We start from the raw sequence: 72089 nt of genomic DNA, 5'->3' as shown, positions 1-72089 counted from the left end.
GGAATTTCCCTTTTCCCGACCAGCTGCACACTGATCAACACTACGCACTACCTCCCCAAATCCCTTTCCTCATCAATTTCCGCCAGCTCAGACCACATTGGCATATATGTGAAATTAGGATTCTTCACCCCAACCAGATGTGCATTCTTTTTCTTACATTGAACCACACTTGCTATTTTAATGCCCATTTCCCCAGTTTGGAGAGATATTTATTTATTTCATTTGTATACCGCCCCATAGCTGAAGCTCTCTGGGTGGTTCACATAAGATCCTTTTGGAGCTCTTTGCTATGCCTTGTTTTGTTTTAATCACACTAGATGGTTTGGTATGTGAGCAAATGTAGCCAGCACACTACTCACCCCTAAGTCCAGATCATTTACGCTCATGTTAAAAGAGCACTTGTTCCAATATTGGGGCACCTCACTTTTTACATCCTTCCATTGTGAGAAGTGTTAGTTTATTCCTACTCTTTGCTTTCTGTTCTTTAAATGGTTTAACTCCAATGGGAAAGGACACTGGAGTACAATGAGAAAAGACACTGGAGTACAAAGTGATTTTTCTTGCTGAAAAGTCATTTCAGTGCTGTCCTTGTCATAAGACTTAATTTGTAAATGCCTGCCATGAGAGAGCCAGTATGGAGCAGTGGATGGGATGTTGGACTTGGGCTGGAGAGATCTGCCTTTAAGTATTGCAAAAATTACCAGTTTTATATGACTGTATAAAAGTTCTATAAACACTGGTATAAAGGTCTGAGAGCGCTACACAAACACAGCTTTTCACTTGGGTTTTCTCTTCTTGTATCTCTTCCTAGTTTCCTGCAGGTGTGAGACAGAATTCCACCATGTCTCCTCGAGGGAACACGGACTTGGGCTACGTCCCTCCTGATGGTAGATGGGGATGGGTAGTCGTGTTTGGAGCATCCATCTCTGTTGGATTCGCTTACTCTTTCCCTAAAGCTTTCACAATCTACTACAAAGAACTCCAGAGTGTTTATAACATCTCCTATGGCCAGATTGCCTGGGTGTCTTCTATTATGTGCGCCACAACCTACGGAGGAGGTGAGTGAGATGAAACTGTCCCCCCACCCCACCCAATATAGTGGAAGAATGAATTCTCCACAACTCAAACACTGATTGAACAAAAAACCTATTTCTTCTAGTAGATTCTTCAGAGTGCATAAGAAAATCTGTACATATCATTCATGAAATTAATTTGAGCTAATTGGACTGCTTTTTATTAAAATGAAACATTCTATTTCAACCAAATTTCATGTTTTATATAATTTCACTAAGTTTTCAGTTGTGCACTTAAAAATCTATGCTGATACTATCATTTCTTTTGGGGACTGGAGACAATCTGTATTGGTACTGTGGAAACTGGTTTTTTTGCTTAGTTGCACTTTATTTTCTAAAAATTCAGTTTTGATAGACCATTTTATGCTTATTTGACCAACCCTGGTGTTCATATTTTCTGTCGTGTTTTCATGAATACAAGATAACTTTGACTTGGCAATTGTTTATGGAAGTCAAATAAGTCATAGATCAGAAATTCTTCTTGTACATATCTTGTAGGGCTGTGTTTATTCTTATAAACTAGGGGTGTGCACGGCCCCCCCGCTCCGCTTCTCTTCCAGATCCGCGATTTGCGGATCGGGCCGCTTTGCTCTGCCTCCGCTTCACCCATGTCCGCTCCGCTCCGCTGCGGAGCTCCGGATCCGGATTGGAGCTCCGTTCCCCCCCCCTGTAATGATTGTGTGCTGATTGGGTTAATTGACTTGAGTGAGTGTTTTAGTGATTTGCATAAATGCATTCACCTGACATGGGAGAGGCAGTTTTTGTATGTATCGTGACTCACTTGAAATAAAGGTTATTCTTCATATGCTGGCTGTAGGAAGTTCTTCAGATATATGAAACCATAAATACTACATGGTGTCAGAATAGGCTTGCATTGAAAGCTAAAAAAGTATACAACTTTTTTTCTGTTAAAGTTAGAAACCTCAAGTTTGGCACCATGACACCTCATACACACCTCATACACACGCACACCAAGTTTCAAGCCAATCCAATCATCCCGATTTTTGGGGAATTTTTGAAAATCGGGCACCCCATTCACACCCCTTTCGATAGCTCCATCAATTTGCACGTTAGAAACCTCAAACTCAGCACCATGATAGCTTATCCAGGGATACACATGCATGCCAAGACTCAAGGCAATCCCATCATCCCCTGATTTTTGGCAGGGCTTAAACCTTTTAACTCACCCCAAATCAAGTCCCATTTTACAACTACATCAATTTGCATGTCAGAAACCTCACCTTCGGTCCCATGACAGCTTACCCATGTGTCCACATGGACACCAAGTTTCAAGCCAATCCCATCATCCCCGGATTTTTGGGGAATTTATGAAAGTCGGACACCCCAGTATCTGCAGACAGCTCAATGGGCCCATTTCAAAGGAAATCCCAACATGCCATGAATTGGGGAGTAGAGATAAACCAAAATATGAATCTTCTTCCACACTTGAAAAATTGATTTGGAACTTGAGCGCAGGAAGGACTTCTCCCCTGAGTCAAAGCAAGATACACAAAAACCATCCCTGCGAGGTGGGCAGGGGAGGAGGGAGGGAAGGCAGGCAGGCAGGCAGCAGACATTTCTGGGGGCACAAGGAAGTGAGCCAAGGATAGTTTCAAAGCCAGTAATGCATATAAAATGGAATAGATAAATAAATAAATAAACAAAGAAGGGGTGGAATTAAAAGCAGCAGTGTTGCTGAATAAACAAGAAGAATTTTTTTTAAAAGGCTATATCTGTCTTTTACCAGTAAGAGGGGAGTGGACTTACCCAAGGGGAGGGAGAATCATCTGCCAATTTGACTAGTCCTGTCTAGGTACCAGTCTTTAATAAGAAGCAAACGATCACTTCAACTCATGATAGGCATTCTCTCCAGTGATTTACCTTTGGAGGGCTCTGATGGCCCTCCAAGGACAGGAGAGTGCACAGGGCACGTCCACATGCCCTAGGGGAGCTCATCCCCTTGCACCACATCTATTCAGTTGTTCCCCAAAGTTAGGGTGGGGAGCAGTGCTGTGTTTTCTATCTCTTATTATTGGCTTAGTATATGATTTCAGGTTGTGTTTGTGCATTTGGTGGGGCTACTGTTTTAAAAAACACTGGGAAAAGTCCATTCAGACTAAGAAAGAGAAGTTCCCAGAATCCCAAGCTACCCATTTTGCCTATCCCCTCCTCCAACTTTGGGATCATATGATCAATACCAGGAGTTGACTCTGCCCCTCAGCCCTTCGAAAAAGGTACGTTTTCCCGCTGTTTTACCCGATTTTTCCAAAAATTCTAGCAAGCGAACCGCAGCACGCAGAGAGCTGAGAGTAGGCTCAAAATGACCCCCAGCCACGACTCTCTCTAAGCACAAGAAGTTTCAGAAAGGTAGCTTAAAAAACAACACAGTTATCCCCTATTCTTTTCCGCAATGCAATCCTATGGGTGAAATTTTTCAAAATGGCGATCGGATCGGTCTGCGAAAAGAAGCGCTCCGCGTATGGGCGCTTCTCTTCGCCGTGCTTCTACGGGTCCCCGGTCCGCTTCTACTCCGCCTCTGGGCAAGGCAGAGCAGGCCAATTTGCTTCTGATTCTTCGCTTCTAATCGGAGCGGAGCACATCCCTATTATAAACTGAATTCTTCTTATAACCTCCACATGCACCTCTTACACAATTTTTAAGTATTTAACACTTGAAGGATTAGAGAAGAGTTTGCCGAAGGCATGCTGGGGGATGTAGTACTGGCATGTAGAGTGGCTGATTTAAAATAAAGCGTGGGTTAGCAAACCAGGTCACTATTTCTCAGTCCTAATTCAGCCACCACTTTCCTCCCTCTTCTTGACTTTCTCCAACTGCCTTGGTTTTTATTATTTTTTTAAAAAAATACTTAGAACCCCAAATTCTGTGTTATAGGTTGTTCTGGTACATTGTACAACCAGACCTATCAGTATGCCAAATTTCAAGTTTCTAACTCATCTGGGAGTGGGTAAACATTTCCAGACATATATCATACACACACATACTTTCTGCTTTATAGGTGGAGACACACACACACACACACACACACAGAGAGCTTTTGCGATGGAGTGGTCTAGAAATGTAAATAATAATAATAATAATAATAATAATAATAATACAAACACACATACCAAAAGTTATTATAGGCTTACGTTTAAAGTTTAATACTGCTGATATTAAGGTCTACTCCATAACCTCTCCTCAGCTGCACTAGTCCACTGCAAGTGGACGACCACACTTTAGCATTATGCTAGGAATTGTAGGACATTTTCTGTCTAAACATGCAGAGGATCACCCCCTTAATGCATAGACAGGGATGATCTGAAAGTAGATCTCCAGGTGTTTTGGAGTTCAACTCCCAACATTCCTGACCATTGGCAATGTTGACAAGGGTTGGCAATGTTGACAAGGGTTCTGGGAAATGAAGTCCAAAACATCTGGAGATCTATCTTCTGCTCTAGTGTAGAGCATAGTTATTCCTATAGAAATCCTACTGACGGTTTTCCAACAGGTAACAGAGTGCAGGGAGTGTGTCCTAAATGTTATAATGCCAGCACTGTGCATGTAAGATATTGGTGCTTGTAATGAATTTATACAATATATGAGGAAACATTTGCCCCCTGCTTTAAATTTCATGATTAATTGATATGGATTATGGTTGCAGGAGAGGAGAAAATGCAACACAGTGGTGATCTGTTGATTTGGGCCTGAAAAGAATGGAAACAACAATCTCAGATAAGGAATTCCCAATGGAGAGAGCCTCAGGATAAAAACAGACATGGTGATTATTTTAAGGCAGTCAAGGAGGGATGATTGCTGTGGGAGAGGAATGTTTAATCCCACCCCACATTTCTGTTTTACCAATCTCAGTTTGCCCCCCAGAAGCTGCTATTAGCCCGTCAAGGTTAAAAACATTGGCATCATACAAGTACTAACGGCCCCACCCACACAGCCTGGTGTGTGTGTGTGTGATTTAGATCAAAACTCTAGTCTCCTCCATCTACTTCTACATATAAAAAGGACAGCTGTTTTTTGGCTTTAAGAGGTGAACAACTAAGGTACTGGGACTGTGCAAAAGAGTCATGGTCATATATCAAGAATAAACATAACAAAATGACACTAAATTAAACGTTGGCCAGTGGGAGACAGCGTCCAGAAACAGGCAACTGGGTCAACAAGCTCTTGTCCCTAAGAATTGACATCAACCTTAGCATAAGAATTTTTCCAGAATACTTTTATCACAATGAAATAAGAAACTACTTCCAAAAATTGAACAGTGATGCATGAATATGATTTCCTTAGATATTGCTTTTGTTTATGGCATTATACAATTATTTGTAACCATAATGAATTCCTACTGTCATGCTTTTATTGTGTTTTAATTATTTCCTCCCATGTGCAGTTTTAACATAATTATAGTTTCCCAATTTTTTTTAACACATTGTTGTCTCCTTTTGGTTAGGAGATGCCCAACCGCATACTATATACAACTGACATTGCTCCTCCATACATTTGCTAAAAAGGCCTTTATGCAGGATTAGGTTCAAAATGTCATTAAGTTCAAAAGATCTCATAGCTGCAGCTGTTCCATCAGGCTGCAACAGAGGGTGAGAAGGGAAACAGGGTGATTCTATCAGCTCTGCTGAGAGACCAGCTGCCTTTGGCTCTCTCCAACTGTCACCAAACTGACAGCTATTCCATCAGTCTACCTGAACTGTTTCCATCACAGCTGCTCATTTCAAGAACTGGAGCCTGTTTGCTTTTCCCCCTTCACTTCCCCCCTTTTGTGTCATGTCTTTTAGACTGTGTGCATAAGGGCAGGGGCAGTACCTGTAAAAACAAACAAACAAACAGAGCTGTAAGCTGCTCTGGTAGCATTCTCAGCTGAAGAGCACGGTAAAAATGCTGAAAATAGATAATGAGGGCTGGATCCATGACCTACCCTCCACAGGAGGAAGTTCTTCCACAAGAAGTAGAGCTTTGCTTCTGGAAGGTCCCTCTGCCAATTTTTTGTTTAGATCCCCTGTCCCCTTCACACCACAGCTGACCCATTCAGCAGTATCTGCTGGTTCTCGGTGTAGTATTTTCAGAGGGTGGAGAAGTCCACTTTTGCAAACGCAGATGATCCAGCATAAATCTGGATCCACTTCTACATGAATAAAATGATGAAGAAGCATAACTTTAGGAGTTAGCAGCAGTGATCTAATGTAGAGAAATGTTTGATGGTAATCAGCAATAGTGTTCCAGAACACCCACACATTAAGCATTCCCATCCAAGTATGAACCAACCTGACTACACCCCTTCCAAAACACTGATTATAGTCTGGATGTATTTGGTTAAGCTTCCCAAGGGTATTGTATCACTTACTGAGAACTTTGCATTGTGCTTTCTTTATCTTAGTGATATTTCTTTATATGAGTGACTGATAAAGCTGCAAAAGAGGTCCAGACACACTGTCAATCATCTTCGTTCAAAGACTCACCTAATTTATTATTTCAAAAGCACTGAAAACTACTAAGTCTTGCACTTTATATTTTGTATAAAAATAAAGGTCAGACATGTACACTTGGTTATTTAGCATAGTGTTGTGGCTAAGAGTCACGAATCCAGAAGGCCCTGGTTCAAATCTTACCTCTGCCATAAGCGCAGTAGGTGGATTTAGGCAAGCTGCTGAAAGCCCTCCCCACCCATCTGCAATAATACCGGCTTACCTGACAGAGTTGCCGTGAGGATTAAAGCTTGATAGTGCATGTGAAGTGCTTTGAAATGAGAATGAGATTTGGAACTAATAAAAATAATTAGCACTTATGTAGTGCATTTCAATGATTCAAAGCACTTTACATGGACTATCAGAGTAATTCTAATAATGGCTGTCTCACTGTGAATAGGAAGCCTAGGCTGAGGGACAGGGACTTTATGTATGTATGTATGTATGTATGTATTAAATTTTATACCGCACCATAGCCAAAGCGCTCTGGGTCAAAGGTCTATGTAATGAGCTTGTGGCAGAGAATTCAGTATTAAAAATAGCTCTGAAAAAATGACAACGTTGCTTTCTGATCCATGTAGAATGTATATGTCTACCCTTGTACTGCGTTGCTCATATTGAAAATGACCCAGGAAGATAAATACTGCCAAAAATTCATTTCATAGAATCAACCCATTTCATAGAATCAGAAATGATGGGGTGTCAAGAATTCTAAGCCGTATCTGTCTCATAGGACTGCATAAAGCTTACTTATACTAGGGCCTAATCTATACCTACAGTCCTTCTGGGATGTGGGAGGGGGAGGATCTTGGGCTTTCTAGCTTCTGGGATCGTCCCCCAGGGTCCAAATGCCAGTACATCATCCTGGAAGTGAAGAGGGATGTTCCAGTGCAGTGTTGTTGTTTAAAAGAAGGAACCGTTGCGCAATTGCATGGGCATGACACGGTGCCAAAAGTAAGTTAAAAACAAAACAGAAAAATCAGCACCAGAAACCACCGAGTCATCCCAGGAATGGTGAAAGTGTCCCCCCTCCCACCGATTGGCACAGACTGCCCCTGCAGAGCTCCATGCCCATTTGGTGAGCCCCGCTACTCACGGGGAGGTGGACGACCCCAGGAGCGACCACCACACCGCCCACAGACCTCGGGGTTGTCCTGGGAAAACTGTGGAAAACCCAGTCCCAGATAATAATAATAATAATAATAATAATAATAATAATAATAATTTTATTTATTTATTTCTTACCCGCCTCTCCCTTTGGATTGAGGCGGGGAACAACATTAGAACAGGAATCAATACATCTTAAAAATTCTTGATTTTACATTGATCTGGATAGGCCTGCCGGAAAAGGCTAGTCTTTAAAGCTGCCTTAAAATCACACAGAGTTAATTTTATGAATCTCCTCCGGCAGGCCATTCCACAATCTGGGGGCGACAGAAGAAAAGGTCCTCTGGGAAACTGATGTTAGCCTAGTTTTAGCTGACGGAAGTAAGTTCACCCCCGAGGACCTGAGTGTGCGGGGCGGACTGTATGGGAGAAGGCGATCCCGCAGATAACCTGGACCCAAACCATTTAGGGCTTTAAAGGTAATGGCCAACACTTTGTACTTTGCCCGGAAACTAATTGGCAGCCAGCGAAGTGATTTTAATGTTGGGGTAATATGCTCACCCCTAGATGTACCGGTGACCAACCTGGCTGCCATATTTTGAACTAGTTGAAGTTTCCGAACTAGGTACAATGGTAGCCCTATGTAGAGCGCATTGCAGAAGTCAAGCCTTGAGGTTACCAGCGCGTGCACTACTGTCTTTAGGTCTTCTGACTCTAAGAAGGGGCGCAGCTGGCGTATCAGCCAAAGCTGATAGTAGGCACTCCTGGCTGTCGCATCTATCTGAGCTGTCATTTGGAGCGACGGATCCAGGAGCACCCGCAAACTGCGAACACAGTCTTTCAGGGGGAGTGTAGCCCCATCCAGAACTGGCTGACACACCTCCAAAACTAGGTCAGAGCCCTTGACAGCAAGCACCTCCGTTTTGTCTGGATTCAGCTTCAGTTTGTTTTTCCTCATCCAGCCCATTACCGCCTCCAGAAGAGACACACTATCCTTAGCTGATGCTGTTATTGAAGGCATAGAGAAATATATTTGGGTGTCATCAGCATACTGATAGCACCCCGCCCCATGCCTCCGGATGATCTCTCCCAGCAGTTTCATGTAGATGTTAAACAGCATTGGGGAAAGGATGGCACCTTATGGTACGCCATACAACAGCTCCTTTTTTGAGGAGCAACTATCCCTAAGCTTCACCATCTGAAATCTACCTGAGAGGTAGGACCGGAACCACCGGAGCACAATGCCCCCAATTCCCAAATCCCTCAGGCGTTCTAGAAGGATACCATGGTCAATGGTATCGAAAGCCGCTGAAAGGTCCAAAAGCACCAGCAGGGACACACTCCCCCTGTCAATACACATGCGGAGATTGTCCACTAAGGCGACCATAGCTGTCTCAACTCCGTATCCTACCCTAAAGCCGGTTTGAAATAGGTCTAGAAAATCTGTATCATCCAAGACTGCTTGGAGTTGGACGGCAACTGCCCTCTCAATCACCTTGCCCAAAAATGGAAGATTTGATACTGGTTTGTAATTATTAAGGTCCAGGGGGTCCAGGGAGGGCTTTTTGAGAAGCGGCCATACCACTGCTTCTTTTAAACATGGTGGAAAACTCCCCTCCCTGAGAGATGCATTAATAATATGTTGTAGTTGTAGTCTAACTGCATCTCCTCCCTGGGCGACCAGGGATCTAGAGGACAAGTTGTCTTCCTTACTCGTCCAAGCAGCTTGTCCACATCATCAGTACTCACCAACTGGAACTGATCCAGTGTAATCCTACCCACAGAGTTGCTGGACACTTCAGCTTCTGTTATAACGACGGCATCTAAATTGGCTCTTATCCGAGAGATTTTATCTGATTTTATTTTGTCCCAGAACAACTGAGTGCTCATCCCTGGTTGACCCTGGGATCACCTGTGGGTCAGTTGGATGCACAGGGACGATCTCAAGGTGACCCCAGGATAACTGGTTGTTGTAGACACGGCCCAAGGTAGACAATATGTCCCTCCCTCCCACCATTATCTATTCTAACTAGCAGTGGCTACCCAGGTAGGCAGGGATATTCTCCAGCTTTGCTAGTTAAAATATTTTAAGTGGAGATGTTAAGAGAGATTGCAAAGCACGTGCTCTACCATTGAGCTTTGGGCTCTTCAGGAAATACTGGAACTGCTAATGCAGATCTTTCTTAGCAAGGCAGTTCGAAAAGTAGAAATGCATCACCCAAAAAGAAGAGCCATCAAATGTGCACATGCTAATTTATAGAAAGAGATGTAATTTTGGAAATAATAACTATAATTTCAACAGAAGTACAATACAGCTCACCATAGTGGTGACCTGTGCGCTTGCTTTGTCTGCTGCCCAGGTGCTAATTGTTGATAGGAAACTTCAAGGCTGCTGCTATTCTCCCTTCTTGTTGTTCTTTATCTTGAAACTGAACTTGGACTGAACAGCCCTTCAAACAGAGCAGCGTTGGGCAACTTTTTTTTTTCTGTAGAGGGCTGCATTCCCTTATGGATATTGTCTGACCAGCAATGGGCAGGGCTGGAGCCAAAATTGAGTGGGTGACACCTTTTCTCCTTTTGCCTCTCTCTGGCTTCATGTTGACAAGCATGGGAGGAAAGAACATTGCTCTTATTCTCTGCAGTAGGATGAAATCGTCTCTGCTCCTTCAGTGTTATATGGCATAGCTGGCTGTCTTTAAAACCCGGAGGGGGGCAAATCGGGGAAGAAGTAATAGCTCCCACCCCCTTCCCCCATTATGCCCACTGTTCTGAGAAGAAGCAAAAATATCAAGTTATCCAGCGCAGGATCTGAAGGGAGAATCTGCCCATTTGTGGAGGGAGCTCTTATCCTTTACTTTGCTGATGCACAGCTGGGGATCTCCAGTTTATAAAAATAGAGATTGCTGCATTTCCCGACACTTTGCTCTAATGGGATGAAATAGGGGGTGCTCTCCCTATGACAGCACCCCATCCCAATTTCTCCCCATTAAAGCAAATGGTCAGGGGATGCAGCAGATCTCTATTTTTATGAACTGGAGATGCACAGCTGTGCATCAGCAAAATAATGGATTAAAGCTCCCTTCATATATGGGCAGTTTTGAATATAAATTGGGATGAATGCAGGATCAGAGAAGTTAATTAACACAACCCTGCCTGGCTTCTGGCAACAAATCGGGTTGCCATCCACCCCTCAGCTCAACCCTGGAGCAAGGTCATATGGCAGAAGGGCCATGGTGACCTCACGTTGAGAAAAAAAGTCAGGATAAGTTCCCGATTTTTTTACTGTGCAGCTTTGATGAAAAGCCCCACGGTGGCTACGAGTCTGCGGCTGCATTGTATAACTGACTTACAGCCACTGCACAGCCACTGCGGAGCTTAGAAGACATCTATAGCTCCATCCCACGTACCTGTTTCCCTCGAATTATCCCTACAGTGCTAAGCTGTCGGCGTTGTTGTTGCTACCGGGCGGCAAGATCCTTTGCATACCAGGAAGAGGGTTTAATGCAGTGGTTCCCAAACTTTTTTAGGTAACCGCCCCCTTGGTTCCACAAACTCATGCCCAGCGCCCCCTACCCTATAAAAATCATTATTCAGAATAGCAGTTTTCAACGACCCACTAAGGAAGATAATAACAATAAAATTCAAAACAGTAACAATTAATTGAATACTTTATTCAAAATCCAATTGGTGTGCCCTGCCACACTGGCTGCAAACAGGCGTTCGCTCTCTTTTCCCTCCTTCCCTCGGCAAGCCTGGGGCGGGTGCTTCCCATTTAGAGGGGATTCTAGGCGTTGAAGGACTTTTTCTGTCTAAACATGCATAAAATTGTGCCTTTAACTTATGTCACACTAGCATGAATACAGGAATCAAATAGGATTTCCTTCTTCAGTGGAACACACTTACTTAGGAGTAAGCACCATTTTGTTATAGGAAAGGATAATGTATTTTAATTAAAATTTTAAAATAATTATCTGCCACCTGGTACAGAGTTTTCCTATGGAAAACCTGGCTGGGACTGAAGTAGAGGGGCAATAATTTTATTGTACTTATTGTCTTTAAATATGGTTAAATATCCCACAGTTACCTTGCTATTCTATTTCTACAATTCATTTTCTCCTGTCTTTTCTTCACCCTCTCTTCGTTTTCAGGCTGATTCTTATGCACATTTACCTCAGAGTAAGTTCTATTGATCTCAGTGGGGCTTACTTCTGAGTAGACATACTTCGGATTGTGCTGCAGCTGTGTTTTTATGGTGACACAAGATACACACATACCATGTTTACCAAAAGAATGCTTGAAAAAAGGGGGTTGGACACCCTGAAATAAGCAAGGGCAGATAGGAATGGTTTCAGCAAGCATTCTGGAAAAAGGTGCTGCTGAATCTTCTTTAGCCAGGAAGGACGGGGGGGGGGGGGGGAATTGCAATTCTCTCTCCCTTCCCCTTTTCTTTTCTCTCCCAATCCTATTGTAGTCCAGATTTTTTGGGGGGTGGGAGCACACATACAGACACACAGCACCTCTCTCTTCCCAATCCCCCTCCCCCAAGGCCTCACAATAGCTGCCGGGCAGATTAGGACAGGAGGGCAGCAGCTCAGAGGGGAGATGGCCCCAATCTGCAACTCCTGACGGGGGAAGGGAGCCTGGTGATACCTTGCAGAAGCACAAGCAGTCCTGCTCCTCACCCAGCTGGCCGGCAGCTGTCCTCCACGTGCTCCTTCCTCTCCACCGCAGGCCTGCTGCTGCTCCCACCTTGTGCAGCAACTATCATCAGAGGTCTGCCAGGGCAGCTTGTAGGAGGGGAGCAGCTCTGGCTGAGGGAGTGAGCGAGCAAGTGGGTGGTGGTGGTGGCTCCACCAGGAAAGAAGCCCTGGGCTCTCCTAGGCAAGAGAAGAGTGGTCAGAGCAGCTGAATTCACCACTGTTTCCTGCTCTGCTGCCTCCTGTGGGCGATTCCCCCACCCCCTACTTCTGGTGGAGCTGCTGTGGGCTTGAGATAGGAGGAGAGAGCAGCTGCGTGAGTGAGAAAGTCCTTCCTGAGCAGGAGCGGTTTTAGGACCTTCTGGAGAGACCACCTTGAGCGCCCCCCTGCTGCCCCTTTGCCTCTTAACGCCCACTGCCATCCCTTTGCCTCTTAACGCCCCCCTATGCAATCCCACCGCCCCCAAGGGGCGGTACCGCCCACTTTGGGAACCACTGGTTTAAGGGGGGGAATGTAAAAAAATAATAAAAAATCAACAGATGACTCAATCCGATTCAAATTTGGTATGCTTAAAGCTCTCCTTAATATCTATTACTGTGCCAATTTTGGAAGTCTTTATCTTTAAAGCTTACGCAGATGTAAGCATTTGTTTAATTCATATCAAATCCTGCTCCCCAGTGGCCGCTCGGATGATACGCTCGAAATCTAGTATCAAAATATGGCAAGTCTTTTGCTTTTATAGCACAATTAAAGCAGGATGCATGGGAGTATTTCACAATAAAAGCAGATTATAAACTGAAAAACTCTGGAGTCCTTTGCATGCAATTCGCAGTGATTGCACAGTATAACGCTGGTGTGATAAAGCTCATAGACAGCCCCTCTCTTTCTGCCACCCCTTTCTCTCCCTCTTTCTTTCCATGCAGTGGGCTGCCCTGGAAAGTACAGACCACTCTTGCTGGAGGTCTGAATTGATTGCATGTGGAAACTTTTGAACTTATGCCGAGGGCAGCATGAAATTAGGCCAAAGGCTACGTATACTTAGCTTGGACTGATGCAATATGATTAGCGTAAAGCAGCCTTCCCAACCTGGTCTCCTTCAGATACGTTGAACTACAACTCACATCATTCCTAGCTAGCGTGACCATTGGCCATACAGCAAATCTACAATCCATGGCAGAGAAGCAATTTCTGACATCTATTTCCTCACTGAATCTTTCCCCATGGAATAGTATTTATAGGTCAGAGTGGCCCTATGTGCATCTCTGAGAAGTTTTTTTTAGTGCAGCTCTTTTCCAGATGTTACTACCATAATTTGTAATAATTAGACCTCAGTTGTTATGTATATTTAAAGGTTATGTATACAATAAAATAGATCATTAAAATGGATTATTACTATGCAGGGCAGAATACTTGGAATCTTTGAATTAAAAGAAAAAACAACAACTCTTAAGATTTTTCTTAAGTTCCTCTAGGGAAACATCTCACTGTTATGTTCACTTCATGGTTTACCTTGTGCTAGCAGATGTATTTTACATATCTGTTTGTAACCAAAAAGACATTGGTGCCAAACAGACAATAGACTGAAACTTTTCGAAGCAAAATGCCATAAAACTTTTTATTATTATTAGCAAAAGGATCGATTTTCTATGCTAACAGTGCAATCTTATACATATATACTCAGAATCACAATCAAGTCACATTGAGTTAAATGGGGTGTATTCCTGTGTAAATTGGGTATAGGATTGTACTTACTCCTGAGCAGATCCACATAGGATTGTGAATGTAAGAGGGATAATTGGAGTGAAACTTGATATTTCATAATATTCCACTTAGATCTCTCCTTTGACCCCTTATAAAACATTACTGAATGGTTTTACTTTGACATACAATGGGAAGTTTTTCCTAATGGAAATTGCAGGTGCTGCGGAGGTGGGGAGATCTGAGTAATACCCTGGCATGGTGGTTAGGGGGATTTAGTTATTTCCTCTTGCTGTCCAGATCTAGTTGCCTGCGACGAAAAGATAACTGGTGTTATTCTTTATACGTGGATATTTAAATGTTTGGTTCAGGTTTGGATTTGCTGTGGCCAATTCTTTAATTTTCAGGAAATGGTAAGTAAGTGGGAGGGGGAGGAGTTAGAATAGTGAGCAGTGTGAATGGTGTCATCTGATTAGTTGGTTGATTTGAATGGAGAGAGAGCAGGGGGAGTGAGAGGACAGTTTGATAGTTTTGGCAGTTAGTTAAAGGGAGAGTTGGAAGAGGCAGGGTTAAGGAGCTAGTGAGGGTAGGAGTGAGTGAGGTTTAGTAGAGGCTTGTTTCAAGATAGTATTAGGAAAGTGGGATTATAGGGTTTGGAGGTGGTTAGTATTCCCTGGGAGGTTGAGGGAAGTAGATGTGCGTGGATAAAGTTGAATAACCTTAAAGTGTCATTTAAAATCTTTGGCTATATGAATAAACTTTGTTCTTATATTGTTTAGCAACCACATCTGCTCGGTCATTTGTGTTACTTCAGGTAAACAATACATATGCACACTCACACACAAAAGGTTTATAATTCCCTCATTCTTTTAGAAAATAAAGAATAAGGTGGTGGCAGCAAAAGAGAGGTTTGATAATAGACATCACTGAGGTTGGTGACGCCACATGGCCCATGTTTGCAATTTGCATTAGAAAAAAACTATTCACTCTATATGACATACACGGAGAAGAAAAACTGTACACCTCTTTTATATCAAAGCTACAGGATTGTGTGCTCCTTTGTATCAGGTTAACCTGTGAATAGGATTAGGATACAATCAAAGCATAATTAATTGGAAGTACATTCTATTGAAATAAATTGAACTTATTTCCAAGTAAATTTAGTATTGGGCCGCAAATATTCAGAACACTGCTGACATGTTCACTATGTTATTTCTCCTGACATCCAGATGGTCAACAGATGTGCAGTCTTATACTGTGCATATTTATTCAGAAGGAAGTCCCACTTCATTCAATGTGAAAAATTTCCAAGTGAATGCATACAACTGCAGGCTTTAAAAAGTATTCTGTTATGTTCTACTGTACCAGGAAGCTTAGAAATTGAGTTATGAGGTACAACAACTCATTGTCACAGGAACATGGCTGTCATAGGAACGTACCATAGCCCCTAGATAAGTACTTTAGGCTGTAATGCTAGGAGTAAATGTGATTGAACTCCATAGGACTTACTTCTGAAAGGACATTCCAATAGCCATGATATCACAGTGGATTGCATATTATGTAATTAATAGCACTTTAGAGTCTATTCAAAGAGGTTCACAAACATTATTTCAGTAATTGCTGCCTGCTACAGTGCTGTCAGGCCAGTAATATTATAATAGACTCGATGTGGGGCTTCCCTTAGGGCAGGTTTGAAAGCTGCAGCTAGTGCAGAATGCAGCAGCTGGGTTGCTGACTGGGTGCCTTATAACACACATATTATGCTTGTGCTAAAGGTTCTACACTTATTGCCAGTCTGCTACCAAGCTAGGTTTCAGGTGTTGGTATTAGCCCTATTCAACTGAGGACCAGGTTACCTCAAGGAACATCCGTCCCCCATCCCATCCCATCCCAATCTCCCAGGCCACTACAATCTTTAGAGGAGGTCCTATTGCCCGTTTTCTAAAGGTTGTGTGTGTAGTATGGCTTGAATGGAGGCGGTATTGTTCCATATCACATCATCCCCGGGTACACTGGAACAGCATATATAGCTTCTGCTCCTTGGCATCCAACTAAGGTGTAGTGTAGTCTAGTGGTTAGTGCTAGACCGAGACTCCACTTAGACATGCAGCTCACTGGGTGACTTTGAGTCAATCTGTCTCTCAGCCTAACCTACCTCACAATGTTGTTGTGAGAATAAATTGGAGAGGAGGAGGATCGCCCGGGGTGTGTGTGTGTGGAAATGGCGGTTTATGAACGTAATAATCCATCAGGCAGGGTGGGCAGCGTGCTGTAAAAGCGTACAAAGCAGCAGGCGCTGTATGCCCCAATCCCCATGTAAATACAGGGAGTAAATGCTGCGTCTGCGGGGCTCGTGGAATCCCGGCTGACGGGGCGAGCAAGCAAGGTAAAGACCTGGAGAGGAAAGCGCCCTTGCCTCTAGGCGAGGTGCCTCCTGCGTCACGTGCCAGGCCGAGCGTGGGGACTCCCCCGCCACATGCACACACGCCTCCCGTTGCTTAACGCCCTGGCCCCTCCCAGGCTCCCTACGCGCACACATCCCGCGGCGCCCCGAGTGCACACTGCCCGGGCCACTTGGAGCACAAGGTAAGAGCGCCTCTGCAGCAGCTACTGTGGTCGAGGGCGCGCTCGCGTGCTGCGCACACGTGTACAGTTTGAGGGGATGGGCGCGCGCGCTTACCATCTGCCAGCGTGTCCTCTCACTGCGTGCCTGTGTGCGCGCGCTATTTGTATCCTGCCAGAATATCCCGAAAAACTAGGGGGGAAAGACTTCTTAGGACGCAACCCTAATGCATGTTTACAAAGAAAAAAGTCCTACAACTGGCTGGCTGGGAATGCTTGGGAGTTGTAGGACTTCTTTTTCTCCTGTCTAAACATTCGTTGGAATCCCCCCCTAGGATCCCACCCCGCATTCTATGTACCACTTGTTGGTACGTACAGAGGTTGTAATCCTGCACACAGGCTGCTTAACCGCCCCCCCCCCCCCGTTTTATTGCCTGCCTGCAGATTTAAGAATCTCTAATCCTGAAACTTCAGCCATACCTTCAAGTTTGTTGACATGCTGTGACTTTTAGAGTGTTTAGCAGTCCTGCAGCGAGATAGTCTTTGACAGCAAATTGGACGTCCCGTGTCCTATATAGCAGGCACACATGATGTTAAGGGCAACCATCCCAATTACACAGAATCACCACTTTTGCACACACACCCCTGCCAAATCAGCACTGAAAAATCATGGGTTAGACCAGGTAAGGATAGTTTTTCCAATGTGGGTCAGGGTGATTTCTTGTGCAACTTGAAGTTCAGACAATGGGCAACAACTCACAGTATGATTGTATGGGTATTTTATCTGTGAAAGCTATACATTATATAATATAAATCTAAAATGTAGAGGAGGTCACACACATTGATTTTGTATATGCGCTATATGTGTAATTCACATGTAGACTTAAAGTGCAGAGTATTTTATGTAAGTTTACAGCGCAACCCTGTATGTATCTACTCTAAACGTAAGTCCCATTTAGTTCAATGGGGCTTACACCCAGTTAAGTGAGTACTGGATTGCAGCCCTCAGGTGCAGTATATTTGTGCATGTATCTGCATTTGTTGTGGGGAAGGGAGGTTTGTAATTTTCTGAGTACATGTGATTGTGTATTGGTCTTTCCAAATGATGGCAGCTCTGGGACTTATAAAATTCCTGTAACTTCATGGCTCTTTCCAATATTATCTTTTAGTTAAATGTATATAAAGTTCATAAATAAGATACATATTAATTGCCATGTTAGAAAACATACATCTGTTTTATTTATGGCAAGGCAGTTTTGTTTGTTTGAACATGACATGTAAACTTTGTAGTACAATGTGCATCATATCTGGTCCTTCTCTCATGACATTTGCATGAATGTATAGATGAGGGTATGAAAGAACAACAACAGTGGAAGCCGCCTTGGGAAAAACTGAACTGATTGTATCAGAGTTCTGCCTTACATCTTCACCTTAGTTAGTCACCTTTGTTCAAGAACAGTTGCCTAGAGACTCAGAACTGGTTTTAACACAACCTCTGTGTCTTAAGTAATAACCACCTCTGAAGTTAATTAAAGGGATTTCTATTCGTACCTGGCTGCTCATACAGAAAAAGCCAGCCAGCTATTAAGCTGCCAGCAGAAATCTAGAACTAAGCTTCTATGTAAAAGCATAATAGTTTATATAGGGTGCAAAAATGTGATCTGAATATACTCAAATCAACTAAGGCAGGGTCTACACTACTGCTTTAAAATGGTTTATAACAGTAATGACAACTGTTGGGGCCCAGGACACACTCCACGTACAGTTTTCAAACTGTTTTCAAAGTGCCATATTTTGCTGGGTGTAGATCTGGCCCAAATTTTGCCATTAGTGCAAGTGCAATGTGGATTGGTTTATTGTTTTATTTAAAAAAAATTATACCCTACTAACCACCGTTTTTGAGGTACATTATTCCATTCTTTTTCAAAAAAAGCCAACAACAATATAATGTAAAAACAAACACCAGTACAAAACTGTACAAAACATATTCAGAGAGATTTGATCCCTGTTTGGTCAAGTCTGTTTGGTCAAGTTTGGAGACTAATAATTGTACTCTGGGCCTGCTGAAGTTTCTGAACAGTCTTCATGGACAGCTCCACATATCACACGCTGCAGTAGTCTGTATATTGTGTTGCATTTTAAGGACATGTTCATATTGTAAGCTTCAGTGTGTAGATAAGAGTTAACATATTATAGAGCTCAGCGGTTTGTATCACCTCAGAGGAAGGTGGTTTATCACCATTATAAGGTTGTAACCACAATGCAATCTCAAATGTTTACATGAGATTTGAACAGTAATATTACCGTGAGAGTAGCACATTAATTCATAGAGAAACCATCCGTTTTCTTGAAGATAATGATATCAGATTATGGGAATTCTAAACATAGTGTGGAAAGAAATAATGGGGCAGTCCCAGCCCCTCAATACTTGGAACCAAGTTCCACAGAAATCAGCCAGACACACATTGGTGAGTAAATGTTTCTTAAGATAAGATTGCCTAAAGATCTATATTGCAGCAGCTGCTGGGTTTTAAAAATCATAATGGGGAGGTTGAGATGAATGAGAAAGGGAAGGAGCAAATGTGTGTAAGAATGTGGTATCAGCTGATGGGAATGTGATACCAGCTGATTATGGGTGTGCACTTTGTTTTTCAGGGTTTCCAGAAAAGTGCTTACAGGGACATTGTTTAGCCTTGACATGCCACCTTCAGCAGACACAGGCCTAGCCTATACCCCTCCAGATGGAGGATGGGGATGGGCAGTGGTTTTTGGAGCATTCATCTCCATTGGATTTTCATATGCTTTCCCCAAAGGCATAGCAATCTTCTACAAAGAAATCCAAGATTTCTTTGGCACATCATACAGTGAGATTGCATGGGTGTCTTCAATTATGTTGGCTGCTACATATGGTGGAGGTGAGTAAAACAGAATTATCTACTTGGTTTTGTTTTAGGAATGGAAGACACACATCTCCAAATTAAACTGGAATGATGTGATTGGAATTTTCAGGGCTTGCTTCAGAGTCCTACCCATTGAAAATAATGGGATTTAAAGTGAGGCCTTAGCTAGACCTATGGTTTATCCCAGGGTCGTTCCGGGGTCGTCCCTGCCTGCTCCCGGGATTTCCTGTGTGTTGTTTACATGAACAGGTATGACCCCAGGATGATCCTGGGATAAACCTTAGGTCTAGCTAAGGCCTTAGACTAACATTGGATATAACCCAATAAGGTTAGGATTGGGAGGTAAATATACTAGTTGTCAATCTGGGTCACTATTTATGTCAGTATATCTGTCTATTTTACACAACAAAATATTCAAATTTCTGAAAGCTATAATTAAATAATCAGATGGGATTCAAAATAGTCCAGATTTGTATTGCTGTAAGGGTAATACAGCTAAAAGAAGAGGAAAACTGAGTTGTATAGCCATATAAGACAATAAGAATAGAAGAGTAATTTTATATAGATGCAAAGGGAAGGATGTCCTCTTTGTCTCTGTGTTAAATATATAGATCAAGTTTTGTTTGGTCAACAACACCTAAGCATCAATGTTGTTTGGTCAACATCCAAGGTCCTCTTCCAGGTACATCTGAGGGAGGCTTGGAAGGAGGCAACAAGGGAGAGGTCCTTGGTAGTGCCCCCCCCCCAATTATGGAATGATCTCTGTGAAGAGGCCTGCCTGGTGCCACCATTGTTATTTTTTTGGCACCAGGTGACGACCTTTCTCTTCTCTCAGGCATTTGGTAGCCTATTATGAGTTTTCATTCAAGTCCTGGATTTGACTTATGGTTGATGGTTTAAAATTGTTTTAGATATATGTTGTCTGTGTATGTGCTGTCTGTGTTCTTATGTAAATGGATTTATACTTTGTATAATATATTTTAATAGTTTAAAATTATTGTAAACTGCCCAGAGAGTTGTGACTATGGGGCAGTATAGAAATGTTATAGTTATAATAGTTACAGTTATAATAATTTCCAGAAAAAACCACTGCAAATAATCAACAGTGTGTAGAGTTGACTATCTGCACAACCGTTGATTATTGTATCGGGCTCCATCGATAGTTTCACTTGCCTACAGAATCGCAAGGCAAGAATGTAACCTAAAATATGTTATGTATATCTTGGCTTGCTCATAAAATTAAGTTTGGTACATTAAATGTAAACATACATTAAATATTTTCATTTACTGTTTGGTACATTAAATTTATGCAGACAATAATTACAAATTTACTAAATGAGTTTACCTTTAAAAGTTTTTAAATGTAATGATAATTTTATGAGCAAAACAAGTTACACATAACATAACTTTAGGAGCAGAAAGCTTGTTTTATGTTCCTAAAGCAGCCCTTCCCAACCTGGTGCCCTCCAGGTGGTTTGGACCACAATGGCCAGCATTCCTGACCATTGGCTGTGCTGCCTGAGGCAGATGGGAACTGAAATCCAAAATATCTGGAGGGCACAAGGTTGGGGAAAACTGTCCTAAAGCAACAAAGTGACTTTAGATCTGTAAGGAACACTAAAAAAAGGTATTTCTTATTTTTCAATTCCCCCAAATTTCTGTTTCCTCCCCGAAAAACCCTGGAACCCCCCCCATTTTTTCCCATGGCTTCAAAAATTCTGGGAATTTTCCACCCACTTTTGCTTTGTCCCCATCCATTGCTGGCATGAGGTCCCCAGAAGGATAAGCATGAGAGAAATGTTTCCGACTCCTGGCTTATATAGACAGAGTGAGTTTTCATCAGATCACTGAATTAAGCTTTTGCCATACTGAATTTGCCGGTATGCCATTGGAAGACTGGGGCAGGATCTATACTACTGCTTTATAATGGTTTATAACAGTATTGACAACTGTTGGGGCCTATGACACATTCCATATACCGTTTTCAACCAGCTTTCAAAGTGTTATATCCTGTTTGGGGTAGATCTGGCCCCAGTCCATGAAACGCCTTGCAACTTGGCAGATGCGTGCTTGCTTCGGAGTTGCATCAAATTCAATCAACTTTCTTGCGTCCTTTTCCTTTCCCCCCTTTTTAAAAAAACTTTACTGTAACTCTCATTATTTCTGCCACCCTTTTGAACCCCTTAGTATCCAACAATAAAGAAACGACACAATGCATGCAGATACGTTCTTTTTCTTATAATTCTGTTATAGTAATAGAGTACCCCCAAACCACTGCAGTTTTATCTAAGCATTTTGATTGATTTAAGAGACCTTGGGAGAGCATCTGGGCCTTGGTTCAGACAAGGTTGTGGAGTTAATGTTTGATTAAAGAGATTGTTCCAACACTCTGCAGCAATTTGTGCTGAAAACAGAAATTCAGGATAATATAGTTATATAGACAGAGTGCTATTGCATATTGCATGTATGAAGCATATAAAGTGGGAATGGGTTATTTGTATTTCCCCTCTGGGCACATTGGCCCTGAACCATTGACAGGAATGTGCTTGAAAACAGGTTTTCTGATGCAGAAATACTGATGTAGCAAGAGTTCAAAGGCTGTTTGATTCTGGGGTGCCAGTGTTTCCATATATGCTCTTCTCCTTGTCAGAGAGGCATCTGTTAGAGGGGCAGAGGCAGGAAGATAATCCCTACACTCAGGCCGCTGTTAGCCTTCTCTTATTGTCTAGGGCTGATAATGTTTTAGACAGGAAGGAGCTGAGCAGGTCAGGGGGAATCTGCGTAGGCTTTGACTCGGCTCAGTTTCCTGGATTTGGATGATTATGTAGGTCAGAGTCCTCAGCCTTTCTGGGCCAGTGGGCACATTTTGAATTTTAAGGGAACATTATGGGTGCTCTCACAAAATGCCTACCTTGAGCAGGTAAAAAATGGTTGGTCACAAACATTCATTTTCCAAAAGGCAAATTGGTGAGACTAGAAGAGAAGCAACGTGCCCAAGAACCTAATTGCAAGGCAGAACTGGGTGTCTTGCCCCCAAACAGAAGACCAGTCTTTTGGACCCTAACAAAGATTTTGTTGGAGGGCTGCTCTTTACTTTTCAGCATGCCAGCCTCTCAATTAATTAAAAAAGCCCTTAATAAATAAAAGAGGAGGAACCTATGTGGGGGAAGGCGATTTTCAGATATCTGGCCTGAGATGTTCAGAGTTTATAAACAAGCAGTTACACATTGGACATGGCTCAGGGGCTAATTAGCCAATAACTGAGTCAGAAGATCTAGCTCAGTTTTGCCCACCTACACAGACCTAGTTTGCATGTAACAACAATTAATGTGGATTAACTGCATTGTTTAACCACTAAACACCAAGAGTGTCTAGATTCAGATGTCACACTAAGAACCTATGAACAGGGCAGTCCCACTCAACGCCAGCAACCCAAGGGTTAAATAGCCCATGAGATGTTGTGATGTGTGAACCAAGCCACTGACTGGCAATGGCTCTCCAGGTTTTCAGACATGGGCGTTCTCCATCCAAAATTTGCATAAATTGCTCAGAAATTTGCTCAAATTGCAGAACCTCACCCATCCCCAATTCATAGTTGTTCTTCAAAGACTAATGTACTGCTTTAGGTATGATAACCAAATATTGGCCATAAAACAAGAAAGGATCCAATCACAATTATTGGCCATTAAACTTTGGATCAGACACTTTGTTCTAAGTAAACGATAAATTACTGTTTGCTCTCCTTAGTTCTCCGAAACACTGATGAAATGTTGGACTCCTCCTGTTTTTCTTTTGGCTTTCTGCCATGTGCTTATTTTCAATATCATGTAATGTGACATATCTTAATTTCACATAATAAGAGATGAGAATGCATAAATATTGGTCAGTAAATTTCCATCTGCATTTAAAAGGGCATGCAAATCTGACGTACAATTCTTCAATAAGGTGTGCTTCTTTTGTGGAAAACTGATATGCTGCCTGATAATAATAGCTTTTATCTGCAGATAACTTAGACGTGCTTTTCTTCATCTCCTCATCATGGTCCTCATTACAGTAGCACTCAGCTTTTGCCCCCAGTGTTTACATGCCAGGGCATCAGGTCTGCCTTTTTTGTGAGTGTGAATGAGGCAGAAAAAATGTTTTTGCTTGAAGCTATTTTCATCTGCAGGTTTCCTGTCTTAAGGTGCAATCCTCTGCATGTTTACACAGACACATAGGATTATGCCGTTCTGCCCCACCCCCCGAACAGCCATTTGGAGATAGTCTTCAAAGTGGTTGTGATGGAGTGCAAACAGAAGTGCTTTCCACTCACACATGGAACACTTTGTCTCTAAACCATTCACTAATGTAATTAAAATAGTTAAACAATATCCTGTCTGTGATAATATACTTTCCTATATGAAATGTTTGAAATTAAATGTTTAAAGAATGTAGCTTAACTCAAACAAAACTTTAATCACATGAGTAGTTCCCTTGAAATCATGGGACTGATCACAAGTTATACATTAAATACAATTTTGCAGAAAAAGAGTGTGTTCATCAATATTCCCACTCTAGGGATTTTTCTTGAGCTTCTTTCCTTCCTCCCTTAAAAGTGATGTTCCTAGCCTACATGGGTTGGCTTCCAGTGTACGGGGAAAAACTTAAGGCTAAAATCCCAGGGTCCCCAATATTAAATACTCAGGCGCACCCTGAGTATAGCCTTAAGTATAGCCTTAAATAGCCTCAGTTTGGCTCAAGTGTTGTACGTGCAGATGCGCTTGAGGATTCGAGCTAGAATGTTTGCATTCACCAAGATTACACTTAGAACTTAAAACACCTACTCAAACTTTAACCTTTCACAAACCTTTCACCCAAGCAAAGCAAAATACTCACAAATCTTGTAGCTGTACACTCACAAATTCTGCATCACTCATACTGACTGCAAAGGGATCCTTTCTATGCAAAGGGGCTTCCATTTCTCCCAAGCAAAAGCAAGGAGTTACTGAAGCCTACATGCTAGGTTCAGAGCAACATCCTGGGCCTCATGTCTAAGGGAAAGGAAAGACATCTTCCTCCTCTGTGTTCAGACTTAACCCTTTTCAAAGACAAAAACCTCCTTCCTAATACATATTAATTCATTTAAAAATATCTAAGTTCATTGGTACACATTATCAATTTAGACCACCCTCTTCCCAGAATGTCTCATTCCTTCTGATATACTTGTTTATCCCTAAACTGGACATAACTTCTGTTTTTCATGTGGTCACCTGTCTAGTTTACTTCTCTTTTCTTCTAGATACAGGGATTTTCTAAACCACAACTCTACCTTTTCATCACCCTGGACCTTTCACCTAATTCCCTTAAAAGGAGTATATACAGTTGGTAAAAGTCACTTCTTATGATGAATGTCTTTGAGCAGTAACAAATCATATTTCATCAAGCCTTATCTACACCAGTGCATCTAACTTTTGATACAGTGTTTTATGTGTGTGTGCCTGCTTGCCTCTTTAATATGAAAGCATTACCCAATCACTTCGAAATCCCTGTAAACCCATTCTCTGTCCCCCAAAGCTTTCCCCCCTATTCTATGCTATAAAAACCCCTTATAACCCCACTCTTACACATATTCAGTAAAATTGCAAGTCAAGAAAAAAAATCCTTCACCAGACAGAGGACTCCTAGTAAAACCAATTAAAAGACATTGTGCACCTATTCCATCTTTTCCTCCTTAATGTATTTTCTTTGCTAAGTAAAAATAAATAAATGGAAGAAGTGGTAGGGAAATACGGAAGGGTTACAGATGGAAGACACCATTATCTGAAACATCTCCCCCAATAACAATCTGTGAATGAGGCAGAGTTATTGCACAATAAAAACCTTGTTTAGATGCACTGTTGGTCACAAAGAACAAGCTGAAAGCATGTGGCATTGTTAACTAAGTTTATGGGATGCTGGAGGAGATCTGGGTAGTTTCCCAAAAGTTAAAAGAGTGGAACCTCTGAAACCTGTTCCTTTTTATACTTATTCATGCCAGTCCTTATCCCTGTCCCAGTCTGTTTCAAGTCAGGTTGCCCATTCTCATGTAATGACAATGCATTGGTTTAAAAAACAATTGTTTGTTGTGCATGAACAGATGCATTGCTTGCAGCGTACCCACCTCTGTGAGATCTAGCTCCAGTTTGTGGGGAGGACCTATAGCCTCTGACACTGATTCTGAGTCAGACGGGGTTGCTGCAGAATCAGGCCCAGCCATGGCAAGCCAGACACCTGAGAACTAAGTTCTACTAGGCCTCCCACTGGCTTATGAGCCAGGAGAGGATGAGAATGATCGTACTGATATGGCCTGTCTTCCACAGCTGGGATACCGGACCTTGATGGAGGCCCCTGCTTCTTGACCAGGGACATCTTCCATGGGAACAAGGCAGCAGCAGAAGGTCTTTGCAGGAGAGGGAATTTCAAGTAGGGTGACCATATGAAAAAGAGGACAGGGCTTCTGTATCTTTAACAGTTATATTGAAAAGGAAATTTCAGCAGGTGTAATTTGTATAAATGGGGAACCTGGTGAAATTTCCTCTTCACCACCACAGTTAAAGCTGCAGGTGCCCTGCCCTCTTTTAAATCTGGTCACTCTATTATAGCTCCTGCACTTTAACTGTGGTGATGAAGAGGGAATTTCACCAGGTTCCCCATATATACAAATGACACCTGCTGAAATTCCCTTTTCTATGCAACTGTTAAAGATACAGGAACCCAGTCCTCCTTTTCATATGGTCACCCTAATTTCAGGGGTGTCTCTCTTAGTGTGTCATCAGCTAACGAGAGAGATTCAGAGGTGTCCTGTGAGGCTCAGAAACTGCCTCATAGCCAGATTTTGCTGCCTGGATCAAATGTCCAATACTGATCATTAGTGGCCATTCCCCTTTATTTAAACCAGAGCATCTAGCAGAAGACTTTACTGTACCCAACAGTTTGATAACCTGGAAAGCTTCCCTGCTTTCACTAGAACACCCTGAACTTTATTTGGATTTTTTCTGTGTGCTAAACCCAGGAATGTTTAGGTCTTTTGCTGTGATGCTCATGAACTGATTCTGTTCAAGGTCTTATATTCTGATCTGTTAACTTTGGATCTTTATTGGGACTGTAAAGGCTTATAGCTAAGTACTGAATTACTGCAATAAAAGGTTTTACTGTAACTTGTTCCTCGCCTCTGGGAAGTCAGGTTCTTACAATGTCTTCTCATTTTACCCCACAACTAACGATTAGCTCCTTTGTAGGTTGTAGAGCATGACATGTGAACTCAAGATTTCTGGGTTGTTTAGGGGCTAAACAACCAAGCGGTTAACTCAATAACAAACCATGGGTTAACAAGCCATGAGTTAACTGCTGGGTTCACACATCACACTCCACAAACTATGAAGGAACCAATTGTGGGTTGTGCAGTAAAAGTGGAAGAGGTAGGTGTGCTGCAGGCAGTGTGCCCCTCATACACAGCAACCTATTGGTTTTAAAACTGATGGGTGTCATTACATGCAAACCAGGTGTATAGGGAGAAGACATATAGGATTAAATCCAATGCCATGGTAGTGGACATCCACTACTGTGATGGGACTTTCTCCCTCCCTCTCTCTTCCACCACTGCAGCCCTTTGTGCTATCCAGAAATCTGTGCTGGAGGGTTTCCAAGCCCTCCAGGGCAGATCTTGTGGGCACCTGGGGAGCTGCAGATGAGAGGGGAAATCACCTTCTCCTGATTCCTTTGACGGAACTGCTTGTGTTACCAAGTTGACAACACTGGTTAAAGAGGAATTCTTAGCAGTTTTTCCACAGTCACAAAAAATCTTCTGCAGGCTTATTACAGCTCCCGCTTAGTAACGTGTCTTGTAACATGTAGTTCTGCCCCAAGGAAAGCACATTTTGGAATTGTGGAAAGAGGGGCATAGAAATCAAACAATGTTTTTAAATAAGTTGGTATCGTCATTAGAAAGTCTTAGAAAACAAACAACGCAGTATTGGGGGGGGGGCACACACACATACCCCAATCTAAGTCAGGGAGATATATATGTATAGCTAATAGATATATGTATGTTGCTCTCCTCATTAAACCTGATGGATGGTGCATTTGATGATAGTTTAATATGCACCTCATCCAAGACCACTAGTTGCATGCCACAAAAGACATCTAAAGCTGCAATCTTAAAATATTATTTGCCCATAAAGAGTGAACATTCAAAACTTTTTAAAAATCTTTTTAAAATAGTTATTATCAAATAAAGATCTTTAGAAGAAGAAACACAGTACTAGGTGGCTATGGTTACAGTTAGTCCTATTTCTGAATTGTTTTTTACAATAACCCTTGAGAAGATAAGTTGATCAGACTTTCCTTCTAAACAGATTTGCAGAGCTTCCCTGTATGAGTTTGATCCTTTGAATCTAGGGATCTTTATTAATGTCATTATTATTTATCCTGTGAAATTGTATGGAAAAGCTAGAAAACATATTTTGTAACTTTTTTTGTCAGTTTTTGAAGCAAGCAGGCTTTGTTCTGGAGCTTGAAATCTCTCAACTGCAGAACATCTGCTCAAATAGTGAGCTGAAGGGTCATTGCACTGCATCTAAGAAGCTGAAAGTTGACAATTGACCTTGAACATTTTCATCCAAAACTTTATAGCTATGTTTTATTATTCAGCTACTACTATAAATTACAGTGGCAGGTACAGAAAGCCCATTCTAACTGGGGCATAAATAAAGCATTAAAAATAATGCATCTCATTCTTCAGCCCATCAAAAGAAGGGCCTAAGGATCCAGCTTAGCATTTAAGGATTTGTTCCAAGTCCCACTGATGTTAAAGGTGAACCAATTAATGCTTGCAAATCAAAATATGAGTATTCATTTTATTTAATGAATACTTAATTTTGTTTTTTCTCAGGTTATTGAAAATTCTTCTGCTATACTAGTAACATTTGACACGTGTACTTCAGCTAGTTTCATTTAAAACGAATAATGTATATTTATTTGTATTTGAAAATGTTTTTTATTTTAAATTCCCAAAACATTAAGTGCTCAATTGAAAGTGAAGCACTTTAATGTTCCATTGATTTCATTGGGGAATTCTCCTAGTGCAATCAATGGGGCTTAAAAGTGCTTAACTTTTGTTGGATTGGAGTCTTAATAAAATAATAATAATAATAATAATAATAATAATAATAATAATAATAATAATGATGTATTTGGGCTTATAGATTTCTTCCTTGGATTGCCTTTGCTATTGTGTGCAGATCAATGCTTTGATTTGCAACTGGAGTCTCTAGAATATTTACTAAGCACCAGAGGTCTAGGTAAAATTCTTTTTCCTATTTTTAAATAGCACTATTCTGATTAACAATAATAATAGTGCTACCAATTCAGATGAAATATCCTCATGTTCTTACACTGCGTCACAAAGCTTCATCATTTTGTCTTTCACTATGGCAATCAAGGTCATTGGACGGGAATAACAGAGCTGTGATAGACTTAGTAAAAAAAAGATTAATATGAACTAGCTGTGGAGAGGAAGGCTGTTTAGGATTAACTCTTTGCAATCATACTGGCAGGTGGTGAAATACATTGCACTCCATCCCAACATGACAGGGATGTGATTATTGCAGCTATCATGTGAAACTTTTATCACAATTGGCAATCATAGACAGAAGGTTTTTTAATCACATAGAAGTGGTACAATGGTGTTTGTATGTCATATGGAAACCTGGGATTAAGACGGAGAAACACATCATCGCTCCTTTCCTGTAAACCTTGTTCCCTTCCCATGTAGAAATGAGTTCCACATTTCATCTTTTGGTTTATAAATCTCACTCTACCTAGAGAGGATTGGAAATTCTAGATTTCTGTATATCTTAACATTTTGCTAAATAACTGCAATACTGACAATTCCCCTCCCTTCTTTCTTTAAGACGTTCACCTGAAAGAAACTGAAATTTTGTATGCTGATGAGGAAGAAGCACCTGGGCAGATCTGACCCAAGCTAGCATGCCACTCTGAAAGGAGTCTGGCGCTGTTGTATTTTTTCCCTTCTTCCCATCCCACAGTTTTACACCTTCCCTTACCCCTTCACTCCCTTTAGGTAGGATGACCATATGGAAAGGAGGACAGGGCTCCTGCATCTTTAATAGTTGCATTGGAAAGGTAATTTCAGCAGGTGTCATTGTTATGCATGCAGCAACTGGTGAAATTCCCTCTTCACCACAATAGTTAAACCTGTAGGAGCCCTGCCCTCTTATCTGGCTACTCTAGTATAGCTCCTGCAGCTTTAACAGTTGTGATGAAGAGGGAATTTCACTAGGTGCTGCATGCATACAAATGACACCTGCTGAAATTCCCTTTTCTATTCAACTGTGAAAGAGACAGGAGCCTTGTCCTCCTTTCCATATGGTCACCCTACTTTAGGTTTGGTAACCCTTTCTTCTCCCTCCTTCCTTGTCCCCCATGAGCTGCTCAGGGACTGGATCAAAGAACTGTCTCCCAGCTAGGGCCAGCGCTGACACCCCCTGGTGTGCCAAGTGTTACTGGATTCAGTGAAGGCCCTGGTTTCCTGAAACAAATGCTACTAATGAAGGGACACAGCCTGACAGAAACAGGCTGGGTGTGGACAACCTTTAGCAGTAGGGGCGATACTTAAAATAAGTGTGTAAGGATGCAGAAGCCTAACTGATCTCATGGACCTGCTGTAGGAGGTTGCATTTGCCAGACCACAGCTTTGTGGTCGGGCATATGTTTTGCATGCAGAGAGGTCACCTCCAGTTAAAAGGTGACTGAAGTGGCTCTTGCGGGACGGAGGGTTGGTCTACCTTCTCCAGCGTCAGCGGGCTGCCGCCGCCCCCCCCGGAAGGCCCAGGCAACCCCCCCACTTCACTTACCTTCTGCGTGATGGGGAAAACCTGCTTGAGAATGGAGAACCACTGCCAGTTAGGAATAGATAACTCTGGCCTATTCCAGAGGATAGTAGCTCTGATGTCAGTGGGGCAATGAATCTGCTCTGGATTTCAGTCAGAACCTGAAGCTCCTTGGATAGCATCTTTAGAGTTCTGACAGGCCCTGACTGAAACCCGGAGTGGATTCACAACCCCACTGACATCGGAGCCACCAGCCTACACTGTTCTCTGTGTTCCAGACATGTAGCCTGGAAATTAAAAGACAAGTTCATATTTTCAGTTGATAAGAGCCCTGGCTGTTCCTCTGTTTTAATTGGTTCCCCTCTTTTATATTAAATGGTAAAAACAACAGACTGGTATTTCCATTATAAGTTAAAGAGCTGCTAATCACCAAATACACAGTTTCAGAGAAATTAGCATCTCAAAACTGGCGATTGTTAATTCCTATATAAGGTCCACACGTAACATTTCCTTTCACATTTTCAGAAGACCCCCCCTCACTTTTATTCCAACCACAGTTATTAGTAATTCTATGTCAGTGATGGTAAGATGTAGTACCTCATTAACTTGTCAGTGCTAGTGTCATATATGTTATATGCTGCTCATTCATCTAAAAACTAGATTTGCTAATTAGTAACAATAATTACAGTGCCTTAAATAGGACATAAATGGTATGCAAGTGATCTGCAGGCTTTCTTGATCATGGAATCATGTTCTGGACCTTCTGATAAATAGTGATGTGGCTAACACATACACACCTAAAACAGCCAATGGGTTCTGGGTGGCTTGTCAAGCACTCCAACGACCCACCCTCACCAAATTCGCTACGCTGTACCCCCGTCACAGCTTGAATATTCAAAATGGCAGCAGAACCAGCATGATAGCAGAGCCAGCGCTAATTAGTCTATCATCCTAATCCACCTGAAAAGCTTGTTGTGAAGGCACAGCACTGTTCTGAGCTGCTCTGAGGAAAGAAGGGATATAAAATGTGTGATTAAAATATCACACCGTAAGAAGAGATAAGTGGGTGCCAATTGCAATTGTACAGGGTTAAGGTCATGCCAGTTCCACTCCATTAAAGAAGATAACTTTATTTGGTAGTAGATTAGAAAGCCATTGAATATAAATTGCATAGCATATTACATATCATATCAACATCCTTTGATTAGATGCAGGATTAAAGGCCCCAGTGGATTTTCCCTTAACATCTGTTAGCTTGGAAAAAAGGAGGGTAAAGGAAGATATGATAGAGGTGTACAAAATTATGCAGGGTGTGGAGAATGTGGGTAGGGAGACCTCCCTCTCCCGTAATACTAGAACCCGGGGTCATCCCATGAAGCTGATGGGTGGGAGATTTAGGACAAATAAAAGGAAGTACTTCTTCACACAGTACATAGTTCAACTATGGAATTCACTACCACAAGATGTAGTGATGGCCACCCATTTGGATGGCTTTAAAAAGGGGTTAGATAAATTCCTGGAGGAGCAGGCAATCAGTGGCTACTAGTTCTGATGGCAATGTGATACTGGTCCTCAATCCAGTATCAGAGGCAGTAAGCCTATGTTCCCCAGTTGCTGGGGAACGTGGGCCTGAGGGTGCTGTTGCACTTGTGTCCTGCTTGTGAGTTCCTGCTTGACAGCTGGTTGCCCACTGTATGAACAGAATGCTGGACTAGGTGGACCCTTGTCTGATCCAACAACTTATGTCCTTATTTTTAAAGGGGAAAGACAAAAGTCATGAGGGATAATGTTAATAGTGATATGATTTGTATAAGGAGGAGGGGATAATTACCTAAAACACTGGAATATCAAAAAGAGATTAATAGACATCAAAATCTAGATGCCATAAGAAAGGAATGTCGGCTAAAATTGGAAAAAGGGAGACCAAGCTCTGCAGGACTATAGAAGAACCCCACCTCCCATCTTACTCTTTCCACCATCACCAGGCTAATAAAGCCACCATTACAGGGTGAAACATATATGCAGATAAGATAGTTGCTCTCTTGTTCGTTGCTTATCAACTTCCTTTGGCAAAAAGTCAATATGACCTTTAACTCAGGCTCCTCCATGCTTAACATCACCTTTCCGTAGATAATTTTATGATTTCACCTTACAACATCATGAGAGTGACCTCCCAACTCACCAGTTAATCCTGTTAGTTTAGCACATACATCAATCAATCAATCCTTTATTTACAGTCAATAGACCAGAAAAAGAAAGGTACAGTTATTTCAAGCAAAAGGTCATAGCACATATATCTTTAGATTACGGTATTGAACAAACTTTATTAAGTAAAAAAAGGAATATTTGTTCCAATTCTGTAAAGTCCTATTCATGTGTGATTAAAAGTGGTGAATCTCACTACATGAGCAGTAACAGGGCTGTGTGGGTAGCCCCCCCCCATATTACATCATAATGAAGTTCCTCCCATAGGCATTTGTGCATACAGCGCAAATGCCTGCAATGAAGAGGCCCTTTACGCAAACAGCTGTATACATGTAGGCTTCCATGCGATTTGGAGGAGCCAGACAACTCAGTGCAATCCGGTTCCTGTTTGCATGTGAATCTATTCACTGTTAATCATGCCTAAATAGGGCTAAAATTGCTGCTGCTTCTTTTTTAAAAAACCCCCAATTTAAACTTTTTTTATTGTGAATATCAACACAGAGAACAGAAAATACATCATGAAAACAAAACACACACACTATACATTGTGTATATAGAATTATAATTTCCATCATATGTACCGTTCCCCCCCCCCAAAAAGGAGAGAGTTATACAAAGGTTTCAAGAAAAGCAGACCAGATATCCATATATTTATCCATTTGCAAGTTGCGTCTATATAACACTTGTTCAAAAGTTGATAAAGTTATTAGGTCCTCGATCCATTGTATTATGGGAGGTGTGAATTTGTCCTTCCAATGTGATAATATAAGTCTTTTGGCTGTCATAAGGGCTCTGAAGATCCATCTGCACTGACCGTGTGTTAACTTCTGAGAAGCTGGTAGGTAATTTAGGAGTAGATGCACATTATTCCATATTACAGATTGTTTGAGTTCAAAGTTCAGCTCCTCCCAAAAGGGGGTAACTACTGGGCATTTCCAGAACATATGAGTTAAAGAAGCATCTCCAACAATTACGCAAGTTAGACAAACCCTTATTGAAAAGGCGTTGTGGAGTCCAATAGACCCGAAACATTTTTTTTTTGCTGAATAAGACATAACTTGAGATTCATAGAAGCTTCAGATTCAGATGCTAGAGCAACCGTCCATTGATTAGGCAAGATAGGGCATTCCAATTCTTTATTCCAATCTAGTCTTAAACTATGGGTATCATATTTATTTGCTGCTATTAAATACTTATATCTATGGGTTGTGGATCTACGTGTCAGTTAAGCTGTTAAAATTGCTTGAACGTCACTGGCAAGTAAATGTTGAAGATGAGGAATCCTAAAATTTTGAAAGAAGTGATGCTATGTTTCCCCTGTGAGTTGCAAATCTCTCTGTGTTGACTACTTTAAATGGAGTCTCTCCTCTCCTCTTTGCGCCAGAGTTCTATGCAGTTATGCCAAAGAATGTCAAAAACAGAACCACCAAAGGACTTCATTTTGACTCAGGGGAAGTGGATAAGGTTCATTGAATGCCAGATTAATGGCATTTCTCTCTCTGCACATTTTTAAACACAATATGTTAAAAGCGGGAATCTTGCCCCTCTTCAAGCTGTCACAATTTCTAGCGCAGTAACTCCAAACTGTGCTGTGGCTCTGATGTGTTGCCAATGCAGATGGTGAAGTTCAGATGCAAGCCAGATATACCTTGCTATACAGAAATAAACAGGGCAAGTATCTGTTCCAATGTTGTTTATACAATATTTCCAAATCTTCAGATGGATTGCTCTCCAGCATTTGTCATTATGACAGATGATTCACATGCATGATAACATCATAGAGTTGGGAGTGAGTGAAAGTCAAACTAGTCCTCTAGTTTCTTTGCAGATTAACTTGCGCAATCCAGACTATACTATGCCACAAGTCACTGCAAGGGAAAGGTGGTAGCTCAGCAGTAGAGCATAGGCTTTGCATGCAGAAGGTCTCTAGTTCAGCAAATAGGGCCTCAGCTAGCAGGGTTGGAGAACTGTTGTCATTCAGATTAGATAGTACTAGGCTAGCTTAATAAATTCATCTGTTGCAGAGTGGGTCCATCCAGAAAAGGGCTCCCTGAATAACCAGGTTGAGATGACTCACACAGATGAGCAAAGCCATGTACTTCAAGGGAAAGCAATCTGACCTGAGGCAAGATTTCTTTCCATCCAAGGGAGACAGGAGCAGGCAGAGAGATCATCAGAGCCTGCTCCAGTTAGACACCGCCCCCCCCCCAGGGCTAACAGTCATCTTGACCCTGTGGGGAAGCAGCAGCGAGGGAGACAAGAGCAGGCAGAGGGACCATCAGGGCCTGCTCCAGTTGGAACCCCCCTCTCCAAGGTTAATTGACATCATGACATTCTGTGGGGAAGAAGAAAGAGCTGTTGGTCTGCCCCTCCATTGAGAGATGAGATGGGGGGGGGCAGGGCCTTCCCATCAGCCCTGCTGAAGAGTCTCCTTACTCTCCTTACTCTCTTTTCCCCCCCTCTTCCCTCCCCATCCCCTTTTCCTTGGGTGTCATGCCTTTTTTAGAATGTAAGCCTGAGGGCTGGGACTGTCTTCATTACTGATTGATTGGAAGCCACTCTGGGAGCCTTTTTGGCTGAGGTGTGGGATAAAAATACGATAAATAAATAATAAATATAGCTCAGTCCAAGCCATTCACTAAGGTCCAAGTCATATGAAAGCCCTGCAGCCTGGCCTGCTACCACTGTGCTATGGATGCTCATAGCCACTTCTGTCCATGTGGGTGTCAGGTATAGGTACAAGGCCAGCCTTGTACCTAGTGGGTAGATTTCAAGGCTCCGAGTGTTTGCCTTAAGGATTGTTTCAGAAAAAAGAGCCTAAAGCTTTCTAATAGGGGTGTGCATGGACCCCCCACTCCGCCCCGCGGGCTGATCCGAAAATTTCGGATCGGCCTGCTCCGCCCATACTCCGCTCCTCTTCACCGCGGAGCTCCGGCTCCGAATCGAAGCTCCGCAGTGGAGGGGAGTGGTGCCAGGTAAGGCCGGGAGAGGAGGGCGGGAGGTTTACCGGGCCCTGCCGCCATCGCCACCCATGCGGCGACGGCGGCAGAGCCCAGTAAGGGACCAAGGGGGAGGGGGGCCTTACCTGCCTCCGTCCGCGGTCCGTTGGCGTCTTCAATTGAGCCCGTGGTTCAACCAGGAAGCAAGCGGCCCAGACTTGCGCATGCATCTGCCTGGGCCTGTGAGGGCCAGAAGAGGGGGCGGCCCTCACTGGCCCAGGCAGATTTTTGCCCCATCGCTAATAGGACATTAGTCAATGGGTAGCACACCTGCTTTGCCTGAAGAAGGGCCCAGGTTCAATCCCCAGCATCTCCAGGTAGAGCCCTTGTCTAAAACCCCGGAGAGCCGCTGCCAGTCAGTGTCCACAATACTGGTGTAGATGGACCAAGCGTCTAACTCAGTATAAGGCAGCTTCCTATGTTCCTAATTGTTGAGGTATGAACAGGAAATCACTTAAAAGGAAAATCTGAGGTGTCTTATTTTTCCTCTTTAAGCTATTCAACAGACATTGGTTGACTTTGCAGAGTCCCACTATTCATATATCTCAACACTGGCACTGTTCTGGTGGCACTTCCACACATGCTGGCTCATTTCTTTAATTACTCTAATTACTTGGGTTGTTGTGACATGCGAACCTGGTGAGATTAGGTGGCTGGGGTGGTTAACCACGCTCTTGTCGTGTGAACCTGATCACTGTGTCAAATGAATCCTTCTGAATGATATGTCTGGTGGGTTACTGGTTTTTTGAAGTGGATTGTTCTTTTTGGTTTCTGTGCAGCATTATTTGTGGACACTGTTGTGAATATTCAGAATTCCAACTTCCATAATAAATGAGCTGGTTTCTCCCCACCCATTTTGGGCAGTAGGCTTAGTGGTTAAATTATGCCAAGTTCAAGCAAATCCATGTGTGGATCTTCTGTGTATTGCTAAAGATAGTACACAAACCAAAAATAGGAGGGAAAAAATGAAGAAAAGAAAAACACTGCAGAAACAGCATAGAAGGCAGATTAAATAAAAAAAAAAAACATGTTGAAGAAAGCAAGCTGGATAATCAGATTGTGCTGGAAAAGGCAGCCAAGGTGATCAAGGAGGATCTCTCCAGTGATGGGATTCTAAAGCATTTGAGGCTTTTAGCCTTTAAGAAAAGGTGACTGAAGAGCTTTATAAAATCATGAATAACGTGTGAGGGGTGGGGAAGGGGAAATAGAATGTTTTCTTCCTCTTTTATAGTGATATTGGCCACCCAATAAAGTTGATTTGCAGTAGATTTATGACATATGCAAAGAAGTGCTTCTTTTCTCAACACATAATTAACTTAATGTAATTTGGTGTTACAAGATCCATTGATGGCTATTTGCTTTAAAAATTAATCTTTTTAAACTGCGAGAGAGCTTTGTCTAGTGGCAGTATAGAAATAAAATGAATGAATGAATGAATAGACAAGTTCATGGAGGATAGGCCTGTCAATGGCTATTAGCTAAATAGAGCTTCCATATTCACAGGCAGTGTACCTCTGAATACCAATTGCTGAGGTTGTTGTTTTCTTGCCCAGCTAGTGTGCTTCTCAGAAGCATTTGGCTGACCTCTGTTGGAATCAGAGTAATGGAGTAGATGGATCCATGGTCTGATCCTGCATGACTTTTATGATATGAAAGAAGTGGAGAGTTCAAGCTAGAAGGAGTTCTAATACATTTTCAGTATTTTAAGTGCAACTATGAAGATTTTAACTTTTAAAGGAGATACATTTGGTTATTTGCTCTGATGCTGCATGCTGATATAGAATTAAAGGTTGGTCTCATTCAGAAAATGTGAGATTCAGAATTGATCTCAAGGTGAAAAGTAATTGGACAGCATAACAAATTATTTTGTACTTCAATTGGTATCCCAAAGGCAGCTTAGTGTATTTTTGCCTGCCACCAAAATCTGACTTTGTGACATGGCCTTTCATGTATCACCAATAATGAATGGACATCTGTCACAGTTTTGATAAAATGCATTAAACAGGGCAGGCATTTAACTGGTGTGATTTATATAAGTTAAATGCAATAATTTACTTCAGATTGCTCTACTGCAAGAAAAGCTACACTAGCTATAGTAGAATGGCCAGATACAAAAGACGGCAGGGCTTCTGCAACTTTAACTGTGTTGATGAAGAGAGAATTTCACTCTCTTCAGTTGACACCTGCTGAAATTCCCTTTTCTACATTACAGTTAAAGATACAGGAGCCCTGTCCTCCTTTTCATATGGTCACCCTAGGTGAACAAGGCATTAGGGTTGTTGCTTTTTTGCCTCTTTTGCAGGAAGGGGGGAAATTCAGAGAATTTTCTCCTTGGGGTGGGGGACGGGGTTTCCACATACTGTATCTTTTTTAAGCATAGGTGATTGCTGAGGTGCCTTCTTCTTCCAGCATTTGGATAAGCCCAACAGTTGTTAGTGCATGCCTATTGGAGACCATGGCCCTTTCTACAACTAAGGATTATCCCAGGAAAATGGAGGGATCGTCTCTGCCTGCTCCCGGGATCCCCTGTGTGTCATTTGCATGCACAGGGATGGTCCCGGGACGATCCCTGGAAAAAAGCAGGTGTAGAAAGAGCCCATGTGACCTTGCCCTCTCCAATAAGCATCAGTAAGCACTCCTGAGCACCTGAAAATGCTGTTTGTTTGTTTTTAAAAAAGGAAAGAAAGACCCTTTAACAACTGGCTACATTTAAAAAGGTATGTGGAAAACTTGTTCCCCTCCCCAAGAAAAAAATTCTCCAAAATGCTCACCTCTCCCAGCCTCTTTCACCCGAGTTTTTGTTCCCCCCACCCCGACGAAATGACAAAAATGGAATGGTCGAAATTTTCGGCACAGCACTAAGAAAATATCAGTGTGGTCATAGCTGCTGGCAGTACCATGTGTCGTCTGTTTCACGTGGAGGTTTTTCCTCATGCTTTCCTACATGAGGGGGTAATCACATGGAGAAATTATTTTCTTTTATCTGTGCTCATAGGGGAATAAAGCACTACATGGATTATTCTTTTATAGGGCCTTTGCTCTGAGAAATACTGCGAAAATTGTGTCTTGGTGATTCACTAATTCTTAGCTTCAGTTCATTATTTATTACGTGGTGATAATAGCAACTCACCTTAGAGTTTTAGTCCACTGAGAGCATGTTATGGCTTTGCTCAGAAAACAGCACTGGCTGCCAATATGTTACTGGGCCAGGTTCAAGGTGATATTGACATACAAGGCCCTAAACAACTTGGGACCAGGTTACTTGAGGGCACATCCTCTCCTAATTATTATTATTATTATTATTATTATTATTATTATTATTATTATATTTATTTGTATCCCGTCTTTTGCCCAATACTGGGCCTCAAGGCAGCCTTACAAAGTTTAAAACATACATTGTAAAACCTAGGAAAAGAAATGAAAAAATAAAAATAAAATAAAAATAATAATATTAAAACATAAATGTTTAAAATACACGACAAAATTATAAGTCTTTAACATAGATGGAGGACCAGATTATTCTCCAAAGGCCTGCTGGAACAAACAAGTTTTAGCCTGCTTCCGAAAGCCCAATATATCAACATGTCTGTCCATTGAGATCTACAGATCAAGGCCTACTGGTTGTTACTTCGCGTGCACAGGTACATCTGATGGCAACCAGGGACAGGGGCATTTCTCTTGTGGCGTCCTACTCCTTGAGTTCTCTTTCCCCTGCATCCTTGATGGTGTTTAATCAGGTATTTTATGATTATTTACATTTATTTATTTTATTTATTTATTTATTACATTTTTATACCGCCCAATAGCCGAAGCTCTCTTCCTAGAATTTCTATTTGTATTGTGGCTCTGCTTTTATTGTGGTGTGTGTTTATTTTAATTGTGTTTTTGTAATAAAGAGCAGTATATAAATATTTTCAACAATGACAATGAAGAAGAAGAAGAGGAGGAATGTCTGAGAGTCTGGAGGAAGAGGAGGTGGAGGAATGTCTGAAAATTAGAAGCTGCTGACTCAGGGATTGTATTCTGAACCAGCAACCTCTGTCAACCCAGAGAAGTAATTCCAGCCACACTCTGGTCATTCACAGGCCAGGTGTCTTTGCAGGCAACTCTGTATGCTTTCCATCTTGGTCTAACAGATATGACCCCCTGTGTTTACATAACCACTTATGCTGGAATCCAAGAGAGGTTATTCAAGGGCCCTTGATCTTTCTGAGGGCTCTTGAAAATGATTATGTTTCAGCTTTAGATGTCGATTCCCCCTTCAGCGTGTAAACAAATGAGAGGTTAAATTGAGCTAAGAGATTGCTATCCCCAGATGTCTGATCATGTAAAGAGGTCTTAATCAGTTTGCACTGACAATGAATGGAAGAAATGTTGCATAAAAAAGCACTTTGGTTACTGATAAATGAATGATGATTAATGATGCAGTGGTTGTAGCAGGAAGGCTGTAGTTGAAATTACTGAATCAGTAAAGGGAGATATATTGGTTTAAATACAAGTTCTTTATTTTCACTTGTTTGTAGACCTAAGTATAAACCTTTCTTAATAGCTCAAATCAGGAGTAATTTCACTGAGGCCTGGTTTGCACAAAATGAGAAGCCACCATCGATGAATTTCCCCATGGGGCTGGTTACAGCAATGGCAGCCATTTTTAATATTCATGCCATGGAAGGGGCACACCTGGCAAGAGTGGGTTGTTGGAGTGGTTAACAAACGACCCATAACCTTAAAACAGCCTATGGGTTCTGGGTGGCTTATTGACCACCCCTACAACCCACCACCGCTAGGGCTTAAATAGTCAAAATGGCAATCACTGCTGCAATGAAAGATCCTGTGGGGAAATTCACCCATGGTGATTTCTTGTTAGTGAGCCACATCTGAGTCTTGTTGCTTTCACAGGATGACCCTTTGAGGCTTTACTTTTTTTCTAATCTCGTAGAAGCAGAATTAAAATAGTAGTTCCCCATGGTGTGTGTACATGATTTAGCAGTGCCCATTTCCATGGCCATGTTCCTAACATAATGTGTTCATGAGTTTATGTATAATCTACCTACATGATATAATAATCTAGCAATGGCCTTCACGATGACCAAGGTCCTTCTATAATGTCTGCTCAGAAATATGTCTTATTCAGCCAAGGTTCCCTGAAACTTTAATTAATTTCTTTCTCTTTGTCATTTCTGCCTGTATTAGTTTCCTTTTTTATCACAACAACAGCACATTACTGATGAATTGACCTCAATTTGTTGAGTTCCATCCCCCATGGGACAGAGGTCACAAAGAAGCTTCTAATTAAATGTGCAAGAAACTCTGAAAAATGATAATAGAACGTTGCCTATTTGGTTTGTGCTCCAATTACGTTTTAAGTAGAAATAAAATATGCAAGTTCAGGTCTTTAGTAAATTTGGGTGCAATAAGTCATCAGTGTATTTCCTTTCTCCTCCAGGTTCCCCATTAGAAGAAGCCAGACAACAGGCCATTTTATTCCATGCATCAAGCTGATCATGATTGTTCTCAAGTGGTGTTTTCTCTCTCTCTAAAAGCTGCATCCCGTATTGATAAAACCTTCAGCAGCTGTTGACTAGTTGTCTGAGGCTACTTCCTCAATTTTGAAGCTTTTTCCATGGCAGCTTTATGCATATGCCAGGTTTTCACCAGCTATTCTGCTTTCAGTTGCATGTAGCTCTCGTACTTAAGATGCAGACCTTTTAAGGCCTATTTTCTTTTTTTTTGTTTCTTGTTTTGTTAAGGCTTTTACAAAAAGAAAGGAGGCACTTAGCCTAGGTTACAGTGAAGGGCAACCCAGATGTTTGATCAAGGAGTGTGGAATCAGGGTATAGGCCAGTGTGGTTTAGCGGTTAGAGTGTCGGACTGGGATTCAGGAGACGCAGGTTTTAGTTCCCACTCGACCATAAAGCTCACTGGGCCAGTCACCAACTCTCAGTCTAACTTATCTCTCAGGTTTGTTGTGAGGATAAAATGGAGACGAGGGGGATTGTGCACACTGCCTAGGGCTCCTTTGAGGATGATGATGATGATGATGATAATGATAATCATCATCATCATCATCCCAGTAATATGTACTACTATTCCTTCTCTGCAATCTTGAAGTGACAATTAGATACCCTATTCATAGGTTTTGTGGTACCTTAAATATTAATTGATATATTGTGGCATAAGCTTTCATCAGATGCATGGAGTGTATTAACTCAGTTGGCAGATTATATGTGTAGCTGTAGTTAAAAATTTAGACTGAAAGGCCCCAAACACATGAAATACAAGAAACTCAGTTTGTGACATTTCTGGGCAAAACTCAAATGTATAGAGAGTATAAGCAGAGAGTGAGCATTCACTTTTGCTGTAATTGGAGATAGCAGTCTTCTTAGTATTGCCAGTTACTGCTACTGTGAATGGATAATGTACTTATAGACATTTGAACTTTTCAAAGCAATGTCACAGGCCTACAGGACCTCTTACATTTGACCCCACTTTTTACCTTTTTCTCTCCATGGTGGTATAATCTGCTATTTTGTGCATCTGATTAAATAGGAGCTGTTTAATCAGACGCACGAACTGATTAAACGGGGGTCTCCAAATCTTTTGGGTTGCAGTTTTTAGTGCTGTGGGTGTTCTCACAAAATGGCTTCTCTGGGGGCACCTTGCCCTTTCGTAAAATGACTGTTTTAATTTAAAAAACTTATTTTAATCTTAAAAAAGCTTAAATAAAATAAAATCAGGAGGCAGCCATGCAGACAACAAGAGATTTGTCCGTGGACACCTTGATGCCAATGGGCACTATGCTGGAGACCCCAGATATAGGTCCTAGTCCATAAAAGCTTATGCCACAATAAAACTGTTAGTCTTTTAGGTGCCACAAGAGTCTTTGTTGTTTTTGTTGCAGCCTATTAACATGGAGACCATTCTAGTATTTAACATCACGTTTCCTTCATGACAAAACAGACTACACTATTAAATTGCAGTAGCTCTCTTGTCATTTTATGGTTGTAATATTGGGATTGTTTTCAGCCACGGATGTTTTTGCATGCATTTCTGAATGGTATTGTGCTATCCACCAGGAATGCACAGAATAATCTGGGCATGGCTATAGACTTTTCCTGGTCTGGCCAATTGTTCATCATTACCATTATCTCAGTTATATCCCACCTTTTCCCCCCTCTTGCAAAGAACTCAAGGTGGCTTACAGGGTCCTCCTCCTCTCCATTTTATTCTCACAACAACCCTGTGAGGCAGGTTAGGCTGAAAATCAGTGACTGCCCAAAATCACTCAGTGAGCTTCATGGCTGAGTGGGGACTAGAACCTGGATCCCCTGAGTTCCAGTCCAGTATTATAACCACTACATCACACTGGTTCTCATGGATTCAATATATATATATTAGAGCTAGAATTTCACTGAATAAATGAATACCACAAGATGAGCCCTACATTGATATCAGATCTTCACCCATGCAACTTGTTCCCCTTCTAGCAGTAAGATCAGAGGAGACCAGTTTATGGTGTATGTGACTTACAAGAACTGAGTGTCTTGAATGAGCATATTATACCCTTTCAAAAAGCACCATGTGGCCACGCTCTTACTATGTATGTCTGAGCCATATGTTGGTGATGCCCTACTGTCACTCAGCCTGTGATTAAGCCAAAGTTTATAGAACAGAAACAGATGCATGTTCTTTGGTTTACTCCTACCTCCCCTTACTATGTTGTTGTCCATCTGTCGAATTTTAGATTGTAAGCTCCTTGGGGCAGGGACCTGTCTTCATGTGCTTGGTAAAATGCCACGAGTACACTAGATAAATAATAAGTGAACCTAAGACTCTTGCCAGGTTTTATACAGTCATGTTTCCTTATTTTAACTTTTAAGCCTTGACAATATTCTAACATCTTAAGCACTACTGGATAAGCAATTTATTTTGCAATTACATTTCATTTTTTAAAAAACACATTTGTCACAGGGATACATTTTTCTCTCTTCCAATCTCTTTAGGTCCCATTAGCAGCATTTTGGTGGGCCGTTTTGGTAGCCGACCGGTGGTCATATTCGGAGGTCTGCTATGTGGCATAGGGATGGTTTCTGCAGCATTCTGCACAAGCATTTTTCAACTGTACATTTGTGCTGGACTCATCACAGGTAATGGTAAAACCTTCCTTTTCTTCCTTAAAAGATACGTGTCAAAATAAGATCTGACCCTGCAAATTGCAGGGTGACATAAGCCCAGTCAGCAATGCTGACCACATTAAAAAATATTTACCATCTTATTTATACCTATCTGTCTGCCATCCTGATGACTACAGAGGTATCTTTGTCAAAACAAAAGCAAAAGATCAGGGTTTCAAGATTCTAACAAGAATCTGCAATGAGAAACGCAAGTTGGCAAGACTGCAGATGGTTAATATGCTGATACCACACAAAAACAAACAGCTGTTTGCATTCAATAATGGTATTCGATAATACTGATTCTAGGTAGTCCTTCTACTGCTGGGAGGAAGAGACATCAGGGGCCAGCATCCTAGCGCCAAGGCTTTGACATCCCACGAGGATGCACTACCAACTGGACTCATGTGGCTTCTGTTACTTGTTATCACTGTCACCACACATCCACTCCCTTGCCATGACTCCCACCACTTTCAGAGGGAGAGCGCAGGTGGTGGCAGCTGTTACTCCACTTCCTAACAACTGCCTGCTCACTTGCCTACCCACCAGCTCTCTGAGGCATCAAGCAGGTGGTAGTAACAGTTATAATAAGGAACAGGGTTCTTGAGGGCATCAGTGCAAGATGCAGCAGCTAGGCTACTAACCTAGCATGGTATTGGGACCATATTACACCTGCCTTTTGAACAAATAAGGAATAATAATAATAATAATAATAATAATAATAATAAGTCTGAAAAACTGGACCTTGCACTGTCTGTTATTCTATTAAATTAAGGATTCACCTCATGGGATAGAATTTCCATGGAACACCTCATGACACCTCAGGACTAGTGGGAATATGTAACCTCTTTACTCACACTCATTTTCACTTCAAGCTAGGTCTTCTGTCAACAGGTCTGCAATACATGTAATAAACCCATTTACTGTTCTGGGTAGGGAAAAATGGGGGAAATTAAGCACCTCAGCAAATCTGACCCTTGTACGTCATGTTCCCATTTTGTCTTGTTACATCTGGTTTGTAATAGTAAAATTCACTTCTTGCCTCCCTCCCTCCCACCACCATTCAGTTTTGAAACATTCTTTCCCAGTCTTTTTTCATTCTGACAGTGTCTTTATAGGAAACAGAAACTAGCACACTCTTTCAACTCACAGGCTAGTCATGGTTCCGAATGGGCCCAGAAACAGGCTTGCCTTACATTACAATATTTTCGAAACACAATGCAAGAACATTAATACTACTACTAATAATAATTTATGAATAATAATATTTATATAGCACCAACAATGTACTTGATGTGTGTCTAGTCAAAGCATACTAAATGTTTTCCTATTTAATGTCTGTCTGCTTATGTAATGTTTCTGGCTCCTGCCATGACTACACAATTAAAGGCTTTTCTTGACTAGATACAACTTCAACATTATCCTGCATATAGTTTCGCTCTGAGTCCAATCTGTGTGTAGAATCTTGAGAGATATGTGTCAGTCATTCCAGATCTCATTAGCATACTGCAGCTGCTTTTATCTCTACAAAGCTTTGAAAAAATGGCAGAATACCCTGAGATCTGTCATTCCATTGGAAGGGCTAAGGATCTCTAACAGAGAAGTCTCAGGGCGTTACTAGACGAGGCTCTAGCGCGCGTTACCTTCCGCAGCCACGTCGAGGCTTCCAGATGACGTTCACGAGGATCCGCCGTTATCCCGCGGTGAAGCCTCTTTCTCCCGACTTTAAAAAAGTGAGTTGTAGTGCGCCTTTTCCTGCTGTCCCGCGGTAATTCGGAGTACGTGTGGGAGGATGTGAGGTCACTGCGGTCGGCACTGGTCAGGAAAAGGCGTGCTAAGGGGGAGTGGTCAGCGGCTTCGGTCAAGCCGCCTCCGCCATTTGCGCGCAGTCCGCCAGCTGGGGCAGCGCGGCGGAGCGGCTTTTTTTTTTTATTTCCCCAGTGACAGTTTGCGCAGGACCGGAGGACCGCAAAAGTGGCTGGTGACTCCTTGCGGTGGGCAGCTACCGTGGCCGCATAATGGCGGTGCTGTACGCTGCCTGTTAGTGTGGGTACCAGGCTGGCAGAGGGCAGAGCTGTTTGTGGGCTGCTGCCATGGCTACGGCCAGATGTGGGTTGGCTCCTTGGGATGGGGCACAGGGCACAGAGGCGGTCATCGCCGCCGACACCTCAGAGGCATGATGGGAGATGTAGGCACAGAGTGGCCATGCAGACGATTGACCTCGGGTCATATGACACCCGCCACGACCCCCATCAGGAAGTGAGCGCATCAATGTTGACCCTCAACAGCACCAGCAGCACTTCAGCTGGCACTGGCACTGCCGCCGCCGCTGCCGCCGCCAGGGCCGGCGGCGGCATCGCTGACGGCTGCGCAAGTTTGCGGTCTTTCGGACGTGCGCAAACCGTGCAGCGAGCGAAAAAAAAAACCGCGGCAATCAGGCCGGTGTGGCTGCGCAACCGTGCTCGCGGCGGCAGCAGCACAACCGGCGCAAACTTCCGCCATAAATCGAAGGCAGGTGTGGATCATGAGGCGTCACGGCTGAACGGGAAAAGCCGCTTTCACCGCTCCTCAACGACGGAACACCCGGTAGGTCTAGCAACGCCCTCAGTGTTCTCATCAAACTGCACTTTCCAGAATTCTATGGTGGGTGCGTCAGTGCTCTGACATTTAGGCCGTTTCTACACCTGCCTTTTCCCCCGGGATCATCCCTGTGCATCCAAATGATACACAGGGAGCAGGCAGGGATGATCCCTCCATTTCCCTGCGATAATCCTTAGGTGTAGAAAGAGCCTTAGACTGGTATAATAACAACATAGATGTATAAAATAGCAGTGTCTTCATAATTATTCTTTTAAAGATGCTTTCACCTTCTTTCTCATTTCACCACACTTCAATGAAAAATGCTATGAAAACCCATGCCATATTGAGCCATTCTTTAATGAAGGAACTTAACAAGGAGACTCCAGCATGAAACTCCTGAATTAGAATGTATCAAAAAAAAAAATGTTTTTCTATCCCACTACAAGTTTTAACTGACCCAGGGCCTTGCTAGACCTACCTGTTAATCCGGAGAGGTGAAGGAGTGAGGCCGTGCTGCAGCTAGTGCGGGCCATCGCCCTTTTCTACAAGTAAGATGCGATGGGGTAAGGGAAAGCCCCGTCGCGTCTTCCATTTTTAAAAAAACTTAAAGGCCCATGTGCACAGGAGCGCACCAACAACAAGGTAAGTCTTCTCTCCCCCTGCCCCCGATTTCCCCGCACACAATGTATGATGCCCCCGCTCACCCCCCTTGCTCGCCCCCCGCTCGCTCACCCCCCACTCGCCATGTCCACACATTCCTGTTTGCCATGTCTACACACACCGTTTGCCATGTCCACCCCCCCGCTTGCCATGTCCACGCCCCACTCACCTGTCCACCCCACTGCTCACTCACCCACTCGCCATGTCCGATGCCCCCTCTGCCCCCTATCCGTGATCTTCCCCCCCCCAGCCCGATGGGCACAGTGCGGAGCGCTGTACCCAGTGCATGGCTTCTCCTGGCTACTTGCGAGTAAGCGAGCAGCCAGGAAAAGCCATGGAACTAACTAGACCTTCCGCAGCCCCGGGCTGAGCCCGGGGCTGCAGAAAAGCCGGGCCACAAGTGGATCCGGTTATCCCGGGTCAAGGGAGGGTTTAGCCCGGCTTGACCCCGGGACCCCCTGTGTGTCGTCTGCACGCACAGCACCAGACTAAACCCTCGTCTAGGAAGGCCCATAGTGATTCTAGGTTGATTGTGATATCACCAATTACTGCTGTTCTGAATTACCACTGTGCTAATTCTGCATATATTAAGCTTTAATTAAAGTGTCAGGGACTGGGCTTTATATATTTCATTGCAATTTCATCCTATTGTTTACAGTTGTTTTTATCTCAACACCTATGCTTGCGTATACTTTTCAAGTGAGGATAACACTTCATGCATCTGATGAAGGGGAGTCTTGCCCACAAGAACTTATTCCACAATGAATCCAATAATGTTTAAGGCACCACAAGATTCTTCTTTTTTAAATTTATTTTTTTAGGATAACACAGCTACCCTTCTGGGACACATTAAGGGTGCAGTGCTAGGCATTTTCCCAGCTGGGAAATGCTCAGAGTTGTAAGACTTTTTTCTTTCTTAAACATGCATAACATTGCACCCTAAGCCAGTTAGTCTCTATATGGTAATTGAGCATGTTTTACCTAATCTCTCTCTCTCTCTCTCTCTCTCTCTCTCTCTCTCTCTCTCTCTCTCTGTGACAGGACTTGGCCTTGCCCTCAACCTCCAACCTTCAGTGATCATCATTGGAAAGTACTTCCTGAAAAGACGGCCAATAGCCAACGGCCTTGCCATGGCAGGAAGCCCTGTCATGCTTTGCACCCTTGCACCCTTGAATCAGCTCCTTTTTGACTACTTTGGATGGAGAGGAAGCTTTTTTATTCTTGGGGCACTTCTACTCAACTGCTGTGTGGCTGGAGCACTCTTCAGGCCCATTGGACCTACAGCTAGCTCCACTAAGAGGCAAGCTAAAGAGCCTGATACAGGCATAGTTGAAATGGCTGACTGTACAGTCGAAGAGAAGAAGGACAAAGACTGCTGTGAAAACTTTAACAAGTTTCTTGATTTATCTCTTTTCAAGCACAGGGGTTTCCTGATCTACTTGGGAGGGAACGTCCTCATGTTTCTAGGCTTTTTTGCCCCCATTGTCTTTTTGGCTCCTTATGCAAAGCACCTCGGGATTGATGAATATTCAGCAGCTTTCCTCCTTTCAATTCTTGCAATAGTTGATATGATAGCCAGACCAGCTACTGGGATAATTGCAAACAGCAAATGGGTGAGGCCCAAAATTCAGTATTTTTTCAGCTTCTCCATTGCTTTCAATGGTGCCTGCCACCTCCTGTGCCCCTTAGCAACAGGCTATTTGGGCCTAGTTGTGTATTCTGTCTTTTATGGACTGGCCTTTGGTATGGTTTGTGCGATGCTGTTTGAAACTCTTATGGACCTCGTTGGTGCCAGCCGCTTCACAAGTGCCGTAGGATTGGTCACCATAGTGGAATGTTTTACCATATTACTTGGGCCACCCATTGGGGGTAAGAATATTTCTATACTTCTCTTTGTTGGTCTATTTGGTGGTGAGAGGCTGGCTAAGGGGAGACATGATAGAAGTGTACAAAATTATGCATGGTATGGAGAGTGTGGATAGGGAGACATTTTTCTCCCTCTCTCAAAATACTAGAACCCAGGATCATCCCATGAAGCTGATTGGTGGGAGATCCAGGACAAATAAGAGGAAGTACTTCTTTACACAGCACATAGTTAAATTATGGAACTCACTACCACAAGATATAGTGATGGCCACCCATCTGGATGGCTTTAAAAGGGGGTTGGATAAATTCCTGTAGGCGAAGGCTATCAATGGCTACCAGCCCTGATGGTTGTGTGCTATCTCCAGTATTCAAGGCAATAAGCCTGTGTGTACCAGTTGCTGGGGAACATGGGTGGGAGGGTGCTGTTGCACTATGTCCTGCTTGTTCATCCCTGGCCAATGACTGGTTGGCCACTGTGTGAACAGAGTGCTGGACGAGATGGACCCTTGGTCTGATCCAGCATCAGGGCACTTCTTATGTTCTTATGAGAGAAGGCTTGCAAATTCTTTGTCTTCAAGTTGGAGACATCAGCGTTTAAGGATTTCCCTTCCAGTTTGAAATCTGAGACCCGGATGCTGCTTTATCCTTGTCAATTTTCTTGTCATTGTGGTTTCTAAATTGCAGTTAATATAAGCTCACCTGGATCAGAACTCAGCAAGAAAGTTCAATTGCTCTACAAGCTCATTAAAGTGGGTCTTGCAGAACCAACGTGTTGGAACAAATCAATGTTCCTTTTGCAAACTAATTCAGATGAACATTAATAAATTTGCTCGATTAGACTGTTCAGATGTAAGGCACTGCAAGTACACATTGCAACATCTTAGGTTACTTTGCCAGCAAACTGTGTAAGTGATGCTTAGATTAATAGTGGACATGGACTGGAAGGCAGTACAGATGACAAAGCACTGGCACAATATGATCACCAGTCCGAGAACAGTCTTGCTGCCCTCGTTTGAACTAGCTGAAGTTTCTAGACCATTTTCAAAGACAGCCCCAAGTACAAAGCTTTGCAGTAATCTAACCAGAAGATCATTAGAGTGGGGATAACTGTAGCAAGGTGATCTCTGTCCAGATAGGATCGCAGTTGGTATATCAGGCTAACGTGATGATACAAAGGCCATGTGCCTCTCTTAGGCCATTTGCCTCCAGTGCCAATGCTGGATCCAAGAGCACTCTCAAACTACGGAACTGATGATTCAGAACAGAGAAAGCACCATTCATCTGGGCAGTGGAACCATTCACTAGCAGGACCTCTGTTTTGTCTTGATCAAATCTCAGTTTATTGGCCCTTATCTAGTACATTTTTATGCCCAGGCACTGGTTCAGAGCATTTACTGTCTCGCCAGGATTAGAGGAAAAGGTGTGGTAGAACAAGGTGAAATCTGCATATTGGGGACACCTCAATCCTCATCTTCAGATGACTTCCACTAACAGCTTCATGGTGTGTAGAACGATGGCAATTTGCTACCTCCAATATCAAAGGCAGTAAGCCTATACACCAGTTGCTGGGGAACATGGGTGGGAGGGTGCTGTTGCACTTGTGTACTGTTTGTGGGTCCCAGGTTGACAGCTGGTTGGCCACTGTGTGCACAGAGTGCTGGACTAGATGAACCCTTGGTCTGATCCAGCATGGGTCTTCTGATGTTCTTATGTTAAGCAGCCTGGGGGATAAGATAGAGCCCTGTAGAACACCATAGCATAGCTGCCATGAGGCAGAGCAGTGCTACCCCAGCACCCCCTGCTGGCATCAACAATTCAAGAAGGAATACAATGTAGAGTAGTATCTATAGCCCCAACCCAGACAGCCTATCCAGAGGGAAAATATGGTCACTGGTATCAAAAGGTACTGAGTGGTCTAGGAGAATTAACATAATCACACTTCCTTGTCCCTCTCAGCCATGGTCCCTCTCTCAGCGTAGGGTGACTAAGGCAGTTTCTGTTCCAAATCTAGCCCTAGAGCCCAGTTGAATCAATGTTTACTGTATATTTTATCCTGATTCTCTTGGCTTTACTTTTTACTGTAGATCAACTAGAAGCAACAGGGAGTGAGGAGCCTTTGATTTTAGTTATAAAAACTAAATAACAACATTAATAATATATTTCTGTTCATGGATTTGGCAGATGTGTGGAAGGAGGTTTCAGCATAGTTAAATTTGACTCCAGCAATTCTTCAGCCTTCAGAAGCAAAGAGAGTTTATTCAATGGAAGTTTATGTACAGAAAATTATATAACTACATGCTATACTTGGGTGTGTTTATAGATGCGAATCTTCTTACTTTTTTGTATTCATAATTATTTCAGTAATAAACAGTGCTGTCCTATGATGTATGTTCAGAAGAAAGCCCCATTGAGTTCAGCCTAAGGTTCCATTTCTTGTCATTCCTCATCCCAAGAATTCAGAACAGGCAACTACAGTTTATATGGTCAACTAAGTGGGAAACTGCATAGGCTTCTCTTCACTAAACAAATATGAAACCTTCTGGGATTGCGGGTGGAGGCTGCTGCAAGTACAGGAATTTACACATGTTTTTGTTGTATAATCCCTGTTTTTTGTTCTTCCGAGATATAACTGTTCGATCAAAAGCTCATTATCTTCAAACAACAAAAAGCCCTCTGATAGCAAAATCTCTTCTCTACAAGACAGCTCTGCAGGAGTTGTGTCAATATGACAGAATTTGTGAAAGGAGGAATTAGATGCAATATTCATTTAGCTTTCAGAATAAAAGCCTTTAACCATTCACAGGTTCAAATGCACAATGACAGTAGGTTTCATTTTGATTGCAATGTAAGCAACAGTTGCTGCTATTCCTGTCACATAAGAGCTAAAATGGTGGTTGTGGATAAGTTGCTCACCTTCTGATTGGACCTGGTGAAACCAACTTGACACATGCAAGCTAGGTGGCTTCTTACGAAGGAGACCCAGGCCTTAGCTAGACCTACCTTTTATCCCGCGATGGAGGAGGGTAGATCTCGCATTGTGTTTAATGCGAGATCCCTCCTCTGTTTATACACGACGCGCAACGACCTCAGAAGGAGAGGCGTTGTGCCCGCCGTTTTAAAAATTATTAAAGGGTCAGGAGTGCACGAACGCTCGTGCGCAAAAGGTAAGTTTTAAAAAATTTAAATTACTTTCCCTGTCTCCCCCCACCCTACCCCCAATGGGCGCAGCTTCCGACTCCTCGCAAGGAATCGCGCGGAGCTGGGTCAACCCACGGCACCCGGCCACACGTTCCGTGGTCTCTGGCTCAGCCCAGGACCACGGAAAAACTGGGGCCAAAGGGGAGGGCTATATCCTGGGGCAAGGGAGGGATGATCCCTCCCTGATCCCAGGATCCCCTGTGCGTCATGTGGACACACAGGGACGATCCCAGGGTTCGCCCAGGGATAAAACCCCGTCTAGCTATGGCCCCACACTCTTTATTTTTGACTTAAACAAATGGAGGTCCAGAGTTTGTTCCTTCAGTCACTGCGACGGCCATGTTAAGAACACCAAGAGGGCTTCTTGTTCCCACACTGGGAGACAGATGGTGTCTCCTCCAAATATTAGCTCTCAACTCACCACTGTGCTCTTTGCACCTTATCTCTCTTTTTTACCCTAAAAAGGACATTATTATGATTCAGTTTCTCATGACACATCTGAAATATCTTTCAGAGGCTAGAACAAAGGTGAGAGGGAAATCGACGCAGCCAAGATGAAGGCAAAATGCTAGTGGTTGATCTGCTTAATAAACGTTTTGGAATCTACTGGGCAGTATCCAATGCGACACTTAGTGGTATTATAAATTACATTGCACTTGCGTAAACAACCCCTACTGCAATATCAATAGCACATGCTGGTGTGGTGGGTTTACTGGGGAAACCTGTCACATCAAGTGGTGTTGCCGTTGTGTTAGAAGTAGGGATGTGCTCCGCTCCGATTAGGAGCGTAGAAGCAGTAGCGGATTGGCCTGCTCCGCCTTACCCAGAGGCGGAGTAGGAGCGGACCGCGGACCCCCTAGAAGCAAGGCGAAGAGAAGTGGCCATTTTTCGGAGCTCCGAGTTCAGGCGGAGCGCTCCGGTCGCCATCTTGAAAACATTTCGCCATAGGATTGCATTGCGGCAAATAATCGCGCATAACTACGTTGTTTTTGAAGCTATCATTCTGGAAATTCTTGTGCACAGAGAGTCGTGGATGGGGGTCATTTTGAGACCACTCTCACCTCTCTGCGTTGTCTGGGTCGCGGGCTATATTTTTTTGAAAATCGGGTCAACCGCGCGGCTCAAACTGCGTTTTCGGCTTTTCGCCCATAGGATTGCATTGAGGGAAAGAATCGGGGATAACTGGGGGGGGGTTTAAGCTATCGTTCTGGAAATTCTTGTGCACAGAGAGTCGTGGATGGGGGTCATTTTGAGACCACTCTCAACTTTCTGCATCGTACGGGTCGCGGGCTATATTTTTGTGAAAATCGGGTCAACCGCGCGGCTCAAACTGCGTTTTCGGCTTTTCGCCCATAGGATTGCATTGAGGGAAAGAATCGGGGATAACTGGGGGGGGGGTTTAAGCTATCGTTCTGAAAATTCTTGTGCACAGAGAGTCATGGATGGGGGTCATTTTGAGACCACTCTCAACTTTCTGCATCGTACGGGTCGCGGGCTAGACGTTTTTAAAAAATCGGCGGGAAAAATACCTTTTTCAAAGGGCTGAGGGGCAGAGTCAGCTCCCGGTCATGATGATCCCAAAGTTGGAGGAGGGCATAGGCAAAACAGGTAACTTGGGATTCTGGGAAACTTCTCTTTCTTCATCTGAACGGGCTTTTCCCCGTGTTTTTTAACACAGTAGCCCCACCAAATGCACAAACACAACCTGAAATCATATACTAAGCCAAGAATAAGAGATAGAAACACAGCACTGCTCCCCACCCTAACCTTGGTGAACAACTGAATCGATGTGGTGCAAGGGGATGAGCTCCCCTAGGGCATCTCATCGTGGACGTGCCCCCACTCTCTCCTGCACTGGAAGGCCATTAGAGCCTTCCAAAGAGAGTAAAACGGTGGAGCAATGCCTATCATGAGTTGAAGTGAATGGTCACTTTTCAGTGGTGGAGCAATGCCTGTTCTGAGTCGAAGTGAGCGTTTTACTTCTTCTCAGAGCTGTGGCTGTCAGTGTCTTGAACTGGCAGCTACTTCCCCCTCCCCCGGGCACGTCCCCCTATTGCTGGTAAAAGACAGATATAGCCTTTTAAAAAAAGTTCTTCTTGTTGTTTATTGAGCAACACTGCTGCTTTTAATTCCACCCCTCCTTTGTTTATTGATTGATTTATTCCATTTTATATGCATTACTGGCTTATCCTTGGCTCACTTCCTTATGCCCCCAGAAATGCCAGCTGCATGCCTGCCTGCCTTCCCTCCCTCCTCCCCTGCCCACCTCGCAGGGATGGTGTGTGTGGGGTGCCCGATTTTCAAAAATTCGCCAAAAATCAGGGGATGATGGGATTGCTTTGAAACTTGGCATGCGTGTGTATATCCCCATGAGGTGTCATGGTGCCAAACATGAGGTTTCTAACTTGAACAGAAAAAAAGTTGTATAATTTTTTAGCTTTCAATGCAAGCCTATGGGGGGGGGGAAACGGAGCTCCGGATCCGGATCCGGAGCTCCGGGCGGAGCGGAGCGGAAGTGAGCGGAGCGGGGGCGGGGCGGAGCGGCCCGATCCGGAAAATGGCGGATCTGCAAGTGAAGCAGAGCGGGGGGTCTGTGCACACCCCTAGTTAGAAGTCATTTATGCTAGCATAATGTAATTTATGTTAGTGGTAGTGTAACGTTGCATACTGCTTAGGCTGACCATATGAAAAGGAGGACAGAGCTCCTGTATCTTTAACAGTTGTATTGAAGAGGGAATTTCAGCAGGTCTCATTTGTATATATGGAGAACCTGGTGAAATTCCCTCTTCATCACCACAGTTAAAGCTGCAGGTGCTCTGCCCTCGTTTAAATCTGGTCACTCTAGTATAGCTCCTGCAGCTTTAACTGTTGTGATGAAGAGGGAATTTCACCAGGTTCTCCATATATACAAATGACACCTGCTGAAATTCCCTTTTCTAATGCAACTGTTAAAGATACAGGAGCCCTGTCCTCCTTTTAATATGGTCAGCCTAATACTGCTTACTACTTTCACTTTTTGTGGGCCTTGTTTAGTTCAGAATTGGAATGAAGGGTTTGTGTAAAATCTGTTCTGTCTGCATTTTGCAGATTATCAAGTGCCTTTCATTCCATCATCTGCTCATTGATGTAATCAAGGTTTTTTTGTTTCTGAATTTGCACAGATTTGCAGTGGCAGAAATTCAAACTTGCGAAAATCTCCCCAAAATGCGTAGTTCCCCCCCATGCTCAATTTCATGCATTAGCATACGAAGGGGGAAATGCACATTTTCAGCCTTTTTTATTTTTCATATTCTTCTATTATTAAATTTGCACAGAATTCTGGACTTAGAAAAATGGTTTGCAAGTCCATAGACTATGCCCAACGGGGAAAGCTGGTCTACTGCAGAATGCGTGGGCCAGATTCATAAAAATCCAAGCTTATTTGATTCCGTTGTTGATTTCTCTGAAATCTTTAGTTCAGGATGATTGAGCTGGTTTAAATCCTCGCATAGTTGTTGGACGACAAAGTGCTTCTGCACCTTTTTGTCTCAGTAGAAGAATATAAAGATTATTGTGTATCAAGGAAGTTAATGATTAAGTATGGCATGTTCAGTACTGTAATGTACTGAATCAGTATTATACTGCCCAGAGTTACTATTAGGTTGTGTGGCTGAGATCTATAAATCAGCAGCATGGCTACACTGTTTTAAGTTGGTTTAAACTAGAGCTGTGCACTGCCTCGGGCTGATTCCCCAAATCTGAGTGGAGGTGGGCCGATTCGGCCTCAGGCCTGGATCTGAGGCGGTACCAGGTCAGCCTGAGGTGTCCTGAGGCTGAAGCAGAATGGCAGTGAAGCCTTGGGGCATGTCAGGCTGATTCGGGGCAGTGCTGGGCCACTCCCTCCCATCCAGGAAAGCTGATGCAAGGCCGGCTGTGACTTACCGGACTCCCCTCCCACTCCTCCCCGGTCAGCTTCTGCTGCCGCCACTGAGACATTCCCTGAGAGCCAAGCTGTGATTTAAGTTACCACAGGGGCTCTCTGCTTTTAATATATCTATGGCTAAAACGGCCTCTGAGGCAAGTCGGGAGGGGGGGGAGGGCTGTGCACAGTCCTAGTTTAAACTTGTTGACTTCAGTGGGACCAAAAACCTCACACTTTGAATTTCAAAAGATTTACAAAAATACAGGCCAATACTTTATTATTCAGTCTCTTTTACCTTCAAGAACAATTCACTTCTTTCTTTTTACCATTGTGTGGGATAAATACCTGCACATTATCTTCCTTTTTTGAGGAGATTTTATTTCATTCAGAATAACACACGCACACATACATACACACACACACAAGCCATTTCCCAAGTTATATACAGTTTTATGAAGCAGATTAAGCTAATTGCTGAAGACTGGTAATGAGGCCAGAAAGTGCTGTGTAATGGTTTGCAATATGAGTTCTGCAGTATTCTTTCTTCCATTTTAATAAGCAGGAAATTGATTGATTCTTTGGCATTTAATAAGCTACTGCTGGGTTTTGCTTTAATGAACTAAGTATTTTTTTTCCAGGTGTGTTTTATGACTTTCTCTTATTTTCAAATGAGGTTGTGGCAAGACTCTTCTACTGTTGAATTTTCCAATACTCTTCTCATTAAAGCTCTGAGTGTAATGCATTTAGGAGACCTCCAGGTCATCCTGATTAGTAGAAAGTGAGAATTGTTGCAATTAGCCTCCGGTTGATGTTTCATTAATATTGCTGGAGAAAACCTTGAATATGGACCAGATTGCTCCTAGGAGTGACATATTTCAGCCAGTGTGTGTGAAATGATATTTTTCCCAAAGTAGGAAGCAAATCCTCCCTGTTACAAAATTCCTAGTTCACATGATTGGAGAGTGGAATAATTAATCACCACACTTTCAATAGATTGTTGCCAAGGTAGTCATTAAAAGCACTGTGTCTCAATGAGAAGAAAATAGTTCTAGGGAGCCAAAGAACACATCATTAGCATGTTAATGTGGAAGATGAAATGCAGACTTGAAATTAGCCTGGGATTTACAGATGCCTTGTATTTTAGGGAGTCCCACCTCATAGAGCCAGGCTATGGAAGCCACAGTGCTTCCTTCTGTGAAGTTCTGGGTAATTCAGTTTGTCAACCATTAGTCACTTTTTGTTGTTGTCATTATTTCTGATTAATCAACTAAAACTCATGATTAGTCTACTAAGGTTTCTTTGGTGGAGTGTCAGCACTATTTTTAAGTTAAGTTTTCTCTTTCTCCATTCACAGGAACTCTTATTGACAGGTTTGGGGACTACAAATACATGTTCATTAAATGCGGGTCAGTGATGGTCTTGGCTGGGATATTCCTCTTCATTATGAATTACTACAACTACCGAATGCTTGCAAAAGAAGAGAAGGAAAGGAAAAGGCATGAAATGGAAAAGAAGGATGATGGAGCCGTTAGAATACAAACCTTTCCTGACAAAGGAGATGCCACGAACACAGAAAAAATGCAGGGTGGCCATGAAAAGGTCCCTCTGAAAAGTGAGGAGGATGGACTACAGAATGGGGTAAACAGCACAGATTTATGAATGGGAAATTGCTCTTTCAGGTTGCTCAAAGTGACTAAAAAATACATAGTATGAAGTTTCTATTGGTTTGTTTTATGCTATATTGTCCCTGGGCCTCACCAGACACCCGGAAGAAGATAAGCCCATTTGTGTATGAGTACATGGTAAACTCAAGTCCTTGTTCCTACATTACTGCCAAACTGTATAAGCTTAGAGCGTTTCCTGTCAATCAGTGGTGTAGTGGTACATTTTGAACTGCAGGTGTTCATCATGACCATCCCCATAGCCACTTCTCCAAGGACTTTCCAAAAATGCAGGAGCTGTGTTGATCCATATCTATAGACCAATTCTAGCAGTTTTATCTCCACCAGGAGCAGGTATTTTGTAAAGCTAATGGATCTCTGCTGCCTATTCAAGACCAAACCACCCCAAAAGACTTTGTTTTACAACAGGGAACAATACATTGTTGCTGGGGAAATTCACTTTTCCCTGGCTACAGCAAGGATTGCAGCTAAGCTTAGAGGGAACAGGGAATTCAGAGTGGGGTGGCAGAAGATGTCAACATCCCTGCTAGTCAAAAAGTGCCAGCACTGTGTTTTTGCAGGTTCTGGTTCAGCTATACTGCTACTATCAATACTAAGGACTTTAGGCAATGAATACATTTTCCTAGGTTAGTCCAGAATAATGGTCCATATTGGAGCTTCCTGCCTGTACTCCAGTTCAACCCTTTTAGCAGAAAAGCATTGCACAGCATTGCACAGAAGAGGATGTGTGGAGAGAGAACACCAGCCCTCTACATCTGTTGGAGAGAAGCCATAGCTAAGTGGTAGTGCCTGCTTTATATGCAGGAAAGATCCCTCCCTGAAAGTTGCTGCCAACCAGAGCGGACAGTGCTCTGTTAGATGGACCAATGGATGTTCTTACTTTCACATCTTTTATACGTTTAGAACTCTCAGTGGCTGCTAAGCTGAACATGGTTGCCCTGTGCTGCTGGTAATCTGGTACAGAGAAATAGGAATGTCAGAGAAATCTGCAACGAAACCACATGAGCTTGGATTTTTATGAATCTGACCCATGGATTCCACAATGGACTGGCTCCTCTCTCATCCAGCAGGTTCTACGGACTTATGGAATGTTTTTTTAACCTTTGGTACTTTTGCGCAAATTTCATCATTGAAAAATGTGCCCAAACCAACAACCACAACCCAGCCAAAAATACCCCCATAGGCTAACATGTGAAAATGCACATTTTGGGGGGGGATTTGTGCATTTTCACATGTGCAAATTAGGGCAAATTCCCATTTGCGCAAAGTTGGAAACAATATATATTATATATCCTTTTTTGTCAATGGATGGACAGTGGAACGAAAAGCGTCTAACAAACCACAAAACACAGAACAGATTTTACACAATCCATACATCCCTACACTGAACGAGACCTGCCCTTAAGTTACAGGAGATAACCTGAAGAGCTAAGTTTCACCATTAACACCATTTTCAGATCTGGACCCAGGGTTGCGCCCCTTGCTTTCAACAGAAGGGGTTTCTTGATCTAAGCTTATGAGACCTTAATGTTAGGAACTTGCAAAGAATGACCAATGTACAGCTCCAGTCGTTAAGTTGTACTATCCATCACTTCTGTTGACTTTGTACTTTATACATTTTCTAAAATTAAAATGAATTTGTTTCCTAATACAAGGGTTACTAGGTTTTCTTCTGTTGTCTGTAAGAGGCCTGACTTTCTGTGAATTTTAGTTAGGGCCAGGCTTGGATAACTGCTAGATAGTTTAGTTAATCTTTTATTTTGAAGGAGAGTCTTCACTTGCCACAGTGAGCTTCTGTGTAACCTGACTTGGGATCATCTGTACAAGACACACAACCTAATCAGTGTCTATCTACAAAACTTCCCTCCATTACCATTTTATGACTGAAACAAATTGCATTTCCCCTAGAAACATAGAAAAAAGTGGAAAGGGGTAGTGCAGGGTGAAATTGGAAAAAGGAGTGAGAGTGAACATAGTCAGATGGAGAGTGGTCGAAAAAATGAAAAGGGAGGTGATAAAAAAAGAAAAAAAAGAAAAGGAAAACTGGATGAGGAGGGAGGTGGGATGGAAATGAAAGGAAAAAAAGAAGGGGAAAAAACATAAAAAACATAGATTACAAGGAACAATAATTAGTTGAATGTTGTCACCATCTCACTTGGCTTAAGATCTGTAAGCCATGTCCTTTGGTCTCTGAACTTGCCCCCTAATACCTAAAAGGTGGGGTGGCAAAAAATGTATCTGCACATTCTCAGAGATACTTGTATTATTAATACTTCACAGGAGTTGAATTGTAGCATTCAGAACTGATTCTGGGCGCAGAGGCTCTTCGCTCTAATTAAGCCCTGCCACAATGGCTTCCTGCAAGCTTTCTTTTAAGGAGATTCCTTTGTAGGCTTTTAAAATTCTAAATATTCTTAGGCACTCACTATCTCAGCCTCTTTTGAAATGTATATAGAGGAAGAGGTAGGGGTAGTGGTGATGGTGGCAATAATGCATTTGCATGGGACATGTAGTTAGAACCTGAGTCAGGGTCAAATCCAAGAGAGTTGCACCATGTCCTCCTTGTGGGTCCCTGGTCGACAACTGGGGGGAATCCGCACGTCGTTCTCAGGGTGCTTCCATCCGCCCCCAGTGCACCCCGAAAACGATCGTGTAACTTGCCTGTAAAAGAGACGAGGAAGAAGCGTCCTTGCCGGCGCCGGCGCCACCCAACTCCCTCCTCGCCGGCCGGCTTTGAGAGCTTGGCAGAAGAAGGAGGGGTGGAGAGCGGAAGAAGCTCTCCACCCCGCCTTCTTCCCTGAGCTCTCTGTCCCAGCCAGCGAGGAGGTCTGTGGGTGGCAGCGGTGCCGGCGGCAAGGACGCTTCTTCCTCGTCTCTTTTACAGGCAAGTTACACGATCGTTTTCGGGGTGCACTGGGGGCGGATGGAAGCGCCCTGAGAACGACGTGCGGATTCCCCCCAGGTTGGCCACTGTGAACAGTGGATTGACCCTTGGTCTGATCCAGCATGGCTCTTCTTATATTCTTAGAGTGTTCTCTTCTTACGTTCTGAGGAATGCTGGTGAGCATTTCAAGGGAATGTTGCAGAAGAAAATACATGCCCCCTTGCAAAGGATTAAATTCCAGCAGCTCTGACACAGTACTATGTCAAAGTTTACTTGCAATTTATAGAAACCGGACACGCTTGCTGAGATGATCATGTACTGCATTATCTGGCAGAACCACCTGAGCATGCAAACTCTCAGATTCTAAAGAAAGAGGTTCCTTTTTCATCTTCTCTGAGAAATGCTGATGGAAGAATCCCTTGAAAAAGCAAGCACCATCTGACCCCAAAATCCAGAAATCTGCAAATGTATTTTATCTCTTTAGAGATGTTCTATAGATAGATCCTGAGGGAAGGGGACATAACCTACACATCAGTAAGCACAAAACCTATTAAATATCTTAAATCAAATTACAATAACACATCAGATTTTTTTAAATAAAAAATCTTCAGATATTAAACACTTCAAAGCCCATCAGTATGTGAGATTCATTTTTAAAAGACCTACTGACATGGATTTCCCAACAGAAGACTTACATTGCTTGAGGTTTTTATTGTTAGAACTGGGGTCTCCAACACGGTGCCCATGACCACCAACTCCTTATGTACTGTATATATTTATGTATGTGTTTCAACACTAGATAACCTTGAGTAAAATGCTAGCTAATATGTTTATGCTAATAACTGATACTTAACAAAGAGAATATTTAAACAAAACCTTCCTGTTGAAATAATTCAGGCAGCTGTATGTGTCTAGTTTTTAAAATAACAGGGGTGTCTCTTATAACTGTGTGCATTCTTGTGGCTGGTTCTGGACAAAAAGTGATGATGAAATAAGCATCTGGCCAACAAAGGCACACATCCATGGGCTTCTGCAGGACATTTTTGGGGAGTGGGGAGCAAGGACAAAATAAATACACAACTATTATCAGAGAACAGGCTAGGGTTCAGCTAGGGAGGTCTACTGAGCTGGGTAAACCAGGCTTCTGAGAAATTTGTATACTGTCTATTCTCCATTGTTTCTCATGGATCTACTGTTCATCAATGAAAAGACCTGGTGTCCAGAGGTAATCTTTTCACCTGCATCTGAAATTCTCAGTTCTTTCCCTTCACTTCCTCCAGCCCTTAGTACATTGCATTGCTCTTGCAAATCAACAGGACACTGCATTTTCCTAAACAAACAAACAAACACACTAGGAGACTGAATGACCGCAATGGACTACCCTCCAGGGTTGTTGTACACTGCTCTAATACCGCCGTGATGTAAAATGGGTATAATAACAGATGGCTTACTCAGCCACAGCTGCACCTCCTGCACTATTGGTTAGGGGTGTGCACGGACCCCCGATCCGCTTCTCTTCCAGATCCGCAATTTGCGGATCGGGCCACTTCGCTCCGTTCCGTTCCGCCTATAGTCCGCTGCAGAGCTCCGGATCCGGATCGGAGCTCCACTTTTCCCCCCATAGGCTTGCATTGAAATCCAAAAAAGTATACAACTTTTTTCTGTTAAAGTTAAAAACCTTAAGTTTGGCACCATGACACCTCATGGACGTATACACACGCATACCAAGACTCAAGCCAATCCAAGCGTCCCCTGATTTTTGGGGAATTTATGAAAATCGGACACCCCATTTTCAGACATGGACTGTCCTCTGACAATTTGACAGATAAAAAAATTGGAAGCAGGCACCCTCACAGATGCCATCTAGATCCATAATCATGCCAAGTTTCAAGCAAATCCCATCATCCCCTGATTTTTGGCGGGGCTTAAACCTTTTATCTCACCCCAATTCACACCCCTTTTGATATCTTTGTCAATTTTCATGTTAGAAACCTCAAACTCGGCACCATGATAGATTATCCATGGATACACATGCATGCCAAGCCTCAAGCCAATCCCATCATCCCCTGATTTTTGGGGAATTTATGAAAATTGGACACCCCATTTTCAGACATGGACTGTTCCCCGACATTTTGACAGATAAAAAAATTTGAAGCGAGCACCCTCACAGATGCCATCTAGATCCACAATCATGCCAAGTTTCAAGCAAATCCCATCATCCCCTGACTTTGGTGGGGCTTTAACCTCTAATGCACCACCAATAACCCCAATTCACACCCCTTTCGATATCTCCGTCAATTTTCAAGTTAGAAACCTCAAACTCAGCGCCATGATAGATTATCCATGGATACACATGCATGCCGAGACTCAAGCCAATCCCATCATCCCCTGATTTTTGGGGAATTTATGAAAATAGGACACCCCAGTATCTCATGGATTTAAAGCTGCAGACAGCTCAATGGGGCCATTTCAAAGGAAATCCCAACATGCCATGAATTGGGGAGTAGATAACTCTAAATATGAATCTTCTTCCACACTTGAAAAATTGATTTGGAACTTCCAAAAGTCTAAGTGAGCGCATGAAGGACTTATCCCCTGAGTCAAAGCAAGACACACACAAACCATCCCTGCGAGGCGGGCAGGGGAGGAGGGAGGGAAGGCAGGTAGGCAGCAGACATTTCTGGGGGCATAAGGAAGTGAGCCAAGGATAGTTTCAAAGCCAGTAATGCAAACCATCCCTGTGAGGTGGAAGCAGTACAGAGAGATGCCTTTTCTTTTGCATTCCATAACTAACTAGGAGGCTAGGAGGATAAGAGTAAAGCTTTGTGATCCTTGCTTCAGAGTTGATTGACTGCACTGTGATCACAGCCATTATTAAACAACAACAAAATAATAATGTTAATAATAGCAGTACTAATTAATATTAATAGCAATAATAACAACAACAACAATAAGGAGTTGAACCACAATGAAAGCCTGCCTGACTTCACTGAAGAGGAAAAGCCAGGAGAGCTTGGGCTATGGGGTGTAAATATAAAATGGAATAAATAAATAAATAAATAAATAAACAAAGGAGGGGTGGAATTAAAAGCAGCAGTGTTGCTGAATAAACAACAGGAAGATTTTTTTAAAAAAGGCTATATATGTCTTTTACCAGTAAGAGGGAAGTGGACGTGCCCAGGGGGAGGGGGAATTGTGCCAATTTGACTGTTCCTGTCTAGGGACCACTCTTTAAGAAACAAACTTACACTTCAACTCATGATAGGCATTGCTTCTCCGCTGGTTACTCTTTGGAGGGCTCTGATGACCCTCCAAGGGCAGGAGAGTGTGTGTGCACTGGGCACGTCTACATGTCCTAGGGGACCTCATCCCCTTGCACCACATCTATTCAGTTGTTCACCGAGGTTAGGGTGGGTAGCAGTGCTGTGTTTCCTGTCTGTTATTTATTTGCGTAGTATATGATTTCAGGTTGTGTTTGTGCATTTGGTGGGGCTACTGTTTTAAAAAACACTGGGAAAAGTCCGTTCAGACTAAGAAAGAGAAGTTTCCCAGTATCCCAAGTTACCTGTTTTGCCTATCCCCTCCTCCAACTTTGGGATCATGTGATCATGACCGGGAGTTGACTCTGCCCCTCAGCACTTCAAAAAGTTACCTCTCCCGGTTTTTTTACCCAATTTTTCCAAAAATTCTAGCAAGCGAACCACACCACGCAGAGACCTGAGAGTAGGCTCACCCCAGCCATGACACTCTAAGCACAAAAAGTTTCAGAAAGATAGCTTAAAAAACAACACAGTTATCCCCTATTCTTTTCCGCAATGCAATCCTATGGGCGAAATTTTCCAAAATGCCGATCGGATCATGCCGCGAAAAGAGAAGCGCTCCGCCTATGGGCGCTTCTCTTCGCCATGCTTCTAAGGGTCAGCGGTCCGCTTCTACTCCGCCTCTGGGCAAGGAGGAGCAGGCCAATTCGCTTCTGATTCTCCGATTCTAATCGGAGCGGAGCACACCTCTACTATTGGTATAAAACTGATGGACTTCATCTGAATTGGCAGGGTTTTTTTAATGTTTACAAACTCATGGGGTGGGGGAATCACATTATTTTTTATATGAAATAAGACCCATCTTTGTTGCTACTTTTCTTTTTTGGATAAACACACCATGTCTCAACTGCTGCATTAAAACTCTGCCTTTCTGAATTTTTGTCTATGGGACAGCAATCACCAAGAAGATAAAAAGAAAAGTGGCTTTAACATGAACTATCAAGTTCCTTCTCCAGACAATGGACTTGTCAATAATTCTCTATGACTTCATTCATTGGCTAAAAAAGGCTAAAAGAGCCTATCAGGCTAGATCCTCACAAAACATCAGGCAGAATAGTGCCTGTACAGTTTGCCCTGTATCTTACTTTCTACAAGGGCTAGAAGGAAGCCCTACTAAAATGAAATCCAGGGACTATGATCTGCCCCTTGCCCTCCCAGGGGACACCCATGCACTTTCACTCTTCTGCCCACCAAAGTAGGCTGGCCAAGTGGCCTACAGTCCCCTGTTTGTAGGGCTGCCAGAGGACTGTTCTCTGTTTTGTAGGCATTCTCTATTTGAAAGTCCCATTTAAAGATAAAGAGCCCTCAGAAGGAAGAGGTATGATTAAGGAACTGTTTGGTAACCATATATTGATTTTGCATTCACTCAAAGTTAAGAACAAAAGAATTGTCCAGATCTTGATGAGCTGATAAAGTTTAACATCTCAACTTAGTGTAGACTCTCAATATAAAATATATAGATAATACTCATGATTTTCCAGGTATTTCCACTTGCCTTATTTGGAATACTGAAGCTCAATTCTAGTGTCTACCCATTCGAGTAATGGGTTTTGAAGGAGGAAGAGATAACATGACCTAGGCCACATGTTGAAACTAAACTCTGTGGGTTGGATACAAGATCTGCCTTTCACAAGAAGAAGGGACCATCTGTTAGAGGAAGGGTACAATCATAGAAGGTCCCTCTTGGAAAGTCTTCCCACTCCACAGGCCATCCAATTCAGTAGGGTCTCCTGAGTCTCCATGTAGCATTTTCAGGGGGCTGGAGGGGCTGATATAGGAAGCAGGGGAGAGGAATCAAGTTCCACCAGTGCACTTGATCCAGCTTAAATCTGGATCCAACCTAACGTCTCAAAAATTAAGCTTGGAGGGCTAAAGGATAAGCCACACAAATTTGTGATACCCCCCCACCCCAAGATTTAATTTATTTTTTATTCTTCAGCTGATTGTTGTTTTCTGTTTTTTTCTGTTTTTTTGCAATGTAGCCAAGCCTCATTGCCAAATGTTACATATGGATCATGGGCACACATTTTTCTTCCTCTGTGTGTGCAAAAAAGAGACTTTCTGTCACTCCCTTAGCACTTTCTCCGTCCCAGTAAAAGTAAGGATGTGTATATTTATGCAGTCTGACTTATGAGCAAATATATTCCATCTTGACAGGTTGTGTTCTCTGTAATGTCTGTCATTATTCTATCTGACAATGGAGCTAGCAAGTTGATACACTTATGATGAATGAGCCTTTGCGACTCACCCAAGAACCTAATAAAGATGATACATTTTCGCTTAATGACTTGGTCCTGATAAATTAATTCCAATGTGAGCCCCCACTCCTGCTGGGCTGAAGGGATTGTCCTAGTGGAATGCACACTTTTAAAATTCATCTTATTATACAAAAACCCACTAGAGGTGACCATCCTGGGGATGTTCAGAGCTCTGAAATATTTGTAACACTGAAGGTACTTTTGCTTAAGTTCAACAGTCCAAAAGTTCACCAATCCTAAAAGTACAAATCCTCTCTTGCTAAGTCTTTGAATGCCCTTTAACACCTCTCTCTCTCTCTCTCTCTCTCTCTCTCTCTCTCTCTCTCTCTCTCTCTCTCTCTCTCTCTCTCTCTCTCTCTCTCTCATTTAAAGTATGCATACCCTTCCCTCTAACCACCATTATCAAGGCAGCTTACAACAGTTTTAAAATACAGCAAACCGAACAATTAATTCTAAAATGCAACGCAAAGGCAATCAATACTGAAATATATTGAAACCTTGAAATATCAAAAGTTTAAAAAGTACCAGCAGCAAAATCAATCAATGTCAGCTGATAGCATAAAAAGCACTTTATACCTAGGTATACCTAGGAATATCTAGGTATAACTATGCATAAGGCAGACAACTTGCTGAAGCTTAACAGTTTGGGGCTGTACACAGATCTGTACCACCGCCTAAGCAAAAGAATAACGTGAAGGAATCTGGAGCCATTACTTAGTCTTGCACACTGGTATAATACCAAGCAAATTATTACTGTGACAAGTTCCATCAGGGCCAATCAGCTGGTGAAGCGGAGGAAGAATAGAAAGCAGACCCTCGACTCAGTGGAGGCTGGTGGCTTGGATTTTGGTGGGGCTCTGCATCTATTCTGGGTTCCATTCAGAACTCTAAAGGTGCTGATCCCTATTCCCAAAATAGGTTCAGCACCTTGGATAGACTCTTTAGAGTTCTGTCTAAAAACTGGGATGGGTTCATCATCCCACCAAAATCGGAACCCCCGCCTCCACTGCCTAGACTTATAGTTTAGCCTTGTGCATTCTTACATGGAAGGAAGTCCCATGGTGCTTTTCAGAGACACGGAGAGTAGGCTCACAGGCTTAGGCCATAGCTAGACCTAAGGTTTATCCCTGGATCGTCCAGGGGTCAATCCTGTTCATCTAGGTGACACACAGGGGATCCCGTGCTCAGGCAGGGGCGAACCCTGGATGATCCCAGGATAAACCTTAGGTCTAGCTGTGGCCTTAGTCCAAATGGCCTCTTTCTAGTCTCCCCCTTGGATGATGATCAGGTCAGTCACCAGTGACAACACAGCTCATCCGCTTGGAAGGAAGAGGGCAGAAAGGACATGTTCCAGAGCTACAACAGGCACACAGGGATGTTTGTTGCCCCTGAAACCTGTGAACTGGGCTGATATATTCAAGGATAAAGGAGGGGGAAAACATTTAATCCAATATGTATGGTAGGGGCAGGGAGAGAATTCAACGATGCCTGTACAGAACAGAGATTAGGCATTCTGAGTGCCCCCCCACACCATGGATTTCTGCCTGAAAAGATATTGCCTAGGCTTGGAAATCTCCCCTTGTATTTTCCTCGTATTCTGCAGACAGCCTTTGCCACTTTTCAATACATCTCCTTCCTGTCCCAACCACTTGAGTGTGTTTTATCTGTATATTGATGATTGCTTGATCTCTTCCTATACAGCTGGATTGTGTGTGTGTGTGTGAACATGCCCAAAGCTGTAATGCTTAAATATAACCACTAGAGTTCAATCTTGCACTGCATTAGGTGTTCTTCTTGCTATAGGAAATCTATCTTGGATTCCCAGCATGACCTTTGGCTTTTAACGTCTAATTTACTTAATTTACCAGTTCTTTCCAATGATAATCATATCAATTATTGCATCTGAATGGTGCGACTGCCATAAATCTAGTTACAGGTGATTTATAGGTTTAGGACGAAATATGTAACTTTTAAATAGACACTTTGCTGTGCAGTTCTTTTGGATGTACTTAACACAGCTTATTATGATGAAATCATCTCCTGACCATTTGCTATAGATGCAGTCACTCATTTCTAGTTTTGGCTGTGCATGGGATGGGCAGATGCTATGTTTAGCCCACTGTCTCTAGGTCCCAGGAAAACAACTTACTATGTCATGTACCATTTTGCTCCCTACTTCAGACATTGACCAGTAAAGCATTGAAGACCATTTTACTTGTAACACAGTAGGTCATGTCTTAACACCAGTGCACCTGTACAAGAATTATTGCCAGCATTACTACTTTCTGCATTTGTGCCCCGTTTCATCTGACCAGCTGGAGTGGCATTGATCAAGTTACAGCTTGTCTCAGTTGGATTCAAACTGCCATGGATTTGCATTTATCTAGTGGTAGTGTGGTTGCTCAAAACCTCCATCACATGCTGGTTCTCCAATTGTTTGCCTTTGGAACATGTCAGCTTGTGAGTAGCTTATCATCACATAAATGTGCCTCAGTAGAGCGTTCTGGGCCTCCTTCCCATTGACAAAGATAGGTAAGTTGGTTTATTTCAGATCCATGCAGTAGGGGCTGGTGGATGACACAAGCAGTTTTGGATGACACAGATTTTCTAGACCCATTTCAAACTGGCTGTAGAGCAGGATATGGAGTTGAGACCGCCATGGTCGCCTTAGCAGATGATCTACGCCTGAGTATTGACAGGGGGAGTGTGTCCCTGCTGGTACTCTTGGACCTCTCAGCGGCTTTCGATACCATTGACCATGGTATCCTTCTGGATCACCTGAGGGGATTGGGAATCGGGGGCACTGTCCTTCGGTGGTTCCGGTCCTACCTCTCGGGCAGGTTCCAGATGGTGATGCTTGGGGATAGCTGCTCCTCAAAAAAGGAGCTGCTGTGCGGCGTACCGCAAGGTGCCATCCTTTCCCCAATGCTATTTAATATTTACATGAAACCGCTGTGAGAGATCATCCAGAGGCATGGGGCGGGGTGCTATCAGTATGCTGATGACACCCAAATATATTTCTCTATGCCTTCGACAACAGTGTCAGCTAAGGATAGTGTGTCTCCTCTGAATGAATGCTTGGAGGCGGTAATGGGCTGGATGAGGAAAAACAAACTGAAGCTGAATCCAGACAAGACAGAGGTGCTCGCTGTCAAAGGCCATAACCTAGTTTGGAGGTGTGTCAACCAGTTCTGGATGGGGTTACACTCTCCCTGAAAGACTGTGTTCGCAGCTTGGGGGTGCTCCTGGATCCGTTGCTCCAAATGACAGCCCAGATAGATGCGACGGCCAGGAGTGCCTACTATCATCTTCAGCTGATACGCCAGCTGCGCCCCTTCTTAGAGCTGGAAGACCTAAAGACGGTAGTGCATGCATTGGTAACTTCGAGGCTTGACTTCTGTAATACGCTGTACATGGGGCTACCTCTGTGCCTAGTCTGGAAACTTCAATTAGTCCAAAATATCGCAGCCAGGCTGGTCGCTGGCACACCTAGGGGTGACCACATTACACCAGTTTTAAAATCTCTTCACTGGCTGCCGATTAGTTTCCGGGCGAAGTACAAAGTGTTGGTTATTACCTTTAACGCCCTACATGGTTTGGGTCCAGGCTACCTGTGGGATCGCCTTCTCCCGTACAATCTACCCCGCACACTCAGGTCCTCTGGGAAGAATCCACTTCAGTCAGCAAAAACTAGATTAACAACTGTTACCCAGAGGACCTTCTCTTCTGCTGCTCCCAGACTGTGGAATGGCCTACCGGAGGAGATTCGTCAACTTGACAGTCTTTTAGAATTTAAAAAAGCAATAAAGACTGATCTATTCCGACAGGCCTATCCAGTGGAATTTTAGAATGTTTTCAGGATGTTTTCAGGATGTTTTAATCATGTATGGTATGTTTTAATTCGTTTTAATGTGTATTTTATATCATGTTTTTATACTGTTTGTTTTTACACTTTGAATTGTTTTAGTTTTTGTGAACCGCCCAGGGAGCTTCGGCTATTGGGCGGTATAAAAATGCAATAAATAATAATAATAATAATAATAATAATAATAATAATGTCAGAGGGGCAGTGATCCACCCGGTTTCAGTCAGAATTCTGAAGCAACAATCCAAAGTGCACCTTGGATCACCCCTTTGGAGTTCTGACTGGTTCAGACTGAAGCCCAGAGTACCTTTACCTCCCCACTGACATCGGAGCCACCAGCCTCCACTGGATCCATGTTACATTCACATCTGTTCATCCAGATGTCAATTTCATTTCTGTATTAATTTGTGATTAAAAAAAAATACCTGGATGAAAATGTGCATTTTAATACATATTTACAAATGTAGTTTTAAATATGTTTTCTCACTAGATAAGCATTTCTAAACATATACTGTCTCAAAATCTGCATTTTGAAATATATTTGGATAGGCTTTTTAAACTGAGAAGTGTATCAGAACATTTGGGGAGTTTGAAGGCCTGTAAATAGCTATGTTCTAATTTGCATATTAATCAAAGAAGTGCAGATCAGGTCAGGGTTTGTAGCAAAATCCACAAGTATTGAATTCCTCAAGCATCCACTTTACTCTCATTGACCCTGTTCAGAAGACACGCTAAGCCATGATGGTTAAATATTTTGAGCTAAACATTATGGCTTAGCGTGACTAGTGAACCATGACTTGTGAACCATTCCTAACCATGATGGCTACATAACCATGATTTAAACACTCTCACTAAGCATTTGCTCCAAAAAGGTTGGTGGCTTAACCATGGCTTAGCATGTTGTCTGAACAGGCCCATTGTAAGGTAGCTTTACTTATGATGACAAGTCTCAAGCAGGTATCATGCAGCACATTCCATAGCACAGACCTGTGTAACCTGGTGTTCTCTGAGTGTTTTATGTTATAATTTCCATCAGCCACAGCTAGCATTGCTAATGGGCAGGGATGCTTGGAGTTGTAGTCCAAAACATCTGAAGGTTGCCTGTCACTGCTATGATAGGATGTTTTGATCTGGATTTTTTTTTACATAGCTTCCTGTATAAAAAAGAGGTGGAAAATTAATTGTGTAAAGGATGTACTCTCTCAAGGGACCCCACCCCCCAAACAGGACCTTAATAATGCATCCAAGCCCAGATAAGAAACACTGACTCATGAACACTGCACTAACTTGCATCAACTGGACATTTTGCCAGACTTTTTTCCCTTCTTCTGCAAGTGTTGCCCATTGCCTGTCTCTTCTGTAAAACAGCAATTTATTAAAATTCGGAAGAAGCAGAAGGGGAGGATTGTATATTGTCCAATGTGCCCATCTGACAATGTGCAGTGATCATGATTTGCATAGAAATAAAACAGTATCAACTCTTTGGGGGGCAATGAAAGGATCCTAGGGTCTTTGCATTGGTTACTTAGGCCTTAGCTAGACCTAAGGTTTATCCTAGGATCATCCCGGGGTCATCCTTGTGCAACTAAATGACACACAGGGGATCCCAGGAGCAGACAGAGACGACCCCGGGATGACCCTGGGATAAGCCTTAGATCTAGCTAAGACCTTATAAGGAAGAAATGTCAACCCAGTTAAGAATCTCTTGCCTCTACCCCTTCCCTTCTCTATATGTTTTTCAAACCACATATGTTTGAAAAAGCTTACAATCAAGTGAACACAGCTTGGACCACAGGCTGCTGTCTTGCTCCAGATGTTCCACCATATTTTTGCTAGTGATCAAAGCTCCAATCTGGGCCCTGAAACTGGCTAACCATGTAGCAGCCAGGTGGTCATTGGCTGGCAGAAGTGAGAACTTCCATTTAACTCACTTGTTTGGCATGGCCACACCACCAGCCTCGAGCAACTGCCAAGGCTTGGAGATGGAGGAAGACAAGCTGGTCAAGTTGGTGGCTGCCACACCATTGGCTGAAGAACAAAATCAGTTTGTGTACTGAACCTGAGTCCGATGGACAGCTGTGAATCTACAAGCCCAGTTCCTGGGAAGA

General features: G+C 42.9%; 1 protein-coding gene across 4 annotated transcripts; it reads left to right on the top strand.

The window, feature by feature from the left end:
* The first annotated feature begins 16581 nt into the window (after window positions 1-16581).
* Window positions 16582-59553, top strand: LOC134395856 (monocarboxylate transporter 2-like). Of its 4 annotated transcripts, none has more exons than XM_063122051.1 (6): window positions 16582-16648; window positions 19280-19539; window positions 43600-43743; window positions 48049-48876; window positions 57327-57610; window positions 58558-59553. In XM_063122051.1, exons 2-6 carry the CDS (start codon window positions 19323-19325, stop codon window positions 58579-58581), a joined length of 1497 nt encoding a protein of 498 aa, XP_062978121.1. In that variant the 5' UTR covers window positions 16582-16648; window positions 19280-19322; the 3' UTR covers window positions 58582-59553. The 4 variants fall into 4 exon arrangements, with proteins under 4 accessions (XP_062978121.1, XP_062978124.1, XP_062978122.1 ...); XM_063122052.1 differs by lacking the exons at window positions 16582-16648; window positions 19280-19539 and adding exons at window positions 39173-39333; window positions 41043-41243; XM_063122054.1 differs by lacking the exon at window positions 19280-19539 and having other exon boundaries at window positions 16629-16648.
* The last annotated feature ends 12536 nt before the right edge of the window (window positions 59554-72089 follow it).

The sequence above is a fragment of the Elgaria multicarinata genome, chromosome 3 (assembly GCF_023053635.1).
Source record: "Elgaria multicarinata webbii isolate HBS135686 ecotype San Diego chromosome 3, rElgMul1.1.pri, whole genome shotgun sequence".
In the NCBI taxonomy this organism is placed as follows: domain Eukaryota; kingdom Metazoa; phylum Chordata; class Lepidosauria; order Squamata; family Anguidae; genus Elgaria; species Elgaria multicarinata.
Note: the sequence above shows the minus strand (reverse complement) of the source record. Positions and strands in the feature narration are given on the sequence as shown.

Bases quoted from the DNA above. Each gene is read 5' to 3' on its own strand.
- LOC134395856 (XM_063122051.1), top strand. From the start codon at position 19,323: ATGCCACCTTCAGCAGACACAGGCCTAGCCTATACCCCTCCAGATGGA. The intron at 43,744-48,048 runs GTAATGGTAAAA...TCTCTGTGACAG, and splicing joins TTGTGCTGGACTCATCACAG to GACTTGGCCTTGCCCTCAAC. The intron at 57,611-58,557 runs GTAAACAGCACA...TTATACGTTTAG, and splicing joins AGGATGGACTACAGAATGGG to AACTCTCAGTGGCTGCTAAG.